Source organism: Camelus bactrianus, chromosome 7, assembly GCF_048773025.1.
Source record: "Camelus bactrianus isolate YW-2024 breed Bactrian camel chromosome 7, ASM4877302v1, whole genome shotgun sequence".
Classification (NCBI taxonomy): domain Eukaryota; kingdom Metazoa; phylum Chordata; class Mammalia; order Artiodactyla; family Camelidae; genus Camelus; species Camelus bactrianus.
The window spans coordinates 30352755-30424843 of NC_133545.1; the positions used below are offsets into that span (position 1 = coordinate 30352755).

Consider the following 72089-nt stretch of genomic DNA (forward strand, 5'->3'; position numbering starts at 1 on the left):
ATTTTCCTCTAGAGAACTGATGAAGGGCCACACACCTATTCCTGCTATTTGGAAGATCCTGTCATTCTCAACTGTCAGCATCCTGTCATTCCCCACACATTGTATTGGGTCACACATCCTGCCTACTTCCTTATATGGGTCAAATGGCATTACTTTTGGTGTCTATGGAGGGACTGCCTAAATCTGCCTTGTATTCTTCCAAATTCCTGTCAGTCCATTGGCTGGCTAATACGCCAGTGGTTTGATTTAATAGGTCTCTGCTAGGGATAAGATTCATTCACTGAGTCATTTTTTCCTGATGTTTCAGTTAGCTATGCAGTGTGCCTCTGTCACAGTGATGTACATACGGGCAGTCTCTATGGGCCTTCCCATATCTGGGAAGGGCCAGAGTTAGACTTGTAGTCATTGCCATCCTGCTTGTGACCTACTCTGCCACACTCGAAGAAAATTGCTAGGCTCATTCTCCAAACTCATCTTAGTTTGGTTGCAGGGAGGGGAGGGGTCCTGGCGAAGAATGAAAAATCTGATGCAATGAACTGAATGTTTGGGTCCTCCCCAAATTCCAGTATTGAAATTTTAACCCCCCAGTGTTGGTATAGGAAGTGAGGCCTTTGGGAGGTAATTATTAGGTCATGAGGGTGGAGCCGTCATGAGGGGGTGAGTACCCTTATAAAAGGACTCCAGAGAGCTCTCTTGCTGTCTTTTCACAATGTGAAGTCACAAGAAGTCAACAGTCTGCAGTTTGGAAGAGTGTTCTCAGCAGAACCTGACCACGCTGACACTCTGATCCTAGACTCCCAGCCTCCAAGACTGTGAGAAATACACTTCTGTTTGTGAGCCCATTGAGTTGATAATACTTTGCTGTAGCAGCTAGAAAGGACTAAGACACCTGACTATTTATACTACAAACCCTCCTGTTGAGGGGCTAGAGCATACCTGGATTCAAGGATTCCATTTCCATTCTCGAGGGGAGCTGTGGTTGTCTTTTTTCCCTCCATAATGCTGATTAACAAAATTCAGCGGTAGCAAGAAAACTAAGGATTAATCAGTTTTAAAATGAAAGACAAGACTGTTCAGTTTTTTACTACAAATCCTCACAGAAGGCTCTGCTTCAGACTATTCTGATTCCCTGGTGTTTGGGTCACCATGATTGTCTTTCAAAACTGATTTTTTTTTTTTAAAGGTGAAACATTTTTCTTGTTGGTTGGTACATAGTTAGGAATTTAACACAGGAGTTTCAGACATTCTCTACCCCGATGATAATTACTGCAGGACAGTCCGCCATCATAATGGAGATTCTGATGGCCTTGAATCCAGGAATAATATCCAGTGCTGGGTCTTTTGGATGCTTGCTTCAGGTGCCAACATTCCTCTGCCTTTGATGCCTGCCAGTCCTACAGAATTTCAGCGTATGTTCTAATCATGAAGTGCATTGTTTTTGGTCTGATCTCAGGCATGGTGATCCCTGTGAATTCCTGATCTCGTGTTTATGCTGACTGTTAATCTATTCCAGTTGTTCTGTGGCCTGCGTGACTCCCATGGTGGATACAAAGCCTCTAGGAGATCATGTTTCTGCCGTCCTTCTAAGGATAACTCTAATTTCTTGATAAATTTAGTGTTAATTTTTAAAAAAAATAATTTTTAGCTTATAATTTGGATGTGAAGGAATGCAGAAAATTTGGACAGTGGCTAGAATGGGGAGGTAGGATTAATGGAAATATTTTAACGTTGGTGAAAATTAAGCCACATTCTGCTGATAGGAAGGTTTAATTGTAATGATAAGTTTAATTATAACAATGAGAAGTTCCAGAAGTGAAAGGGGAATACTTCAGGAACAAAGTCCAAGAGAAGATGAGGGGGGATGGCATCCAGGGACATGTTAAGGGGAAGAATTTCCCTTAGAATGGAGGAAACCCCCTTTTAATTAGAGAATTATATTCGATGTCACTACTTTTTCTGCCATCCCCTCAGCCTGCTTCATTCATCCCCATCAAAGTATTAAATGACTTTTATCAAAGTTACCAATTTCATCTTGCCAAACTGGTAATTTTTGTTTTTTATTTTTATTTTTACTGACCTCTCACTAGTATATTAACTATTTGACTACTCCTTTATTCAATGCATTTTTTTTTAACTCAAAGGTGGCTTTTCCTCGATTTTCTTCCCTTGTTTCTCTTTCTCCACCAAGACTCTACATGTTAGAATTGCCCAGGGCTCTGTTCTTCACCTTCTCCTTTCTCTTTCTGTATCTGGCTTCAAATAACATCGCTGTGCAGATGATGTTCAAATTTATATCTCTCTCCAGATCTTCCCCTCTGGTTGTAATCTCATATGAATGTCTAACAGGCATATCGATTTGTCATGGCCAACACGAAACTCTGGCTTCCCGACCTCATACCTCCTCCTCCCTCATCAAACACATGCTCGTTCTTGGAGTCACCAGCAGCGTGTACTGACTGAATGGCCTCTTGACCGTTTGCTCTGTTTCCACAATCCCTACGCGCCTCCCTAACCACCACATCAAAAGCTTATCCACATAGCAGCCAGAGTTATCTTTCTAAAGCATAAAATAGATGTCATTTCTCACCTAAAACCCTCTAATGAATCACATAGCCAGAAGGAAATCCAAACTCTTTTTATGGCCTCTGAGATTGTACTGTCGGCCCGTTGCCTGCATCTTTGACCTCATTTTCTTCTGTTTTCTCTCTTATTCAGTACATTCTGGTCATATAAGCCTTCCTTGTGTTCCTCAAATATTCAGTATTTTAAGGTTCTCCTATCTCAGCCTTTGTCCTTCTATGTGGGATGTTTTGCTGTCTGTAGCTTCCTATCATTCAACACTTAGTTCAGGAAGCATGTCTTCAGAGAAGTCTTCTCCAACTACTTTAGCTAGAGGAGTCTCTTACTTTCCTGTTTTGTTTACTTAATAGTACTTGCAATTATTTTGTATTTTTACAAACATGTTACATCTACCAGTCCTATTAAAATGCAGGCTTCTTGAGAACAGGATCCTGTTTGTATCTCTGAAGTACCTCAGTGTTTGTTGACTGATGTAAAGTCTTAAGGACATTTTTTGGTCTTTCTTTTCATTTCAGTGAACACATACTTCTGGGTCTCAGTCTGAAAAATAATTCCTGAGCTGTATGTTTTCCCGCAAGTCAAAATTCCAACCTCAGCATCGCCTCCACAGTATTCCTTTGTTTTTCTGGTAAAATTTCAAGAATAATCAGGGAGACTGTTTGCATTTCTTCATTCTATGTGATAATTTATTTTTCATCTCTTCTGTTCTCAGTATTCTTTCCGTGATGGCAGCTACTCACCCTCAAATTTTGTCCTTGCCCTTACCTGAGTTGCTAACTTGAACTTCTCAAAATATAACCCAATACTTCTTAATACCTTGCTTCTCCCCTCCCTCCTGTAGAGCTACCTAATAGTTCTAGCCCTTTCCAAAGCAAATCCTCTTTGTCGTCTTTATCACATCCACTGTGGCAGATTTGTCTCCTTGTTGTTCTCATTAACATAATCACAAGCTTAAGATCCAAGTAAGAAGGGGGCAGGAAGAGACCCAGAGGCAGTGGAAAGAAAGGCTCGTGCAGCAACATAATTCTCCATTTCTCATCCCTTGGAACCCTCCTCCTACACGAATGGCAGAATGGTCTCGGTAAATTGTAAATTACACTTGTTAATTCTCTCTTAATCAGGTCCAAAATCTCTAATTCGAGACTCAGTAAGTGAAGTTGGGGCCTATCCTGTAGGTCTCTGTTCTACCTCTGTTTACCTACTTACTAGTATAGCCCATGACAGACAATCAGTAAATATTTGTTGAATGAACAAAAGAATGACAACCTTTTACAGTGTTCCTTTACATACTATCAGCCCAAACATATTTGTTTCTGTTTACCAGTCAATCCTCACGTTGCAGTGCTGGATCATTTGAAGTGCCAGAAACAGGTTTTGCTGATTTCCTACCTTCATTTCATTTCTCAGATTGTTCTCTCTGAACCAAATGCCTGTCTAGCCCCAACATCATCCCATTTTCTATCTTCATTCAATTGATTCTTTATAATTTCCACAAGGATAAGATCTGTAACTTCCATGTCCATTTCTTCTCTTCCATACATTATGGATGAGCGCTAATAGTTGCTTAGTAAATGCTTGTTGAATTAAGTGGAACCGAATAATTTTGCCTTTTGCTACAAAGATTTTTCACCCAAAGTATTTTATGAGCTGTCCCAATAGTCTTTCTACTTTGGTAGTGTAAATATTACTATTCCCATTTTGCAGATAGGTTTGTTGAGGCTCAGAGAATTTTGTATGGTTTTCTGGATGCCACATTTGTGACAGAGGTAGTACCAAAATTCATGTCTTCTAACACGTACTTCCCAGTTCATGGTAGAGACCTTCTGTTACATTTTCGTGGTTCCACGGGATTCTTTTGGATTCAGCAGGCTTTTAAAGTCCTAGAGGCAGAACATGCCAATTTTGTTTTTGTTTTTGTTTTGTTTAGTTATTTTGTCTTTATCCAAACTGGGAACTGGAAAAAGGTCCATTTCTATAGATTTTCTGAGGATATATGAAAGGAAATGTTTTCTCCCTTTGAGCTTCAGAAGTTCCTCTAGAGACATGGGGGTAGAATGAGGTTGTTTTGTTAAAGAATTTTTTTTAATAATAAAAATACAGTATTACATTTGCAATTTTATCCCACTTCACAGTATTAAGCACAATTTCTAAAAAACTTAAAACATGCCATTTTTATTAATGGTTCATTTAAAACCACCAAACATTTTGATGTCAATTACTAAAACAAGGTTTAACGCTGTCAAAAAGCATTAGTGCTAAAAACAGTCATCCTCTCTGTATTTTCATCTGCAAAGCATTACAGTTTATAAAACAATTTTAACTCTGAATACGTAAGGCCCTATATGAAGGGTTCCATATGTTAAGAATTTTATTTGTGTGTTTGATTTTAAATTGCTTTGAAAAACAGACAGTTGAGGTTTATAGAAAGGAATCTTTCTTTTAGGAAATAAATGTCTCAAAAGTGCAGGGCACCAGCAGTAAAAACATTCTGACCACAAATCAGAAACACATTGGGAAGTGTTTGTTGAATACACCTTCTGAAACTAGTATTTTGTTTCTATTTGCTGGAAAATTGAAAAATCTGTTATATCTTGGCACGGCTTAGCCAAATCCCTGGCCCAGTCCCAGATTCCTGTGCCGTAGATGGCATTATTGTACACACAGCCAGACTGCCTAGCCCTCTGTTTTCATCACATATATTTTAAATGTAAAATCTACCTGCTAACAGTACCATTATTCAGCTATTGTTGTTCTCCACAGCATATTCTTTTTTTTCCCTTAAAAATTGTATCTAAGACAAAAAAAGAGAGAGAAGATGACAGTCAGTGTTTTAGCTGCTGAGTGGCATCTGGCCAAAAGCCACCAGGCTGACAACTGGAGTTTAGTGTGTGTTTTTGCAAGGCTAATTTAAGGTGAACTTAGATGGATTCAAGATTTATAAGCCCTAAAATGTCCTGACTGGAGCAAAGTTCAAGTAAAGTAATTTGCTGCTTACCACGCAGATGGGGTTGAGCCCGCACTGCCCTGTGATTTAGACTATAGTCTAGGAAAATTAAAAAAAAAGAAAAAAGAAAAAAAAAACAGGCAGAAGGGCTGAGTTTCTGTGTTTCACTTCAAAGGTCTTCTAATAACTGAGAGGATTATACTCTTTTAACCAGCTAAGACGGTTAGGTGGTTTTGAGCTAGTGCTTTTATAGCCATCAATAATTCTAAGTTTAAACTTTAAGGATTGCCTCTAGTACATCTCCTTTAACACATTAATGACTGTGAGAAACTCTCACTCCTAGTGAGTTCATAAGAAATTTCAGAATGAATAGTAGACATTTTTAAGGGATTGCAAGTACCCTGGTGCTACACAGAGTGGTGAGATTGAGATTGAGAAACAATCTGGAAAGTCATTTAATTAAACATATTTAGTCTATTTGAAATAATTTTAACTGCCTTAAATATAGGAATATGTCAATTTAGAATAATTGCTGCCAAAAATAAGAAGTGATCTTCGAAGTTAGTTTGCTGTACACCAGCCTGTTGTAGGCCAACATTATCAAATTAGAAGGAAATTCAAATGCTCGCTGTTGGCACAAATTTAAAAAAGAAATAAAAGAAACCTCTCCTCATGTGAAACACTAAGGATTTTTTAATTGAAATGAAAGGGACAGATAGGAAATTGCTATGATTTTGAACAAGGAAAAAACATTAATCATGTTGTGAAGAAATGCCCTTTTAAAAGGAGTCTCATTTTCTTTCTTAATCCTGTTTATCATTATCAGTACAGAGAGTTAAAACATTCTATAGTGCAGTTACTCTACCTAATAGATACTTAAAAGGTAAACAATCAAAAGGTTAAAATGCAGCCTGAATTGGTTAAAAATAAGTGAAATTGTCACAATGTGTAAAAAACACATTGTATTATTATTTCATGAATTTTCTTTTAAAGGGGTTCAGAAAGAGACAGCTATGAATGGTACAGGGAATTGCAAATTACCTCATTTAAATATAATAGAATGACATTTCCAAAGTAATAAGTTACATCTGGTAAACAATAGTTGATGTTTACAATGGCTCTGAAGGAAAGTAGGAAAGGAGCTTTTGGGATTTTAAGTAACACTGATTTTTATAACTGTAGGAAACAAGATAATTAAATAGTTGTTACTTCTTTCACTTTTAAATATTATTCATAAGCTTCACTAGAATATTTTTTCCTGGCAGTAGCAGAGATAAATATGGATTTTTGCAGTACAGATGAAAAAATAATTGTGCAGAGCCTTGTAAACTGCCAGACACCAAGACAGGGGTTACTCATTGCCTCAGCACACTTAAACAGTCTGGATTTCCCCCTAAACTCACCTTTTATTTTCTACAAACAGGCATGTTGTGGGCTGTAGCTTGGCAAGTTCTTTGTCTGCTTCTATTATTTTAAGGTCTGTTTTCCACCTGCATTGGAATAGAGGCAGCTAAGACATAAAACAGTCTAGCCAGTCTGTGGGGACAAGCCCTCCCTGGGAGAGAAGTCTGATCTATGTTTTCTTCTGTAAAATGAAAGAGGCGCTCATGACAGAGAATCCTATTTTTTACCATGGAATTTATTTCCTAACAAATGCAGCACCAACTTTGAAAACAGAACTTGTTCTGACCTTGATTTCATTGGCTCAGGAGCTGAAAGTACCCAGATGCTCTATTAAGTTACCTACTGGTTTCATCCTTATGCAAATTTGTTTGTTATGTTTAGACTCATTTGATTAATTTTCAAAGTCTCTAGCTTAACTCACACCAGAAGTCTTCCATTGATTTTGCCTTTTGCTTTGTTCCTAATCCTAAGAGCTGGTGTTAACTGGGGGCCTCAGCAGAAGATGCTAACTGGTACTACCTATTGTGTGAGAGTGGGTGACTACAGTCCTTAGGAACTAAACTCACACATATTGCCCATCACAGGAGAGGATTAATGTGGGCTTTCCTGTGATATTTCATATGTAGTCTAAAGGATGCTGGGTTTTTTTGTTTTTTTGGTTTTTTTAGCTAGGAAGTCTTGCATTCCTGCTAGAAAATACCAGGTGTTTCACTAACTAATGCCTGACCAGTTTAAAGTGGGCATTGTTTTCTAGCAAGAGGTACACAGGCTGATTCTAAAGATCTTAACCCTTTCTCTCTTTCCAATCAGTTAGGGGATTAGAGTCTGAGAGGCTCCAAGACCACACCTTTAGTGTCACCTCTGGCCCATCAGAAATATATTTTAAGATTGGATCCTCCATTGATGGAATAATATTAAACTTTGATTGTCTTAATCAAAATCTTTAACTTTGAATTTAATCAAAAATTGGAAAGAAGTCCCCATTTATGTTGTCTACTAAATTAATAATGTTCCATTTCTTTAATACATCTTGTTATTTTATTATAGACTGCCACTTTTTTCTGTTTAAAAATGTGTAGACATTGACTTTAAAAATGTGTATACTTATCATTGATTTTCAGGATATTCAGTTAATGTTAACGTATATCTTACCCTGAAGGTATAGCAACCCTCCTGTGTTTGGAGGAATTTTATGTTGAAATTTCTCCTCTATGTGCTTTCATTACTCTGTACAGCAATTGCAGAACAATTTGTTCTCCAATTTTGGCTTCAATGGCAGTTATTATAAAAACAATCATGGAAGAAAAATGTATTGTTTTTCTGCCCAGGCGTATTTCTTTCTATCTTTAAAGAGAGTCCTGAATCATAAACTATTAACTTGTGCTTTCTCTAAGAATATTTTTGGAGATCCAAAAGATTTCATTAATGTTTTTGTCACCTCAGTGTTAGATGCAAGGGTATGAAGTCATTTAGTCACTCAGCTCTGCATAGCTGAATGTGACTTGCTCTTACACACACGTGCACACAGACATACCCCAAACCTAGCAAAACAGGTAACAGTGTCTTCAGCCATGTTTCTTACACTAGAAAAATCAAAACAAAACCAAGCCTAGCTAAACAAAAGAAGACTTGTCTTTTAGATGCTCTTGTTACTTATTTATTTATTTTTCTGAAGCTGGGGCTAGAGAGAGCAAGAATTCTGAATTTGGTGCTTTCAGTTCTTTAGAATATGAATATTGCTTTTACTAAGCCTACAATCTCCAGCAGGTTTGTTTATATTATGCAGAATCAGAGGGAGTCCTGGAGCCCAGTCAGAACTATCCTATACTCCACCTTATCTTCTTGGTAGATACTTCTTGGGGTATCATTTGGAGATTCGGGGACTGCTTGATAAGTAGGGTGGTAACTATGGTTCATTTTTACATATATATAACTATAAGAAAGGCATAAAGCCTGAGACTATTTCTTACCTCCAGCATTGTGTGTTAGTCTCTTGAAAACAATGAAACTATGTTTTTTTTTAAAAAAAAAAAATCTTGTTATCTTTGAAGGGTCTGTGAATTTCTCTTGCTACTACTTAGCCCTGGGTTTTTTGTTTTTTGTTGTTTTTTTTTCTTGATAAAGAAATGACGGGGGAAGTTTACAATGAACTCTCAGGAAGTTCAGTCTCCACATCTGAAATCCGTGTTTTAGGCGTTGCATGTATTCATCTAAAATCTTTGTCATCTAAAATCTTGTCTGGCATTTCTTCTACTTTCCGCTATCATCTGACCTTGTTTGCATTTTTCTGGCCCTAGGTAAGTCTGAGAACACACTGGAAGTCAAGTGGTGCTCAGATTGGTAGACTATTGCAGAGCTACCCATCTCTAAAAACAATCCATACAAATTTAAAACAGAAATGAAGTCTGTTACTGCCGCAAAGCTAAAAGTCTATTCAGAATCCCTAGGTGGCATGCAAAGCATTTAGACTCATTTCATTCACATGTCAGGTAGACTTTCATTTAGCAGTGAGATGAATGCTGAATAATGGATCTTTTGAATAATGTAATTAAGAATTCATTAAGGAGGACTTAAAAAAAAAAAAACAAACCCGACAGAATGCAATGTGTGTATACTCCCTACACTGAGCTCCCAAAATGTATCATAGAGTTGATGATTAAAAAAATCAGCTGAGGACCAATTAGAAAAATACTGGTATTTCACTTACAAAATACTGACATTAAAATTCAAAGAGGAACAAATATATGTTTGAATTTATTAGGAATTATGTTAAATCAGGATTAAAGATCATTTTTATTATTTTAAAATGTGCTCGTAATGTAACAAAGGACTTAACAACACTCTGTTTTCCTGAAAAGATCTCTTGGTGTTCACCATGTGGACCTTGTGATACTGAAGAAATTCACTTTGTTCTTCGATAACCAATCAAGTGAGAAATGGCAAACTTCCTTTAGTATTCTTTGCTTTATGTGGATGGAAATGACGATAAGTTTTAAAACAGACCCAATGTGGCAACAGCAGGTCAGAGATTTGCCTGTAACAAAAGAGCTGATATTGCTCTTTGTATTGCTGTTATCTACCAAAAGGAAGGAGGTAAAGAATTTCACTCTTTCTCATTGATCAGCACCTATTAGTATTCGTAATCCCTGTGTCTTCACAGCTTCTCTTGTGTCATGCTGTTTGCACACAGCAGAGAGGAACTGCCTGCTGGAGTCCGAGGCAGATGTTTGTGGATATTAGAGTTCAGTGACTGAGGACCAGGGAGAATCTTCTACATAGGCAATGACAGAATTTTTACCATTTTTCTTGAGTAATGTGAACATTTTATTGAAGCCTCAGACATACATTCTCATAGCATTTGCAATCATCTGTTTTTGTTCTGGGAAAGGGACCATATTCAGTAATGTCGACTGAAATAAAATCACACAATGTGAGAGTTGTGGGTTAAGTTTTATTTGGGGGAAAATGAGTACTTTAGCCCGGGAGATAGCATCTCAAATGGCTCTGAGGACTCTGAAGAGGCAGGTGGGGAACTTGGTGTTATATGTGATTTCAGTGAAAGGAGTGCATGCAGTCAAGCACATACTTAGGCAGAGGCTTGCTGCTAGTCACGAGGAGCAGATGTCACCATTAATGATTTTAGTGCTTTTCTAGATATGAGGAGACACAAGAACTTGGACTCATAAAATCTCCTGAAAATCTATAACCATCAGGAGGCCTCTTCTGCAGTTTTCCCAGAGCAGAGTGCCTCATTCCTGATCTCCACCCTGAACTCCTTTCAGGGAGTGTTGTAGGTCAGTGGCTGCATCAGCTCGTGATTCAATCTTTGCAGAAGCAGATGGCAAGTGCCAATTTTTAGTTGGCAGTAAATTACTCAAATTCTTTGCCTTGGCATGGTACAAGTCATGCCTATCTGTTGTATACAATTTATTATTTTTTCATCAGTTTTTTTCTTCTGATTATATGAAGGGAAAAGGTCAAGAAATTGATGGAATAGAATGAATTCATTTGCTTTTGTTGTCAAACAAATTGAGTTCTATTGATTAATTACAGATCAAGTTGCATTAATATATAACCTAAAATTTATTTTTAAACTTTTTCAGACTAGATTGAAAACAACTATTGAATTAACTTCAAAGCGTTGCTTCTGAGGCTTAAGCAACAGCATAGAACTCACTGGTAAATTGAGCTTGATTTCCCATTCTCTTGAGAATTCTGACCCAGGGGAGCTAGACTCTTTAATGCATAGTTTTATACAAAGGTAATGGCCCACCCTGTAAGACCCACCCTGAAAATTTAAAAATAAAAGAAGCCCCACCTCTCCAGATGGAATTATTCATCCAGATGGTAGTTACACTGGAAGCTTTTAGTGCTGACTGCATTCTTAAAGCTTTCATTTTTATTTTGAAGATCATTTTTTCCTTTAAAGATTTCTTCTAGTTAATTAGAAACAGTAAGACCTAATGGATTGAACAAAGGGTAAAGGATTGCAAATGTTAAAGTTTAATCCTTATTCCATCAGTGACTACTGCTTTGTGTTTCAGCCACATTACATTGTCTCTCTGTCTCTATTTTGTCTTATGTAAGATGTAGAATTTCCACTTCCAGACTAGAGTATGTTTAGTGAGTGAGGAAGGATAAAAAATGTTACCTTCTCTGACAATGGTATTATTTAGAAGAGAAGTTGACTTCTCCTGATGTCCCAAGATTTCATAAACACACTTGTTAGCATCCATGAAAGAGTACGACTTTATACAGTCTGAAATTAGGATATAATTGATCAATAAATGCAATTTAGGAAGTAACCAGAGTTGAACTGGATTGATGCAATGAATTTTTCAGGAGGAAAGGCATATTTTAGCTAGGTTTTTAAAAAATTAAAATAAATCCAGGTATTTTGAGACTACAAAGATCTTTGGATTTCCTTTTAAGTGGTCTCCATGGAAGACCCACGGTAATGTGGTCTCCAGTGTTCCATATCCTTGTATAATCCCCTCCCCTTGAGTACAGTTGGAACCTATAGCTTGTTCCTAAACAATAGAATGTGGCAAAGATGATGGGTTGTCACTCTTGTGATTGCATTTTATTAAATGAAACTTTGCCTTTGTAGACTAGAGCTAGAGAGAGTTTCCTTTTGGTTGTGAAGAAGCAAACAGCCATATGTGAACTGCCTGTGGAGAAGGCTATGTGGCAGGATGGCTTCTAGGATCTGAGATCCTCCCTCAGTCGTAAAACTACAAGGAAACAAATTCTTTCAGAAGCCTTGAGTGAGCTTGGAAGCAGAATTCTTCTATAGTTGAGGCTGCAGATAAGGGAACAGCTAAACCATGCCAGTACTCGTGACCCATGGAAACTGCATGATAATACATGTGTGGGTTTTTTTTTTAAAGCTGTTAAGTTTGTGGTAATCAGTTACTCAGAGAAAGAAAACTGATATAATTGAATCTGTCCTGATCCTGTAATACTAGCAGTAAAATAATTTTACCTTGCACTCCAATATATGAAGGTTCATGTGTAAATTATATATACTACTACGGTAGGACCATGGATTAATTATCATGGAAACTGAGTGTTTCTTATTTTATTAGAAATAAAAATACATAGCAGTTCTAATATTTTCTTGTCTACCCAGTAGATTTCCTATACCATACCTCAGGGTTCTGCATACACATTCGAGACCCATTGCTTTTATCTGGGATTTCCAAGGTTGTAGATCAGAAAATTACTTCAAAAATTTCTTTGTGTATTAAAACCTACATATTGTTAATTTCTGAGTAGTTCCAGTTGTCCATCTGCTGCTGACCTTGACTGGAACCCACTAAACATTCAGTAGTGTGGATGAAGAAAAAATCGGGACACTGAGGAAAGAGACAGAACTGAAGACAACATTGCCTTGGCTCTGGGCATATAATTTTGTTGAACTTTCAAGTCAGGCCAAGGGAATCTGAAATTTGCTTGTTCAATGATAGCAACCCATGCTTGGTAGATCTATCTATATCTATCTATCTATCTATCTATCTATCTATCTATCTATCTATCTATCTATCTAAGGGATATATGGGATTTTCTTTTTGTCTGTCTGTCTGTCTGTCTATCATGTTCTTTGTCTCTTGGTGTATTCTATACCTTTTATTCCCTCATATTCAGCATCAGGAAGGGAAGGACACTATATGTATGTTGTGACAGATGACTTGTAGAGACCCCACTTTACTAAAACTTGGGGAAATACCAAGTAGAATATGACTTTTGACAGATTTCATCTCCTTTTACCAACCTTTGAGGGGACTGAAGTTGAGAAAGTCCTGGAAATAAAAAGATATTTGTCACTTATTCAGTAATTACCATGTATCAAATGTTGTCATGGAAAATTGACCTAAATTATGTCTTCTAATTCCCAAGATTAGTAGAGCAGAATGATTAAGGCACTGATCTGGAGTTGAAGTGCTGGATTAATATACCCACTCCACCACTTGCTACTTGCTGTGACCTTACTTTAGGATCCTAAATCAATCATTCATTTGTTTAACAAATCCATATTGCCTCATTCTGTGAGCTACTCATTCTTTTGGGCACTAGGAATTCAAGAGAACAAAGTAGGCTAAATCCCTCATGGAGTTTAGGTTCTAGTTGGGGGACCCAGATGATGATAGAATAAATAGTAAACAAATACATAAAAATGTTGGTTAGTGCAAGTGCTCTTGAGAAAAGTAAATCAATAATTTGGATGGCAGAAAACTGCAGAATGGTCAGAGAAAGCCTTTGTGAGAAGGAAGATGTCCTTTGAGCAGAGATTGAAAGGAAGGATGGAAAGATGCATGTATGTATCTGGGGGGAAGACATTTCAGAGACAGTAAAGACAAAGTACCAAGGGCCAGTGAGGGGAGCTTGCTTGGCATGATCCAAGAAGAAGGAAGGCATGTGGGTAGAAAAGAATGAGCCAGACAGGAATTAGTAAGAGATAAGCCCAGAGAAACAAGGGTGAAAATAGGGCAACCAGTTAGAAGGCCGTTGCAGTAATTCTGGTGAGAGGATGGTAGCTTTGATTATTGAGATAAGAAGTGGTAGGATTCTGGGTATATTTTGAAAGTGCAGCTTTTTGGCCTTGTTGATGGAATAGAGTGGTTTTAAGAAAAAGTGAAGACTGACTAAGGTTTTGGCAAGTGGAAGACTAGAGTTGTCATTGACTGAGTTGGAGGAAACTGGAGTTAGAGCAGATGTGAAGAGCATGTAAGGACTCCTGTTTTGACCATGAAAAAATTTAGACATATTATCAGATATTCAAAGGGAGATACTGTGTGAGCAGTTGAATACACAGAGTTCAGAGTAGTGGAAGGGTTGTTGTCAGTGTTCACTAGTATTTGAAGCCATAGTACTATGATGATGGTCATCAGGGGGTCACTAGGTCTCTCCTGTCATCTCCTCGGTCTCACTTACATGTTAGTATCTTGGCTGTTTTGAGTCTGTATTAATGTTTTCAATTTTCATAAAAGTTCAGGTGATTTGTTAATAGAAAAAAATCTGTTTAAGCATTATCCCCAGAAATGTAGCAAATAATATATTACTTATCATTCTACATCTTAATCAGAAGGGTTGATTTAACTTAAAAATATATAACTTATAGACCAAGAAAATAAATATTATCAACAAAATAGATGTATTCGCGTATAAGTATTTTTGTCATATTTCTTTTCTTCAGTCCTACCCTGTAATATGTTGAATTATTTCCTTTTCTTATATTTTTCAATATTCTCTTTGCTTATTTTTCTAATGCCTCTTACTTTTGCTTGTGCTTTTTAGTTTACTTTGTATAATACTTCACTTTGCATTTTCTCTTCATCTTTCTTTAGAGTTCTCACCAGTCGCCTCTTAGGCTCTCAAATGTTTCCATGCCCTTAATACTTCCTTCTTTGTCTTCTGTTCATTTTTGACTATCAGCAAGTGGTGACGTTTAGCTTGGAGAAGGACAGGACAAAGTTGTGACTTAAATGCTCTCAGTTCACTTCACAAGCATTTGTGGGGTAAGGCTCTTAGTATAATACAAATTTAAGATAGTGCTCACTTCAGCAGCACATACACTAAAATTAGAACAATACAGAGAAGACTAGCATGGCCCTGGCACAAGGATGACATGGAAATGCACGAAGTGTTCCATATTTAAAAAAAAAAAGTTTAATATAGAGATCATTAACTTACTGTCTTTTTGAAGACTCAAGCTAGTTGGGAAATATAATGTTCCCAGATGTAAAAAAAAAATCAGAAGAAAACTACACAGCAGCGTAGAAAGAATGGCAAAATTGTATAGTAAAAGCTGTGCACACAAATATTGAGGTGTGGTTGAGTACTGCAGTGGGATATTGTCTGTCTCACAAAGGTTTACATTATCTTAATGTATTTCCCATTACCTTAAATTATGAGAAGGCATTGTTGACTGAAAAAAAAAACAGCACAACCTTAAAGTTGAAAGGTGTATTTTACTTAGGGACCTATTGAGGACTGTAGCCTGGGTAGCAGCCTCAGACAGCTCTGAGGGACTGTTCCAAAGAGGTAAGGAAGGAGCCAGGATATTGAGGAGTTTCGCTGAAAAAAAAAATGTAGTCCAACATCAAAAAATTACTGCTACTCACAAAAAACACATCTCAAGTTAATGATTTTAGTGCTTTTCTATGTATGAGACTATGCAAGATTCTGGGCTTACTGAAATTTTTCTTTTGATATACTTCTTAACTGCCTAGGGGCAGTATCCTTTTTTTCTCCATCTTGAATTCCCTTCAGGGTACACTGTTGGGGTGGCTGCAGTGGCTGATGGTTTTATGACAGTAACATCCTTTGTTTACTGAAATGGCAGGCAACATTTTTTGTCTACAGGGTGAAGGTGTGTTATGAAAAACATTTAACAACAGGGAGGGCAGAGTGCTGGCCAAACTTAAGTTAGCTGTCATTTGTGAAATGCAAATTGAAACCATCATGAGATATCACTTCACACCTATTAGAATGCCTCTTTTTAAAAGTACTGTTGGAGATGTGAAACAACTGAAATTCTGATATATTACTGGTGCAAACGCAGAATTATACAGCTACTATAGAAAGCCATTTGGCAGTTTCTCATAAAGTAAAGCTACATTTACCATTCAATCTGACAGTTCCAAATCTAGATATTTACCTAGTATGAATTTGAAAACCTATGAGAAATGAAAACTTACATTCCAGTATAATCTTGTTTATCTATTCTGTATAGCACAGGGAAATATACACAAGATCTTATGGTAGCACACAGAGGAAAAAATGTGACAATGAATATATATATGTTCATGTGTAACTGAAAAATCGTGTTCTACACTGGAATTTGACACAACACTGTAAAATGATTATAAATCAATAAAAAATGTTATATTGTTAAAAAAAAAAACTTGCATTCACACAAATACTTGCAAGTGAAAGTTTGTATTGGCTTTATTCATAATTGCCCCAAACTGTAAAGATCAAAATGTCCTTCAAGTGGACAAACTATGGTGCATCCTTACAATGAAATACTGTAAAATAAAAGGACAACTACTGGTACATGCAATCACATGGATGAATCTCAGTGCATTATGTTCAGTAAGGAAAGCCAAGTTTGAAAGACTACTTTATAACACGTGATGGTTCTGTTATGACATTCTGAGAAGGCAGAACTATTGGCACAGAAATACAAATCAGAATTGCCAGGGGCTTTGGGTGTTGTGAGGGATGGACCACAAATAGGCATGAGGAAATTTGGGGGTGGTGAAACAGTTTGTATTTTGATTTTGGTGGTTATATGACTATATGTGTTTGTCAGAAGTCATAGAACTATACACAAAAAAATATAAATTTTACTGTATGTTAAATTATACCTCCATAAGGTTGGTTTTAAAAAATAGAAGAGAAAAAAAACCTATTTTCTGAATATGATAATAGGTGTTTTGGAGTTGAGTTTGAGTTTGAATAGTCTCTCAGAGGAGAATAATACCTCATGTGTCCTAGAATTAATTCATTTTATTTTTATCATAAAGTTTTTTTTCATTGACCAAATATGCGGCTTTAGGAGGAATTCACCTACAGTAAGGAGAGAAGACAAGGGGACCTATATATCATGCTATTCCTGAGGATAAAAGGACATAAGATAGAGCAGTCCTAAAAGCTATACCGTGTACTGAGTCTCTCTCTGGTGTAGAGTATTTCTTGATTATTTCACAGCACTCCTTTAAGATGGATAACATTATTATCATCTCTAGTTTACTGATGTGAGAACAGTTTCAGAGAATTTAAGTATTTTGCCCAGAACATGGATCAGCCAGGATTCAAACACAGATTTTTTTTGACTCCATAGTTTTATGTTCTTTGTCTGATACCATCCTGTCTTCTAGATTATTCCCACAAATGTTTTCACAAAGATAGAACAGTCAATTTTGAATTATTTTATATTTTAGCTAGCATTATTAAATACGGAATTCCCTTTCTCAGAAACTGAGGCTGCTTCATAAATTGTTGTGCACTTACCCAGCCATTCAGGGCATGCACAATTTGATTCTGGATTACCCTCCATTGCTTCTCCTTTGCATCTATATTCAGAATAATTTTGGGGGAGGGTCTTTGCTAGTCCTTCTGGATCTCTTCCAAGATGTTAGTGTTCGTCAAGTGGAAAAAAATTAAGTTGTTATGCAACCAAGGATAATTATATCATTGTTCAGATACACTTCTTACATGTTGAGTCCTTTAAAGATAGTAGGCCAGGTAAGTATAAATTTTTTTAAAGATAGGAACTATCTTTCTCATTTCTGGTCTACATCAGAATGTCAACTCCAAAACTCACCTTGATGATGTTCAGTAAATATTTTTTTGAAAGAATAAAAAGAATGAATGAACCAATGAAAATGGGAGCAAAGAATAGAGATCAAAATCTCTGGAGTTGGCTAGAGACCTGTATCTGAATCCTAGCTATTCCATTTAATATTTGGTTGACTTTGGGTTAATTATTTAACCTTTCCCAAGACTCATTTTTCTCTACTATAAAATGAAGCTGTATAATAATAGCACCTGTCAATTATTGTTGTGAGGAGTAAATGAGAAAGAGTAAGGAATGTTGCTTATTAGCACAGTTGTAGACATAGTGTTCAGGGTGCAATGTTTATTAATATTTGTAAAATTCTATTATTCTGTTCTATATTGCTTCATTAATAATACAAATTGTAAGTTGATACTAATATTTAGGTGCTTCCCCAAATTTCATTTATTCTTTTAATTCTCCTAATTTCTGACACTCATGCATAATTTAGAGAATGTGACTCTGATTAGAATGATTTAGTCCAGTTTTCAAGTTGTTTTTCTTGAAATGAAGGGGAGGTGGTTGTGAGGGAAAGGATGAGTTGGGGTGGCTGCTCTGGGTTTTCATACATCTCCGTGTCCTCGTCTGCTATCATCACTTATGTAGTGGGAGTCATTCGAAAACAGATTATTTTGGTACAAAATCATATTGAATCCCTGTAAAATAAGTAACAGGAAAATTATTCTCAGTTACCTGTATGGTTAATGATTGGTGGCTTCAAGTATGGCTCAAGCATAAGCTGAATAAATCTTTGGATTTATGTCTATTAAATTAGTGTTGGAGGAGCAGGTCTATAAGGAACTAATTATCAAGAGAGCCTGAAGAGCCTCTCAAGTTCAGAACTTGTTCTGATAGAAGGGTAAGCTACCTAGCGAGCTTTTGCTAGACACGAGGCCTTTGTGTCCAAAAGGAGAGGCTGTCTCTGAGTAAGCACGGTAAACATCCTTTGGACTTGCCTTTAAGTTTGATCAGTACGTCTGAGTCTTTCTGAGGAAACAGGGGTGGAGGTAGAGTGGCTGTACTTAACAATGGAAAGAATTATTTCATGCGGAGGGAAGATACTACCAAGCGTCATAGAGACAATTCAATTTTATTTTGTGCCGTCTAACTTTTTAGTAAATCAGCGGTTATCTGTTAGTCTTTGGGTGACCATACCTTCTGAGATGCAGTAGTTTTGATCTTCCTTTTAACCAATGAATGTGCTCCCTGTTGTCAGAGTGATTTCTATTTCCATGGAACAAAGAGTTATTTAGCCCATACAAACTGTGATTTGGGCCGTTTTGCACTTTAGCCAATTCTGCTAAGTGGTCACAGCCAGAGTAGCAAACAAGCCAATAAAATAATAACAAGGCTTGAAAGTTGTGTTAAGAAATTGTAGTGATCCTATGTAGTTGGGTGTCCATTCAGTCTGTACAGTAAAGGCAGGGAGACAAAATACTGGTGAAAAAAGCCTAAAGCAAGTAATTAGTAGCAGGGGAAAGCAATGGCACATTTAGATTATTACACTTCACTTTGTATTGGTATCAGCTTCTGAATATCTCAGCAGCATTCATTTACATACCCACCGAGGATTGCTGAGCAGAAATTACCCTTTGTTCTCAGGAATAGAATTTAGTGGGGTTACACGTTATATCTAGACTTTGGCCCCTTCAAACAGAAAGAACTATGTGATAATATGTTGAATAATATGTAATCTTCATTTGTAAGTGACCACATCGTGAGAATTGAAAATTTGTCTATTGTGAAGATGCTTTTTGGTGAGAATAGTTTAAAAGTAGTCCTGAAATGTAATTTGTGGCACTTGTATTTTAATACTTGTCACACCTTCCCCTCCCAGGCCTTTTCTAGTTCTGCCGCCCAAGCTCAGAGAAGGTAAGTGTCCTTCACAACGTCACACAGTTAGTAGTTGAGGAGTAGCACACCCCAGGTCTGTCTGAGCCTGCCACACTGTTTCACTCCTCAGGCCTGGTCAGGTAGTGGCTTGTAAAGGGTTGCCACATCAAGTCCAGGTGTCTGAGGCAAGTTGTCCCCAGGTAACTAAATGGGCATTAAATGCAAAGTGTGTGACTGCTAAGAATCATCTGGACCTTGCACACAGTTATTTAGTTAGAAAAAAATTTAAAAGCAAGTATTAAACTTCATATACAGATACTAAATAAAATCGAGTTGATAATGGAAAAGACTGAATAGAGAGGGAAAATATCCCCCCAAAGAACTTTCTAAATCACTAGAGTGTCTTTTTCAAGCCATTTTCTTATCTCTTTCCACCCTTGCTCTGCAGTCTCCTCAAAGACCCTCTGCCAGGCAATTTCAGATGTATTATAAACATGCTCTTGTGAACAAGAGCCATAATTCTCCTCGATGCGGGGCCCTGCTGCTGCTGACAATCAGCCCCAGGTAGCCTTTCACTTACCAATCGCTGTTGGCTCCAAAATAAGTTTTGAAAAAAAGTGAATCGGAGCTTAGGATCCAAATGATAAGTAAAATGAAGGAATGCTTGTGTTTTCACAGCTTGTGTTTTTGAGGTGGTCAAAAGTCACGGAGCTGACCCACCCACGAGAGCCCTCATCATTGCATTCATCTGTTAACAACCTTTTCTGTTTGAGTTCAGGCTGCTGACCTTTTCTTTAGAGTCATGTTTGAAGATTAGCCTTGTAGTAAGGCTAATGGCAATTCCTCCAAAATAAACCACAACCTATATTTCCCTGTTATTCTGTTTTAAGGTTTTGGCTAGTTTATTAAAGTTTTGACATGGAGAAGCCGAGCATACCTTAAATTCACATTGGAAGCACCTACTAAATGAACACTATAGACGCATTATGATATTTTTAGAGATGATGTGAATGGGAAAGAAGATTTCCCCCTGTTTGAAGGGTGTTTTGGTCATTGACATATTTAGCGGGTCACTGGTATTCAAGGATGATAAAGACTTTAGTCTGACACCAGAATTAAGTTTGAAAAAACTTAAAGCCTTCTAGTATCAGGCCAGGATAGATAGCCTTTACTCAAGAACTTTTGGGTGAATCTCTTCTCAGTGCAGAGCCATTACTGCAGACAATGGACTAGACTCTGGGCCGTGCTGGACTCTTCCTGCCTTTCAGAAATTTTCATTCTTTTTGTTAGAAAATATGAGGTCCTGAAGAGTGGCATGCAATACGGAACAAGGGGAACAACAAATGAGTTGGGCGTATAACAGAACTCGGAGAAGAAGAAAACTGTTTTGACTTGAATGGTGAGGAAGATTCATGGAGGGGTGGTGTAAAATAGAACCTAGAGTTCACTGAGTGGAGATTTTCATTTTAAAATAATTAACGAACAGTCCTATTTTATATGCCCAAATATATTCAACAATAGATACTGGATGCTGTGCTGTGCGCAAAGTTAAATATTAAAGTTTAGGAAACGCTGTTCTGAAAGCAGAATTACAGAAGAATACCTAAATGTGTTTGTGTAACCTGTGAACGTTTCAAAGTAAAATGTTGTTTTTACTGAGTCTTGAAAGGTTGGTAGGCCTTCAGCAAATGGCAAGAATGCAAAAGCATTTTAAGCAACCTTGACATCAAATGTGACAGATTAAGTTCATGAACTAAATAAATGCCCAGAAGAAATTTAGATATTGGATAATCCATTCACTGGAGGGAAAAGTGATTTTATCATCTCTTACTTTCATAGGATTTCTTTGAGGGAGGTTTCTAAAGTGCTTACCCACCCATTCCCATATTTCTTTGGAATACAAGCATACATACTCTTTGTTGGAACATTCACATTTTGGTTACAAATCTAATGTTGAATATCCATTTCCCGTCTTGATTGATTACTTGTTCTAGTAGGTAGTAAAGGTGGGGAATAAAGAATCATTTCCAAAGAAACTTTTATTTTGGTTTGAAATACAATCTGGGCTTTTCTGCAGGAGACTGAATGGGCTAGAAATCACATCCTTCTAGAGGCCACTGTTACTGTGAGTCTATGTGCAGAGCTCCTGCTGTCCGACGGCAGTTGCAGAGTAGCTAGAGGGAAAAAGAGTAGAGAGTAGAGGGAAAAAGTCGGTTTGTATTAAAGTTTAACTGGAAATAATATGTGAAGTAAGCCCACAGAACTTTCAAACATGTTTTCAAAGATCAAAACAAACCATAACTAGCTGGATTTGAATGTAAGGAGCATTTGGATATGTTTTTGTACTAACCAACAACCCCCACGTCTATGTGCTTATATAAATATGTCCATATAAAGAAGAATGATACTTATCCTTGCAATTATATATTAAGGTGAGACAAACAGCTTTTTGCTGTTGACTGTCAGATTGTTTTATTGAAAGCTTGTACTCTACTAAAGAAAACAAGGTCAGTGCTGGGGTACATTTCTGGCAGATTATTTAAACTTCTGAAAAGGGGAATGTCATTTAGAAATAATGTGGTTTTTATTAAATAAATCTGTCTAATAATATTAAGGTGTGATTTCAATGTTAAGAACAGACAAAGCCAATCTTAGGTACTAAGAGATGAGGGCAGAAGGTTGGGATCAGGGTGAGCAGGGAGCTGGGTGTTGGTTAGGACAGACACAGAGCACAGGAAAAAATGAAAAATAAAATTCCCTGTTATTCCTATATTGGAGGATATTTGATTTTTGTTTACGTTCTCCTTTGCTTTACAGAATTTTCAACAAAATGAGGTATGAAATTTGAGTATATTTCTAATATGGGATGAAAACAATAGATTTTCATTAGACAGAAATGAAATAAGACCTTTTGTTTTCAATAATTCAGTGATAGTTGATAATAAAAATTATAAAAGGTAAAAACAAGGGATATTGTTACTATGATTCAGTATATCATGGAATCCAGACTTTGAAACGTTGAAGTAAGTTTATCTGTGTTTTCTTTAACTACCATAAACTACTGAACAAATTGCTGTCTTTTTAATTGATCTAAAATTCACAAGCATGGAGAATCTCACTAAGGCCTAGAATTTTTGTGTTTACCTTATTTGATAAAATTCTTTATCCCAAGAGAAAATATTTAAAGTCTTACTAATATTATCTTCATAGTATCTACATTCAGTAGCTCTAAATGAAGCTCATAATTTAGCTTCAGACACACAATTAATGTTAGTACTGTTATACAAAAAATGTTTTGGGTGTGTTTAATTGTAACCAAAACTCTTAACAAATTTTAAGAGTCTTGTAAACTGAAACTCCGTGAGATTTATATTTACATCTCAAAATGCATCAGAGTCTTAACAGTAGAACTGTAATTATACCTTTTGGATGTTTGTCATCCATATGGTTTTGGTGGCCAGAGGGAATGTGCTTTGCTTTTTTTTTAATTGAAGTACAGTCAGTTACACTGTTTCAGTTTCTGGTGTACAGCAGTGTCCCAGTCATGAGTATACATACATATATTCATTTTCACATTCTCTTTCATTAAAGGTTATTACATGCTTTGCTTTTTTGAGGTGACTTAGACGCAAAAACCCAGGGACACAAACTGAGACAAAAATCTCATAGTAACTGAAGGAAAATAATAAACAGTGAGAGCCTTTATCCCTGGCAACTCATAGCAGATTCAAAACATGTTATGGGATGAAGACATAATACATGCGGGGATTTAGACATTGAAAAGCAACATGTTGTTCTTAAAGCACTTTATTTTCTGTTAGCAAATTGGTCTTGGAGGAAGGAAAAAAGAAAAGAAATGAAGAAAATAAAAGAACTGATTGGGGTAGAATTTCTTACACTGAAGCTTCATAATTTCTAAAGTTCTTGGAAAACATCTTGGGATATTCTGAAGAAGCCAGCAGTGTGATTTGACCTTGAACAGATGGGGGATTCATTGGTACTTCCCCATATCACTATAAATGCAACTTGATTTTCATTGCCTCAGGTACTCCTATTTTATTTCTATAGTTTTCTCACCCTTCCTCATGGTACCTCACTTCTTCTGAGCTAAAAAATAGAAATAATATTTTTATTTTCTTAAACCCTGACATGATTTTTTTTTTCTTTTTGTGATATACCATCTCCCGACCCCCAACTGACATGGCTGGCACACCACTTTACAGGTGGCTCACATCTCTTGGGTCTTTGCAACATGCTAGACATGTTATAGCAAAAATGCTTTTCTTTAGCGTATTTATAATATTTTAAAAAGTTACGTTAATTATTTATTTACACTTTTAGAAGAGTGTGAAAGAAATAAAAAGATTTTAGCTATATTACTTAATCTTTTTAAATCTTCTACTTCATTTCTTTCATTTTCTTAGTATCTTTTCCTTAAACAAACAAAAACCAAAAAAACTTTTACTTACATATTTTCTTTCTTCAAAAGTAGAATCACAATTCTCAACTAGTTTAGATTTCCCTTTCTAAATTATCCCTGTCTCTTCATCACCCTTCCTGCACTCCACATTCAGTCAACGAGAATTATCCCATGTTTTCAGTAGCCTCACATCTGCCTTATTCTCTTCTTTTCCATGGTCACAGCCCTAAAAGAGGCCCTCATTAACTCTCCTATGGATTCTTGAAATGTTTCCTAATGGGTCTTTACGAGTAAAGACTCCTCAGAAAAACTAGTCAATGAAATTGTTTCAGAATTTGCTATTGAATTGTCCACTGTATAATCTCTATTCCAGTGATTTCTAAACATGAAAAAAATTCATAGTAAGGATTTTCTCATGGTGATTTTGTGTATCTATGAACATGGATTTTTATGCATACATCAATATCAGAATCCATATTAGCTCTGAAAAATCTTTCATGAAATAATATTTATCCTAACTGCCTGGGATGAGCTCTAATTTTTTTTTTCTGCTTTATTCCTCTCCATCCACTTCCAGTATACAGTCAGTCTTCATTATTGGTAGACTCTGTATTTGCAGATTTGCCTCAACCCTAAAGTTTGTTAAGACCAAAATCAATACTCATAGTACTTTCACAATCATTTGTAAGGTATGCAGCATGGTGAAAAGTTTGCGTCACCAGACAGGCACGTACCAGCTGTGGTCAAACATGGTGAGATGCACTGCTTTCTTGTTTTACTTATACTGTAAAAGTTTTTCATATTGTTGTGCTTTTTGTGGCAATTTTGCTGTTTTAAATGGCCCCCAGCATAGTGCTGAAGCACTGTTTAGTGCTTCTAAGCACAAGAGGGCTGTGATGTGCCTTACTGAGAAAATGTGTATGTTAGATAAACTTAGTTCAGGCATGAGTTATAGTGCTGTTGGCCATGAGTTCAATGCTAATGAATCAACAATATGTATTAAATAAGGTGTCTTTTAAACAGAAACACACATAAAACAGGGTTATGTATTGATAGGTTTACAAAAATGTGGCCAGAGGCTCACAGGTACCTAATCCTGTATTTCCCCAGGGGCAGTGATTCAGTATTTGCTAATTTAGCGTTTGCAGGGACTCTGTAGAAATATAACTGCTATAAATAACAAAAACTGACTGGATTAAATTTCAATTTAAAAAAGTTTTGGTCTGGATCAGCGACGTTATTTCATGGGCTGACTTACAATTTGCAAAACACTGCCTCACATGAATCATTTTTCTCAAAGTTTGCTACTTGGAAAAGCTTTGTTTTTTCAGAGCAAATTGTAGCTATGTTTTCTTTTCTCTGAGAGATTTGTAACTTGCTGCTTTGTATTTTTTTACCTTGCCTGCCAGGAAACTTAAATGTGGGTTTTATGCTCAATTACAGCAACAGTGTTAATCCTTAATGTCGGAATGCTTGCTTTCCTGTTTTTAGCCCTAATTTCCCCCTTTTATTTCTCCTATATAATTTTTGTTTGATTTATCTTTTTAGTAAAGAGTTTTGAAACCTCTTGGGGAAAAGATGGAAATGAATAAAAGAATTAATGAATAGGTAAATAATTGAAACAAGTAATCCTGGAAGAAAGATTTAGAGATAAGAGGCCATCTTTTTAGTAGAGACTTTAAAATATAACATTATTGTCAAATGCTTTGATAGTATGTGTTCTCCTTATTAAGCTGATTTCTTAAATGTGTTGTATGTTAACTTAAAAATGTTCTTTGTGAAGATGAAGTAGAAGGGTTTTCTGAAGTGTCAGAATAATTAAGTAAGGCTTAACAACTTATGATAACAGTGTAAGAAAATTATAAAATGTATATTAATATGCTCCCTTCTGTAAGATCATCTATCTCTTCACTATTGTGTAAAGACTCACCAGTATAGATGACATAAAAAATTCTTGCAATAACAAAGTAGTTGTAGTATGGATAATAAAATCATCAATAGTGAACATCTAGTCATAACCAATAATTTTAATATTTCTACTTACCCTTCCTTCCCACATTTAACCTTCCTTTCCACATCTCTGGGCCTATTAATAAAGATAATTCTAAGTAGTCAAGAGTTGCTACACCAAATTTCAAACTAAGTGAAAGTTTATGTACTTTGCTCACTTAACCAGACTCAGTGTATTTTATGGATTGTTTCCGTGAAAAACATTAATTGATAATAAATTCATTAATCCTAAAATTCTACAATTAACATTTTGCCACAGTTTGTCAAAAAAGTTACAGCAATTTGTGAAAAAAGCAAAAGGGGACACACTGTGAGTTTATTCTCCTAACATTATTTGTTACCACAATTGAGGAAACCTCAGTTGTTAAAAATAATTGGCAATTTACAATAAAGGATATTCTTTCTCAGATCCACAATTTAAAAGGGCCTCTTAAAATAACCTGTCTATAGTTTATCCCTAGTTCTTTTTAGAATAGTAGATAATTGTTTCTCTATTTTCATTTATTAAAGAATTGAGAGTATTAACACTCAATGTCTACTTTCAAGCAATATACCAATATTCTCTAAAATACAGTCTTTAATATTTTCAGAAAGCTTCATAAACATCAGTTTCATGAGTACCATATGCTTAGTAAACAGTCAAAAGACAGAATACATACACATATTTCCTAGTAAGAGGATGATTTATCATTTTGTATCTATTCACCCACTTTTAAATTTATATTTGTATGTAAAAACCCACCTACATATCATAAACATGAAGCGCCTTAAAACTCAAATATGGTGAACTTTGAATTAAAAAATTGGGATAGGAATTAAATATTACTTATTACCAGTGAATCTTATTGTCTGTGCTAATGGGGTATGTTTTTGGGTTAATCACCAAGAATAGTTCGTGGTTAACAGTAGCTTTGACTCTGCTTCAGGCAGAAATCTCCTCTAAAAGTGGTTCATATAAATAAAATGAATATTTACTCATTTGTGTTAATCTGCCCATGAGAGCATCAAACCTTAATGATGGTTATATTCTTGTATTTGAAGTTCTACAAAAGTCTTGTTTCATTATTTTACGTTAGAAAAGTCGAATTTTAACTTTGTTGAGAAAAGATAAAAAGCTCTTATATTTCTTAATCTTTAAAGACTTGCTTAAGAATATTAACCCGCAATCCACTTTTGTATCACTCATATATCACTAATATGTTTGAAATATGTGAGGCAGAACAACGTAAGGATTAATCACAGTGGATTCCAGAGCCAGCAGCCTGGGTTCAAGCCTAGTTCCACCAGTTGCTATCCCTGTGACCTTGGACAGTAACCTCTTTGTGCCTTTGTTTTCCTCATTTGCAAAACAGGGATCAGTATATGATATCAGTCTTATAAGGCTGTTATGAAGAGTAGTGAGCTATTATTTATGAAGTAGTCAAAACAGAAACAGGCACATAGGAGTCACCATATAAGTGTTTGTTTAAGTAAATAATTAGATGAGAGTATTTATTACTCTTTAGATAACAGATGGTTATTCTAATGTTAAAAAAAAGTGTAGCATTTTAAAACTGTGAATGAAACTCAGAGATCATGTAGAAACAGTGGTTTTGATTTTTTAACAGCATTGTCACTCCACACCATTTTAATTTTTTTCAAATAAAATCATGAGAACCTCAAAATAGAATAAAAATTAATGTTATTGAAATGGAGCAGAAGGCCTGGATCTTTGCCCATGCTGCATTTGGTTACCTCTCAGTGGCTTCTGAGTTATGCCATAGATTCCTGAGTTTCTAAGGATAATAGTTTAAAAATTCCTGATTCTGATTAAAGCCTTATTTTACATACGAGGTAACTGAGGCTCAGAGTTGGGAAATGGTTAACTGTCAAGGTAACACAGCTTATTAGTCTTCAGCGAATGCTAAAAACTAGAGATTCTTGTCTGTTGCACACTCATTCACTCCCATGGCTCTCTCAAAGCCCCATATGGTTGAGTCCTTACTGAGCAAGATAAAAAACATATTTTAGTGTTTATTTTCCAGGTGATCCTACTTTAGACATGTCTTCTAACAATATTCCTGCAGTTAAATTCCTTTCTGTCCAGTCTATCATTATAGGCTATATGAAAAGAAAAATAATTTTTTGTCAATTGAGTAAGACTCTCCATGTGCAAACTAATTCAGACTGAGTCAACACAGTGTTAAAATATATTTGAGTGTGAATTTTACTAGTGATAGAGAATAATCTACAAAAGAAATGGACATTCAAATAATAGCTTGTTATCTATACAGCATTTTATGCTGTGCAAAATACCTGCACGAACACATTAATAGGACTCAAAACATTCTAGTTAAGGGAATAGATGGTTCAAAAGATTGTGGGAATTAATATGGGTAGCAAGAACAAGAGCTAAATTTGAGTTGGTCTCCGTCTACTTGGGCTCAATTTTCATACCTTGTAAAACACTTAAACAACTGATGCATGGATTTCTTATTATTGATCACTAATTTCTACTTGTATAAAAATCAACTTGCACAAGTTATTGGAGTTAAGGTGAAGTATTAGTTATATAGCACAAACCAGTATTACAGGCTTAGAGAAGAACTTTTAACCTTTCTAATACTGAGGAAGTGTTTTTGAGTGTTACATTTTCCTTGTTCTTGATATGTACAAATATGATCATTTTATAATTGATTTCCCTTCTTTGGCCCTTGATGAACTTACAACTTAACATATAAAACAATTTACTGCTTCAGGGCCAAAAAATGGTAGCCATTAATGGTTATTTCACACATTTGAATATTGAATGAAATATATAATGATATGATTAGTTTTGCTTATAAGAATTTCTGGCTTTGGAGGAATACAAAATAATACTAAGTGAACCTTTGAATCACGAATTACATCATATTGGAGTAAGCCTTAATCTTGGATTGTGAACAAGGTTAAGGATTGTAGCATCATCTTTGTAAGCTCTTAGCTTCTGTGTGGTCATAAAAATTTGGCTGAATACTACTTTTTAAACAGAATAAGATGACATGAAGAAAATATGTATCATCAGCTGCTCTTCCCTTAATAGGATTCTCTGGTGTGCAAATCACTACGGTAGGATGATGCAATGGGGCATAAGGACAATGAATCAGGTAATAAATTGAGTGTAACACTAATTATAGTCACTATGCACTGAAATACATACATTTGATGGCCATGATGGCACACCAGTGTTCAAAGTCCAAGGTAAGAAATGCATTTTAAATTCTCTCTTTATAAAAACTCAACATTCTGTTACAGTCTGTGTCTGGCATCAAATTCTATATATTTACCTGTGTTTTTAGCATGGAAACCCAATTCCTAAAGGAAAGGTCATTATCATTATTAAGTTTTATAAGAAAATCATTACATACCAGTATCTATTTAATAACAGAGACATCATGAATGTCAGACTTAACACACTTTGCAGAGTGCTAATAACTCCTAAAGTGTATTCTTGTTTGAAGTTGAAGTCAGTATTGGAAATTTTATATTACCTGCTCTGCCTGAAAGCATTAAAAAGTATTTCTGTAATAGCTAAGCTAAAAAAATAGTGACTTTTTACAACTTCGCCTATTTTTTTGGTTCAGTTTCAAAGCTGGTAATAGTTAAGTCATCTGACATTGGCATTGGCCTGAATTAAGCCAGAGGATCATTTTTAACCACACATATTTTATGTTGCCTTCAGGATGAAATAAAATAAGGCATTTATGTGTGCCTCTGTTTACAAATTTGTAAGGTATGTGTGTTTTAGATAACATATTAGCTACATCGAAGTGCCTTTTTTCATATTTCTTTTAGTTTTGGAATTGCATGGATATAAAATATGCATTTATTCAGAAACTAAACAAAAAACTTCAGTCATTTCTGCATTGCAGTGACCCTAATTCAAGTCCAGTGATAGATTGAAAGAGGTTGTTTCTTTTTCTATTATATATTTAAATTAAAAATAGGAAGATGTAGTTTCTACTAATGAGTTTTGTAGTGCTGTTTTAATATGATGTCCCTTAGGAGGTTTCCTCACTCGGTATGAAGGCTCCTAAGAGGTGCTTGTGCACCTGATTAATTCATAAATGGCGCTGAGGGCTGCACATTTGCCCAATCCTAGTTAAATCGTAGTAGGCGGCTATTCCTCTGTAGGATGCATTGCAAATTGTGATGCTCTTATTATACACCTAATTACAGCATTCTATACCAGTCTGATTCTTTACATAAATTCTTATAAATGTGATGTCCATTTTAGAAGTTAGAGATTGAGGCTCATTAAAATGACTTCAATCTGTATGATTATGATAGAACAATGACTTGTGACTTGCTGGAAAATTGCTCTAAAATTCTATGAAGGATATATATATATATAAATATATACATATGGAGAAATAAAAATACTTAGTGATTTACAAAAATTAATTTTTGTATTATAATTAATAATTAAGCAGATACTATGGGGATACAAGAGGGAAAAATGAAAAACATCTGAAAGGATAGATGTAGTCATTTTGGAGTGAGTAAGCAATTTAAAAATTTTGTGTTTTGAACCACAGTTTTTAACCCATCTGTAAAAGGGTTACAGTGCCTCAGGGGTGGGAGTAGTAATCACTCTATCTTACTGAGCGTGAGGATTAATTGCATTAATATGTGTTAAGTGCTTATAACACGTAGTAAATTCTCCCAAATACACTTCATACAGCCTCTCTCAAGCTCTACCCAATCTAATTCTCACCTAGGATGTACTGTTTTCTATTATTATGCTTTAGCCGAAACTGATATTTCCACTGCTGCTCTTTCTGTGCTTTGACATTGCTTCTTTTTGATATTATTCTAGCGGAAGGAGAGGAGTTCCCCCTTTACAATAGAAAGACAAGATGGATTAGAGTTTTATCAAATAAAAATTTGGACAGGCAATACATTTTTTTTTCTTGATTTATAGGTTAAAAAAAAATAGCCCAGTGTATACATATCAATGAACTCTAACTATTTGTCTTCAATTATGCCTTTTATTATTTCTCCCTGTTATATGAGTAATGGTGTTTTATTAAGATACAGCATTTATTGCTATATCTAAGGTGAATGTTAAAGTATCTTTTGAATTCTATCCTTATTTCTGGGGATACACAAGTTCCATCTTGGTAAATTAGGGACCATTCTACTGAACTGAATCCATCATTTAATTCAGTCAGCTAACAAATCAGGTTTATTATTATTTATCTGCTCTTGTAATGTAGATACCCCATCCAGAAACTATCTGAACATTTATCTAAACCTGGAGGCTATTTCTTCAATATAGTCCTTTCTTTTTATTCAGGAGCTCAAAGATGTCAAGTATATTATCTTAAAGAAGGGAAAGGAGTTTTCATATTACTAATGTTTTAAATGAAACATAAAGAAAAATGAAGCTCAAAGAAGTTAATAGGCTTATCACAGATTTGACAACTAGTTAATGGTGTAGGTAGAACACATGGCTTGTGATTCACAGATTTTTTTTCCATTTTGCATTTTATCGTAAAGCACAAGAAATGGGAAAAAAGGAACTATTATAAGGCAAAAATGTAAATATGAAAACATACTGTGAATGTCAGTATAATACTTTTTTCTTCTAACTCACCAATCACATAGTCACTCAGAATGTGAAACTCTTTTATGACCTTTCCATCTGACACAGCTGAATTGTTTCAAATCAGCTAAAAAAACCTTAGACATATTTTGCTGACTTATATGGTCTAATGGATATAACACAAAAGGTTTTTCCCCCTAGATAAAGATGGTCTAAGTTGTAATAATACAGAGCCTTTCACTTATAAAATTATCTCATTTATTAAAAAATGATTATCAGCATTTACAAATACTTTGGATGTGTGCTCTTAGACAGTCTTTTCTCCCCCCACATTTTAGACCAAAGCATAGGAAAACTTGATCACTTAGTAAAGCTGTTCTGACCTCAGTCAAAATAAGGTAAAGAATTAAATGGTCACACGTGTTGGTAGGATAAATTTCCATTAAGGTTAAATTAGCAGGAACATGCTCTGATCTCTTACTGGACAAAGAAATGCATTGTGTTTAGAATAAATAGCATACCTGAGATCCTGGTCCCTTAACACAGGTGGTTCACTGTGCATATAGTGGCAGTGGTGGTCATATTTGTGTGGAGACAGATTGTGGATGAATCCAACTATACTTTTAGAAGGGAAAAGAGAAGTTGCTTCTGTTATAATTAGCTCGTTATAATAGAATGATATCTTGCTGAACATTAGCTTGCTATCCAGCATTAGCCTGAGAAGTAGACTGATACTCAGATTCAGCATAAACAGAATAAATAGATTTGTAAAATGTTTAACTTATCAAGTGAATTTGAGCAAATCCAATTTAAAATAAAAATTACTTATTCTCAAGTTTAAGATGGTAAGATATAACTGGACATTAGTCAAACATCACACAGGTTACCATAATCCTAATTAATATTACTTCTGAATTTTATCCCTAACAATCATATTGTCTTTATAAAGACCTTGGAACATGCTCTCTTGAGATTTTAACTGCATCCATATATGAGTATCCCATACCACCTCAAGGGAAAAACCTTATGGGATTTTTTCTTTTTTTTTTCAGTAGGTGGTGGGTAGGAGGGGTGATTAAGATTCTAATGAATCACCAAAACATGCATTAAAAAAAAAAAAGTCAAACAAGCTATAAAAAAAGTCATCCTTAAATCTGGAATCAAGATATACTAAAAATAAACTCACTTTGGGATTTCTTAAGGTTTCTTTTGGACCTGAATTTCTTTCCAAAATTAAAATAGATTTTCTATAAGTATTTGAGTATATGAACTAAATACAGTATATTGTCAGTTTACCTGTTTGTTTTTACTTTTTTAAGTTTCTTTTTTACTTTTTTAAATTGGCCTTAGCTAGCCATACAAAATCCCTTGGATATAGTATGGTACATGAGAGATTATATACAGGTTCTAGACCTGTTGTGAGTTGGGGAAGAGCCACAGAAGTAGCTGAGCATTCTCCAATGAACCAGAAGGGGTTTCTGGTTGGGATTTAATGAAAAGAAAGTTCATGACCCTGGTGACTGGAGGGCATGGATGCAGTAGGATTGGATGCCAAAAATGAATGCCTCTATGGGAATTGTGCAAATTCGAGCAAGTTGGAGGATGGTGATGGGCAAGTTAACTCTTCCCAACCTTGTGGGGTTTGAATCACTCATGGAAAGATGGGATGAAACATGGGAAAAGGCAAATTAAAATCGCAAATTAAAACTGAAAGTGGCTGAGTGTACCTTAAAGTGACAGGATTATGTAAAAATGGAGGGCCTTGAGCTAAGTTATAAAGAAAGAAAAAATAATATAATTCTGCACATCTGAGGTTGTGATGATAAAATCATACCTTGTTTCTCATATAAAAATGTACATAAATTACTAAAGAATGCTTTAACTTTCAAAATGTCTTGGCTTAGGTTTTGAATTCAATGTAGAAGAAAAATATTATTTTGTCTGAAACTGTTATTTGTCCAAGAAAATTAAAACAAACTATTTTTTGTTTATTGTCCAGCCTCAGGATTTTAATTCAAACAATACTTATGAAAAGTCAAGAAACAAAGATTCAGATAAAGCCTTGCAATCTGAAATCACACAAATTAATTACAAGGGACTGACTATAAAAATTGGATTTAGCTGAGTGTCTGGCAGCAGTAAACTGGAAATAAAATGTTATGATTGTCCTTATTATTGTTACTACATTCCACTCCTAACCAGTTTAGGAGGGAAGCAGAGCATAAAGGGAGCCGCCTTGGTCTTACCCAGGTCCACCTCCATGATAATGTTGTGGAAGGAGTTGGGAACAGTTTTGAGAGAGAAACTTGAACTTGCCACGTGATTTCTTATACTGGAGTTTTTGATTCCCTCATTAATTTCTGATCTGAAAGCCACAGCACTATCCCTGTACAGTAGTGGTAAGGAAGGGAGGGGGCAGCTCATGGACACCTGTTTTTGAACTGGTCTTCAGTTGTTTAGTCCTAAGGTGCCTTGATCTTATCAGTGATAAAGCCTACCTATTGCTTCCATTTACATTCATGGTTAAAGACTGTTAGTATAAAAGTAAATTTCATGGACAGGAGGATTATAGTAATATTTCCATTCCTTTCTATAGCTAAGTTTTGTCTATTCCAGTTGGTATTTATACAAGTGCCTGTGACAGTTTAACATCCTAAATATGATCTAATAACTCTACTGAATTTTAGACTAAATGCTACCATAAAGATCTACTATATTAAAATATTTGCATATGGCATTCTCCTATTCTGAAAATTTATGAATTTTAATAAAGTTGCTTAGATTTTATACCTCACAGTTGTAATTGTTCATAATCCAGGAATACTATTTAAAGGGAATTGATTTTTAGATTCCACATACAAGTAAGATCATATGGTATTTGTCTTTCTTTCTGACTTACTTCACTTAACATAATACCTTCTATATCCATCCATATTGTCACAAATAGGAAGTTTTTTTATGGATGATTAATATTCCATTATGTGTGTGTGTATATATCACATCTCTATCCATTCATCTGTTGATGGACATTTGGGTTGCTTCCATATCTTGACTATTGTAAATAATGCTGCTGTGAACATTGGTGTGCTTGTACCTTTTTGAATTAGTGTTTTGTTTTCTTCAAGTGAATACCCAGAAGTGAAATTGCTGAATCATATGGAAGTTCTGTTTTTAATTTTTTGAGGAACCTCCATACTGTTTTCCACAGTGGCTACACCAATTTACAACCCCACCAGCAGCACATGAGGGTTCTCTTTTCTTCCCAGTCTCACCAATACTTGTTATTTGTGGTCTTTCTGATGATAGCTATTCTGACAGGTGTGAAGAGGTATCTCATTGTGGTTTTAATTTCTATTTCCCTGATAATTAGTGATGCTAAAAATCTTTTCGTGTGTCTGGTGGCCATCTGCATGTCTTCTTTGGAAGAATGTCTATTCAGGTCCTCTGTCCATTTTTAATCAGGTTGTTATTTTTTGATATTAAGTTTTATGCATATATTTTGAATATTATCGCCTTATCAGATATATCATTTACAGATACCTTCATCCATTTAGTAGGCTGCCTTATTGTTTTGTTGATTTTTTTCCTTCTCATTGCAAAAGCTTTTTAATTTGATGTAGTGACATTGCTTATTTTTGCTTTTGTTTCCCTTGCCTGCGGAGACTGATCCAAAAAAATACCCAATTTCAGAGAGCATCCTGCCTGTTTTCTTCTAGGAGTTTTATGGTTTCAGATTTTACATTTAAGTCTTTAATTCATTTTGAGTTTATTTTTGTATGTGAATCTAAAAAACTAAACGAACAAAACAAAATGAAAACAGAATCACATATACAGAGAACAAATGGGTGGTGTTGCAGAGGGGAGGGACATGGGAAGGATGAAATAGGTGAAGGGGACCCAGAGGTACAAACTTCTAATTGTAAAATAAATAAGCTATGGGGGTGTCATATACATAGGAGTAAAGAATATGGTCAATAATATGGTGATACCTTTGTATGGGGACAGATAGTTATTAGACTTACTGTGGTGATCATTTCATAACATATGCATGTCAAATTACTAAGCAGTACACCTGAAACATAAAATTGTACTTCAACAATATTTCAATAAAAAAGAATGCAAAACAAAACAAAACAAAAAAATGGAATTGAAATTATACGAAAACACTTAAGAGCAGAATTGTCTTCAGCACTCCCATTACTTTTTGTATGTTGATTAATTTCACCATTATAAATAAAAGTCTATGTGTTGTTTAAAATGAAAACTATACTTGGCTTTGTAAATATGTTTGTGAGTTAGCATGTGTCCAGATGTATCCTCATGATAACTTATGATTTATCAAAAACAAACAAACCTATGAAGTAATATGTACTTTGGTCCAGCACTACAACTATTAAATAGTTGTTTTTTTAGGGCAAGGCAACAAGAATTCTATGTATTTGCAATGAATGAATAATGAATGGTGATAATAACTAGGCCCCAAATCAAAAAGTACATCCAGTATCTTGTATTAAAAAGTAACAACTTTATACATTAGAAGAATGTAAAATGCAAAAATAAAGTTTTAAATTTATTTTAGAGCATTTTCCAAATTGTATAATTCTAGCAGTCTCCCTTCTAAGTCTTTCTTCTTTTATAGTAAACACATTACTGTTTTTTTAAATCTTTTGTTTGTTTGTTTGTTTGTAGTTTCAGTTCAACTGAACACAACTGTATTACTGGGTATACAAAAATCAATAAGAGGTGTTAGTCCTTAAGAGTTTTATAATTAGTAAGGAAGATTATTTGTTGGCTCATTTATACATACTCCAAAATGTACCAAAAATAATTTAAAACAACCTTTAAAAATACATTGTAATAGCATGACATGAAAAAAAAAAACAGGTAAGAATGATGAAGGGGAGAATAAATAACAGTAAGGAAGTAAATGTAATTAGAAATAAGATTCATGCATTATGCACACTTAGTAAAATCTTACTTTCAGTGAGATATGTGTAAACTGATAAAATACAGTGTGTGATTAAGTATAACAATAAAAAAAAGTACAAAGTAGAGCTGTAACAGAAAGAGAATGGAATGCATAACTAGCTAATTTTTTTGAGGTTTTAGCTAAATCAATTTTTTTTTTTTAGAAGTGATATCCAGCCTCACTTTTGAAGGAACAAGAGAAGTAGATTAATGGAATAGGGGGTGGAATGAGACATGCTAAGCTGTGTAGTCATGAAACAGAATGGTACAGTGTATTTGGGAAATCAAATGCTGCATTATGTAGTAGAAGAGAGAACAGGCAGGCTCATTGGTGGGTGTGGAACTGGCCAGATCTACAGTGTATAAGTTTTTGAATTAAAAAAATATATATATAGATCAGGAAGATCCTCAGTGACCCAGATTTGAGATGGTGGTTCAGTTGAATGATTGTGAAGAGCTGTGAATTAATTACTGTTATTTTCAAAGTTTTGTTGGAAAAAAATCAAACATAAAAAGAAAGAGTAATATAGTGAACCTCCAGGTATTCACCCCCATAGGTTTTTGAGGACAGTGTTGTTTCCTCGATATTTTCACCAACCACTTCTTGCCCCACCCCAACACTACCACTGGAATATTTTGAAGCAAATTCCAGACATTATATAATTTCATCGGGAAACAGTTCAGCATGTATCTCTATAAGATAAGGACCTATTAGAAGCATAACTGGACACACATAAAACATTAAAAGTGATTCCTTAAGATTCTCCAGTACCTAATCAATATTACAATTTTCCCAAATTTCCCAATTATTCTTGCCAAAATTCTCAGAGATAATAGATTAAAGACACTCTTTTGCCCTAGCTTTAAATGTAAATTTCATATAAAAGTACATTTTTTGGCTGAACTAATCAAAACACTATTAACGTCAATGCTAAAACATACAATATTTGAAATGGTAGTGGCTTATAATGAAAGTTTTGGACTATTTAAATTCTAGGACACAGGATTCAGTTGTCAGCAGCCAGGAAGAGATGAACTATGACAGAATCAGTATGATCTGTAGTTTTGCAGATGGAGGGAAGGTAGCAGAACATAGCACAATTCAATTTTCAAAGATGCATTAGTAAAAGTTTATTTCATAAATGATTTTACAACTTTAAGGAGAGCTGGAAACTGCTTGAATATCCCCCACATCTCTTTAAGAAAATTGTCTGTGTAGCTATAGGATACGGATGGAATAGTTTCTAAAATCAGTAAATGCAAGGAAAGCAAAGGAAAACATAAACCAGACAAAAAATACATTTCCAGAACCAAATTTTTAAGTATTCTGCATTTTGTCACTTGCTAAGCCACAAATAGGCATACATGGAGCTGCAGTTCAACATACTTTTGTTGCTAACATAAATAAAGTTTGGAGCACTGCTCTGCAAATCAACCAGACTGGACCATGAGTTACAAATGTATAAAAGAAGTGTCAGAGACTAATTGGGAAGTTATAGTGGGCAAAAACAAATGTTGGAAACAAACTATGGTGGGGTAAGAAGACTTAAGCTGGGAAGAACAGACTGATTTCTTTTTACAGGTAATGTACAATTCTACCTGATAAAATTGAATTCAGCATAGATATTTCAGAAAACTTATTTACTAGTTACAATATTTGATTTCAGAATCCATAATCTTACTTATTTAATGAGTTTCAGTTAAGTCTGCAGGTGATTCCCTAACTTGCAAGTCAAAGTGCTTCTTAAGTAGTAACAGGTGGAAAAATAGAACTAACCTGCACATGGGATAGAATCAGAGTCAGAGTATTTTTAAAGTATTAATTTTAAAGGGAGATTTTTCATCATAAATAGGTTTGTTGGACAAGAAAGTTATATAGTAATCAAAAATAACCAGTACTGGTTTTGAAACCATTCTTCAAAACATATAGAATATGTTAATTACTATATATAGAGTATATATAGAATAAAAAGGAATCTTAGCTCATCAGTAACTCTTAAAGTGTGCAAATCCTTAATGACTATAAACTCTTTTATTTTACCCTACAATGGCCAGCAGCGCTACACACAAATTAAACAATTGTTCCCAACTTCAGAAGCCTGCAGATGTCAGTATAGCAACAGCAGCAAGACATCACATAGATCAGTTGATCAATCCTGATGGTGGACCATTAGGTCACATACTTATTATTTACAGATACCAGCAACTTGAACATTAAAATGAAATTTGTCGTATTTAGGCTAGAAAACCCTTTGAGTAATTTACCTTTATAATACTTACCTTTAAAGAATATCATTCTGGAAAGATCATTTTGCTCAAAAAGGGTGGGGTGGAGAGCAGGATAAGAAATGAAATTTAAAATTAAAGTAATGACCACTTTAAATAAAAATAAATGTCCTTTATGTATGCTGAATGATTTGAAAAATGTTCTTCTAAACTGGGGACTATATTCCTCACACTTGATTCACCAGCTTCTGGCACCTGTCAATAAAGCTCACTGTTAACTGGGGCAAAGCTATGATTTTTTAACATTGATACGTAAGTGAAGTTTTCTTATTTCTAATCATATTTCATGTAATTCAAAGTGAAAAATGCTTCCAAATACAGCAGTATTTCTCAAGTACAACTTACAATTTTCTGTACACACTTAGAAAATAAGTATTTAAATTTGAACATGGAAACCTGCACAAATATATGTGTGTGGGTTCCTTTTCTTATGAAAATATTTTTACAATTGTTTTTTTGTAAAAGTGAAAAATTGACAGGTTTTAGAAACTGGACTCTGATATCCAGAAGCTGTCTTCTCTACAGTGACCTGCCAGTGACCTTTGTCATGACATTGAAGGACTACACTCTCCAGGGGTGAGAAGTAATTTGACTTCAATAGTTCCTGTGCTCTAGACATGTATAAAACAGAGACTATAAACATATACTGTAGGATTATTTTGGCTCCAGTTAAGCTGACACCATCAAACTCATTTCGTTTAGAACTTGCAGACATGGTTTCAGTATCACCTCTCTGCTGAAATCCAGAAGGTTAAAGAAAAGCTAGCTAAAACCAACATTGCACTTTTGCTGGGACAGCAATTATCTTTCGTAAGCAAGTTCATGTTTTTATAATGCTTAATACCATAAGTGTCACTGTTTGTTGATTTTAATGCCACTATGGATGGGCAAAGTCAGAAGCTTTTTCAAAAGGTCAAAAGATAGTTAGAAAGCAAGACAGATTAAATAGACATATTAGGAAAAGAATATCTATTTATGCTTTTAAATTTAAGCTTCACTTTTCCCTAAATGTACTTTGGTAGGCACATGTACAAAAAAATCAATGAAGTATACACGTAAGCAGTTAATTTTTATGGTCCACAAATGTATATTTAATTGTTTCCACTTTTATATTTGTTTCAATTTTTACCTAAAATTTTTAGAACTTCTCTGAGAACAGTATCAGTGCTCCTATACAGTATGACCATATTTCTTAATCCGTGGCAGTGTAACAGACTATACAAAGGAGACAAAGATAAATAAACCCTATAGTAGATATAAAATAAAGTTAATAATGCAAATTAATATCATATAATCTTTCAAAAAATAACAATTGAATTTATATAAGCTGGTTACTAATTAAGCCACAGATGCAACTTAAAAAAGATCTCAAAATGCATGAAGTATCTAGGATGTTATCTTAACACAATGCAGTTAAAACCAGAAATTAATTAAAAAGTGGAAATTTAAAATGTCAGTTGCACTAAAAAGAATTCTCTCCTGAATAATGCTAAGATCAAGGAGAATGTCAAGCCTGAGATTATCAGTTGTTAAAATGACAATGGGAGCATCATAAGACAAAGTGTATGGTGTGCATCCAAAACTGTAATCAGACAAAAATTCAAGATGTAAATGCCTACATTTAAAAATAAGAAAAATAAAATAAATACATATTAACTTAAACAGTTGGACAAATGAAAATAACTGGAGTTGAAGAAAGCAGAAAAATACAAGGAATAACTTAAAAATAAAGAAATAAACAAGTAGTTCCAAGATAATGTTCTTTGAAGAAAACTAAAATATGCAGATCTGCAGTATAGCTAATCTGGTACAATCTGATAGGCTTCCCCAAAATGCCACATCCTAATCCTGGAATTTGTGAGTATGTTATCTTAGATAGTGAAAATGACTTTGGATATGTGATTAAGTTAAGGATCTTGAAAAGGGGAGAGAATATCCTGAATTATCCAGGTGTGCCCAAGGTAATCACAAGAGTCTTAAAAAGGGGGAGGCAGTAGAGTTAGTGTCAGAGAGATGTAAGGACTGAACAGAAGTTAGAGAACAGAAAATATGTTAAACTGCTGGCTTTGAACTTGGAGAAAGGGGCCATGAGCCAAGCTATAGGAGCAGCTTCTTAAAGTGGGAAAGGCAAGGAAATGGATCTCATGAGAGCCTGCAAAAAGAACAAAGCCTGTGCACACATCTTAGACTTCTGATATAATTATCCCACTTATATGCATATATATTATATATAGAATAAGTTAGATGTTATGTATGATAAAACAATAGATATAAAAATTATGTTTTTATATATACAATACAGTTGTTATATAATTGTGTTGTTTTAAGGTGCTAAGCTTGTGACAGTTTGTTACAGTGATAAGAGGAAACTAATACAGCTAATAAATGAAGAAGGCACATAAGAATTAAAAATAAGGCTGAATATAAAATATGTATGGCTGAGATTAAATTTGCTGGATTAAGTGCAATTTAATGCTGATACCTTTGAAAATTTGAAAGAATGCAAGATCTCCTGAAATGGTTCTAAAATCTGGCCAATGAAGTATACAACAACAGATGGTACAATGTACTTCCAAATCTAGAAACAACCATTACAAAATTCAGAGAAAACCCAAAAGAATATTAAAAAAAAATCATCATGATATGTATTAACACTTCAAGCTTCAAAACAATCCCATGAGGAAAGCAATCTTATTATTCCCTTTTTGTAGATGAAGAAACTGAGGTTAATAGGCCTTAAATTATATTGTTAATAAGTTTCAGAGTCAGTGTTGGAACATAGGAAGTCTGATTTCAGTGTTTATGGTGTAACATTTTATTTCAAGAATGCAAAGATGCATCAAAATAGATGAATTTTAGTAAATTGTTGAATCAGTCAATAATTCCAAAAAAATCATTTTGTCATATTTAAAAAAATGATGAAATGCAGTATCACTATCTAAAAAAAGATTGGCACAAAGTAATACAAAAATACTGTGACAAAATGTGTTCTAGCAATAACCAGAATTTTATTGGACTTTGAAACATTGAATACATTTTTCTTAAAATTAGGAACTGGAATAACATAAGGTTGTCAATTATTGCTATTATACAAGATGGTTCTGAAAGTTCTAGATAATACAATAAAGGAAGACAAAAATTAGATGTTATTATTGGAAAGAAAGATAAAATTATCATTGCTAGAAATCACATAATTGTTTAGAAACTCAAATTAATTGATTAAAAATGTTCACCCTAATGAGCAAGATCAATAATGTAATCAGTTACAAAATCAGTAAGTTTACAATATATCACTATAAAAGTTTACTTAGTACAATAGCAAATATTCTCATTCACTAAGCAATGAAAATAGGTAATACTTGTAAGATTTTAAGGTGAAAATATGTTCCAAACTTGTTTGAAACACCCCTATAAAATTTGGAAAGAAAAAGAACACACTTCAATAATTGTTTTCCTGAAATAGAAACATACTAAATCCAAGACACTGATTATCCCCCCACATAATTAATAAATCCAGTTAAATTTTTAAAGTAACACTGTATAACTTTTCTTAAATGCTTTACTCTGAAGTAGTTATTATGTTAAGTAATACATGTATAAATATGCATGCTTTTTTAAGACTTAACAGATCTTATTGGTTAAGATAATCTGTTATTATTATTGTAGATGAAGAAACAGATTTTTAGAGGTTAAGTGGATAACACAGGATTAAAATTGTCTCAGGCTGTACAATTTGAGATCTTCCCACTTTAACACTATATAATGTGACTCAAGATCCCTATAAAAAATGGAAAACTTTATCAAATGATTCTAAATTTCATATGTAAGTTTAAATCTATGAGAATAGCGAAGAGAACTCTATAAAGATAAAGCTTATTTAATGTTGTAGTTGGCTTTTAAATGTTAAAATACATTGTAAAATTACAGTAATTAATAGGGAGATACCAGTACAAGGAGTAGAAGATTTAGCCATCAAACCTAAGTATCAATGAAAACACTAATATATGATAATAAAAATAGTATTTTAAGCCAGTGAAAATAGTGCTAGGACAATTATTTTAACCATAATTACATTCTCAATAACATATCATACTTTAAAGCTTCAAAATATAGTCCAGATTGGTTAGAGAGTTAAATACAGCATGTGAATCTGCAAAGAGCAAGAAGAATTAAGCAAATACTGTGATTTACAACAGCAAGGTCTTTATAAAAATGAAATAAGAAATCATAAAAGAAAAATGAATTGATTTCAATGTAGAGAACTATGAAGTATTGTATATAAATCAATACTAGAAACAAAAAGGAAAGGCACAAATTGGAAAAGTATTCTCAATATGTTTGATCAATGACTGATGTTATTATATGGACAATTCTTACACATTAGTTACAATAAAATAAACAATGTGAAAAGAAACCTGAGTAAACAGATGATCATAATAAATGCAGATGTCTAATAAACACTTGTAAAATTATTCAGCCTCACTTTTAATCAGTGAATGCTAAATCGATCATACAGCACCCTCCCTGCCTCAAAAAAAGGTTGATTGAGTGACTGATTTCTGACTATTAATGAAAAAAGCCTGTTAATTTACTTTTTACAGTATCAGCTTTCTTGAGACATGATTCACATCATAAAATTTCTCCTTTTTTAGCATTCAGTCCACTTTTTAGTATTTTCACAGAGTTGTGCAACCATAACCACTATCTAATTTTAGCACATTTTTACCCCAAAGAGAAAAATCATACCCCTTAGCATCATCCTGTATTTTCTTCTCCCCTTTGGAACCACTAATCTACTTTCTGTCTCTTCAGATTTGCCTATTCTGAACATTTCCTAGAAATAGAATTATCCAAATTATATTTTTTATTTTATAAAATAATTTTAAAGTATGGGAAAGGATGCTATGCAACAACAAAAAAACTAGATTACCCATTGTGGTCTTTGTTATTGGCTTCTTTCATTTGGCAGTTTTTCAGGGTTCATCCATGTTGCATCATGAATCAGAGCTCCATACTTACGGCCAAATATTTCATTTTATGGCTTCTCACATTTTCTTTTTCTGTTATTCAGTTGATGGACATTTGTTCCATTTTCACTTTTTGGACTATTATTAATAATGCTGCTGTGCACATCCATGTACAAATTTTTGTGTGGACATTTGTTTTCAGTTCTCTTGGGTATATATCTAGGAGTGGAATTGTTGAGTTATGTAGTATTGATATATTTAATATTTTGAGAAACAACTGAAGTGTTTTTCACTGAGATTGCACCTTTGACAATCCCACCAGCATTGTAGGAGAATGCCAACTTCTTCACATCCTTGCCAAAATTTGTTAATGTCTCTTTAATTTTAGTTATCCCAGTGGTTATAAATTGATCTTTAATTATGGTTTTGATTTTCATTTTCCTAATGACTAATGATACTGAGTGTCTTTTCATATACTTATTGACCATTTGTGTACCTTCTTTGGAGAAATGTCTATTTAAATCCTGTGCCACTTTTAAATTGGGTTGTCTCTTTTTTTGTTGACCTATAAGAGTCTGTCCTAGATACAAGTCCCCTATTAGGTATATGGTCTGCAAAAGTGTTCTCTCATTCTGTGGGTTGTCTTTTTATCATCTTGAGGGAGTCTTATGAAGCACAAAAGTTTTAATTTTGATGAAATCTAATTTATCAGTTTTTTTGGTCATCCGTGCTTTTGGTGTCATATCTAAGAAAGCATTGTCAAATTCAAGGTTGTTAAGATTTCTCCTAAGTTTTCTTCTAAGTATTTTAGAGTTTTGGTGCTTCCATTTAGATCTATGGCATATTTTCGAGTCAATTTTTCTATATTGTGTGAATTAGAGGTATAGTTTCATTCTTTTGCATGTGGATTTCTAGTTGCTCAGTACCAATTTTAAAAAAGACCATTCTTTCCTCATTGAATTTCCTTGGCATCCTTGTTTGTTGTTATTGTTTAGTGACTTGACTGGACTAAGTTTGTAAAGTCTATTTTTTGTCATACAGGCACTGTATGCTCACTAAGCTGAGTGGTCATCATGGGACAGAGACTATCTTACATGTCTTGAATTAATCAATCTCCTAGCCTTTGCCAAGTGGTTCTCTGTGTATTTGAAGGCATGCTTCAATGCTCCAATAGGCAGGCTGCAACTCTGCCTTAGCCTTCTATTCCTACTTGGGAAAGCCTCAAGATCAGGTAGAGGTGATTGGGGTGTTTTCAGATTTTCCTTGAAATGTGCACAGCTCTGCATATATGCTTGGCATTCTGGATTCTCAAGAATAGCTCAGGGTGGATTTCTAGCACCATTGGTGGAAATATCATTCCCCAGATTTTCCTTTTAAGATGTTTGTTTATCCTCTTATTTAGCAATGACTAGTACTCCACCTCACACTGCTTTGATGTTGAATAATCGCCACTGGTTACTTTCAGCAAATGCTCTACAAATATGGCTGTTTGCACAGGGCAAACTTTGAATCAGAGCAAATAAAGATAAACTAAAAATGGAGCTTTTTCAGGGAGCTTCCAACTTGTGATGTTTTTCTGGGAATGGGGCTTTGGGGATCTCCAAACCCATCTGTCTGTTCTGCTGGCTACTAGGTTGCTAATTTTTATAGTCATCATAGTTGTGAGGCTGTTGTTTTTCAAGTGTACTGTGGACCTGGGAAGAGGAGGGTAGGAACAGGGAAAATTTAAATGCCACAAAGCTCAGTTCTTACTGAGATTCAGTCATTTTTTTTTTTGATAAGTTTCTCCTTAAATTATTGTGAGCCTTTGGTTAAATTTCCAAGGTTCTGAAAAAGTTGATTTCAGTAATCTTGCCAGTGTGCTCCTTGCTTCTGTGGAGGAGCAGATTTTTTAGAAGTCCTTTTCCCACCATTCCCAATGTGCTTCTCATAATTTACTTATAGTATAAATTATCCTATTCTAAATTTAAATTGGTGTAAGCTCTATTTAAACTGTGGTGTTTAGAATATATTAGAAATTGCATAATATACAACTACTTAAACTTATTAAAATGATGAAAAGTTTCAGATGAAAACTTTAAAATTTCCAAAGTGGTACATTGTTTTTTTTATAGTTCTTTCTGGGCTAAATCACCAAGACATATATGAAGTCTATCTTAGTAGGAAATGAGTTGGAAGGACCTATTTGAAAAGGAATGAGAATTTGTGACAACATTGATGGACCTAAAGGGTATTATGCTAAGTGAAATAAGTCAAACAGAGAAGGACAAATACTGTATGGTTTGACTTGATCTAAAAAACAAAACAAATGATCAAACATAACAAAACAGAAACAGACTAAGATGCAGAGAGCAAATTGGTTGTCAGAATGGAGGGGACGTGAGGGAATGAAGAGAAAGAAAAGGTAACAATCTGAGGTAATGAATGCTAATTAGCTTGATTGTGGTGATCATTTCACAGTGTGTATTTATATATGAATATATGAAATCATCACATTGTGCACCTTAAATATATATAATTTTTGTCGACTATACCTCAGTAAAGCTGAAAAAAAGAATGAGGAAACCTTAAGTTTTCATTATCTAGATTGGGATAGCAAAATACAAAGTTCTTTTAACTTCTCTATTTAAGAATTTGACAGTGTTAAAGGGAATATTTGCTGTGAAACAAGATAGGAAAAAAAAATGTGAAGAAAGCAAAGAAGAGAACGAAGAGGAAAGTGCCATGATTGAAGATTGGAGCCTGTGGAAAGGGGCAAATGTGAAAATCCTTAAGGCAGACAGTTAAATGAGAAAGGGATTTCTAAAAATCAAATTTAAATTTGTTGTATGTGATTATCCAAGCTCTCAATTAAGTCATTACGAAAAGATTACATATGTACAATAGACAAAACAAAAAACAAATGGAAAAGTGAGAGCCAGCACATACAAACTTCTGTTATTCTCCAGAGGGTGTTTTTGACTTTGTATCCCTGCTGTAGTGCTGTCTTCCAGTCTTACCATAAAACTGGATCACCAAATCAGATGGACAGCTTGTCCCCTCTCTTGAGAGGATATCATGTTTCTACAGTGTATTTTGGAACCCCATCAATAGAGCCCTCTGATTCACTGAAGATTCCAAAGAATGCCAACTTGAAACCTAAAAACAATTGTGACAAATTTGAAAAACTTCGACTGAATCCCATGATCTGGATGCTACTTACTTAAAAAGCTTGGCAGAGAATATGTGTAGTATGATCCTTGTGGTTGGAAACTTCTCTTCAACAAAGTAACACACACAGATGAAAGAAATGTTTTGATGGACTTTTTGAGAAGGATTCAGTTTCATCTCCATCTCTGACTATGTGCCCAGAATCGTATAAACAAAGACTTCACAATTTAGATACTGTTCCAAGATTGAAATTAGTTGCCTTGGTTCTCCTCATTGAATCTCAGAAGATGGGCTGAATTCAGGAAGCACATTGCTGAAGCATGCTTTCAGTCTGTCCAGCAAAATGGTCCCAGAACACCAGCAGAACCACAGAGAATTGGAAACACTTTGGGAATAGTAATGAGAACCGTTAGTGATTCCTCCCTAAGGTCCTTAGCTGTGGGAAATCCATTTCCTGATCCTTACTGTCAAAAAGAACAATGGATAATGCATCTATACTTATATTTGGTGGAGTAATATTTTTCTCCCTTTTCTTTAGGTACATGAGACAACCAAGTTTTAACACAGGTACTTTTATGCAGCTATGGCACTTGAAGTTTTTTCACCATCGTTTGAGTCAGGCAAGTTTGACTTCCCAGTGAGTGATTTACAGCACACAAATACTTCACTGTACCTGAGAGTGAAATTGAATTGACTAGCCACACACTGCTAGCTTTAAACTTGGATTTTTTTGTTGACAATAAAAGATTATATAATATCTTGCTTCAGAGCCTATGGTAAATAATTACAAATTGTAATCATTTTATGCATTGTCCCCCTTTAGGCTCTGAAATATCCATTAAAACCCCCCACAGTCTATACTAGTGCACTCTCACTTGCTCATGGAAGTTAATATTTTACTTATCCTGTTTCTTTAGTGTAAATGCTCTTTCCCTAAATTTTAAATCTCATCCCTTAAATCTGGGCTCTCCTGCTCGTTCTTCCATAAACTGTTTTCCTTATTCTCTTAGTACTTCTCCCAAAATGTTGCTTGTACCTCTGTTTGAGTTAATTTCCTTCAACATATTTATTATTGTCTTTTAGAGGCAGTCTCCCTCCACCTCATGCAAAAAAAAAAAACTCGTTGTAGATAGAGTTTCTTATTTATCTACATTTCTCAGCAACTTGCTCTTAAATATTTGGTGATCTGCACAGAAAAAATAGCCCCAAATTTAAACTTCCATCAAAAACTAAAGGGAAAAATGTCCAGTTACTCTGCATTTTTCTATTTTGTATTAAGATTTTATGGAGGAAACTAAGAAAATCAAACAGGGAAAAGTACTACACTGAGGCTCATGTAGTACTGAAGTTACCTTTCATACAGGGGCTCTAACTATGTGTAAATTTGCTACAGTCTTTGAGTAGAGAAGACTTTAACAGTGTGCACAAAGATTTTGACTAATGGGACTGAAATGACAGGTTACTTTAATTGAACAAGTTAGATATCATTTTGAGTTAAATTCTTATTTGGTGTCTAGAAAGCCAATAGCAAAGGGAATTGACTGAACTTTTCAACTTTTCACCGTTTGTTTAGACACTGTATAGACATAGCCAAAAGAAAATCTCTTCAGAAATACCTCAAAGAATTTTTTCTTCAACTGCATAAGATCATGAGAAAGTAATACCCCTCTGTTCTCAAATGACACTTTTAAAGTTACGAGTATAGTGTGGGGAAATCAGTTCAGCCACGGATTATCAAAACAACAGAAATATAAAACAGGTATCAATTTATAGTATTTGCTGAAATAAATTGACTCTGATTCAAACTGTCAGCTAGGTTCTTTGACATTAAAAATAAAATACCAAGAGTACTCATGTACTTATAGCAATGGAAACTTATAGTAATGAAACTTACAGCAATGAAAAGTGTGACCCTCCCTTTTATAATATTATCTTACTGTGAATTGAACTGATTGATAAGTGAAGTTCAAATTAGCTCTTTTTGCATAAATTCAGTCCTGAGTCAAAAGGGTTTTTAAAGTTTTCACACACCTTTTCTACTGACTCATATTTTTATCCTTTGTAGAAACCATTTTGTAGTTGTTCCTAATTGATTCTGCTGAGTTCCGTAGCATTGTGTCTCTCTCATTGTTTGTACTGAGTGGCTTTTCTGATGTGATCTGGATCTTGGATGAGATGAGTGCCTCTCTTGTTTATTGTTTGCCCAGAAAGAGTCTCATTTGTACAGCTAGTTTAGAACCAAAATAAAAAACTTAAGTTGCAGATGGGCTGGAGGAGGTTCAGGTGCAACAAAGTTAAGAAGGAAAAACTGGGCTTTAAGAATGTATGCAAGGAAGAGGGGTGTGCCAGGGTAGGGTGGTGCACCTCAGTGACTGACATCAGATAGAGCCATTCACTTGGCTGTCGGCCTAAGCTGTGTTGAAGCACTTCCAGCTGAAATGTTCTGTGTGAGGTGGTGCCCTGCAGTCCCCTAGGTTTTAAGCTGTCTATGGATAGAAATCAGTTTCCTGTTCCGTATATCCCCATCTCCCCACCCATATATCAGGGATTGGTTTGAAAGAATGAAGCAGAGACCTTACAAATGCTTAAAGACTAGAAATTCTGTCAAGGGGAAAAAGAAATGGGAAAGAGAAGAAAGAGAATAAATCCCCACATCCCTGCACATACAAAAGCTTTCTTATTTTTTCCCCACTTCTAAAGAAGATGAGTCAAATAACAGCCCATTCAAAACCACATGAGTAAAAATGAAGTTATGTGTTTTTCACATCCTTCAGAACAGGCTACTGGATGAAAATGAGGGCGAGTTCCCTATAGTCAAACATGCCCAGAAGTAGCAAACTTTGACTTAGCCACGAGCCACATAAGCTGCTCCTGAATAATCAGGTCTTGGTTTAAATCCATAGAGATGCCCTTTTCATGTTTGTGAGGTGGACTTTTGATTTCATCTCTGAGACAAAGTTTGAAGTTATTTTGTGACTCTGGCATAGAAAATGAAGGAAACTCTTGTAACAGACGGCTCATGTAGGCTTATTATGAGTGTGTGTTTAACTCCCTCATGTGAATTATGTTTTGAATCATTACCACTCAAGAGTCACAAGGTTTCATCTGCTTAAGCGCAAGATACCCGTGTGAAAAAGCATTCTAAACTAAACTAACCAGGCAAATATCACTTTAATACTTGAGTACTTAAGTACAAATATTATATCAGAAATTAGAGCTTTCTGGTTCTCTTTCTGTTGACTTCTGTCACATTAAATTAACAGACATGGTAACACACCTACATTGCACATCAAAAGAATAACTCTTTAGAATTCATAACAGAGAAAAAGAGCCAAAATTCAGCTCTTACATCTTTTTTGTGATGGAAAGAAAAATCCATGATACAGAGAGATAAGATGAGCTCTTATCCCACCATGTGACGTCAAATGGATCAGAATTAGCAAAAACACAGATGCTCAATGAACACCGAAATCATGAATGACACCAGGACGCAAGTCTCATTCATCTCTTTCCTTTTCCCTGGACTTACTATATTGGACTGATAAACTTACCTCAAGATGGATAGTTCTTCATAGATAATTTTATCCAAGATGCCCACCATTACAAATAGATTTCAAGCATTTAAACTTCCCACTGTCCTCTGAACTTGAAATGTTTTCAATATTACCTTTGTCAGATGGATCAATCTTTCTGGGTGTGTCCGGGAGGAAACCAAGGAGCTTTAAAATTTGCTTTAATTCCTTTATGCTCTGCAATAAGGTTCTGAAAGGGAAACACCAATATACCAGGTCAATTCGGGAATGAAAATTTAAAATATCAAATTCCAGCATGTATGTTCACAGTGAAAATCTGAATGACCAAACCAGGACAACATTCTTTTCTAGCCCAAACAAATTCCGATAATGAAGCATCTAAAGCTACATAAAAAAGAAACTTTGTTATGGAAGGGAATGACTAGAAGTTTATGATTTTGTAGAATTTTATCTTCAATAATATTTGTCTGCATTTGGCCATGTGAGCATATGAATTTAATCAGTTAAGAAGTGTAGAGATCTAATTTGGGGCAAATGTAAATGTAGAGTGCTATTATTATTAAAGGGAGTTTATTGTGCAAAGTATATTTTGCAAAATGTATAGGTAACTCAAAGGTCATTGAAGAACTAATAAATTCCACCCAAAATGTGCTTGGGAGGGTCTTTTGCATGAATGTATAATGCTCTTAATTTAAAAGCTGACATCAGCAATGGAAATATTAATGCTTGTTCTGCTACAGGGATGTAGTGAAGCCTAACCACAGGGGGCAATATTCATGCTTTAGGAAAGGACAAAATAACAGATCAACACTAATTGTGTCTTTTTAGTTGCAGGGACTTTGCTTCTGATAAAAAAGAATTCCTAGTTTTCAGAAGAGAATTACTCTAATTTATTGCTAAAACAAAATACGTATAAATATATATATATATAAAATATATATATAAAGCCTTGTAGTAGTGGAATACATTCTTAAATGGTCTTATCTTTCCAACTTCTTTGTTCCTTTGTGTCAGAATGTAGGAGTATCCTGTTAAGTATGTCACTGTTAGTTCTAGAAGTAATAACATTGTCTTTATTCACTACAGTAAGAGTGCTAATGTAACCACTGATGAGTGCAAGAATGCCACTCTGTCTTTTCAAGTATGCATAAGATCAAACAACAATAACCACCAAAGATCAATATAATAATGAACCAAGCTATTTTTCTATGGCAGAATCATTTTTAGTTTTTTACTTTAAAAGTACAGTTATTCTTTTTGGGTTAAAATTATTCAGCCCTTAAATAATTCTGAGTAAATGAGTTATGTGCCATTAAGAGATTTCTTGAAAGTTTTCATTAGCTATTAAAAAAGTAGCTTTAAGCTTTAGAATGTTCTACTTAGTTGGAGACTCTCATGTCTTTTTGATACTCTGGTGACAATTTCTATTCTAAGTGTCAAAAACAAATCTGCTATCTGGAACAAGTCATATAGTATAGTATTCTCTCCTTTTAATATTCTAATCGTGAGGTGTGAAGTGAAATGGTTGCACAGTGTAATGGTGGTAAAGAAGTGGAGTGTCAATGAGACGGGGAAGGTGACAGACTCGGAATAGATCCCTGAGGTGCTCTCCGAGTGCACTGGATAAAGATTCCCCTGGGAAAATTTTCTCATTAGTTCTCAGACACAGTTCAGTAATTCAATAGCACCAGGTTACCATTAGTCACAAGACCAAAATATGTTACTTTCCATGCTTTAGTTCCTTTATTTGTATATGTCATTTTCAGACTGAAAATTATGAGCCCTACTCTCATGCAAAGGCAGTCAGTGAGTTGTTTACATACTGAAGTATGAAACTTGACAAGCAGATTCCGTAGTTTTTTTTTTTTTATTGTTGATGTATGAAGCAAATTCAAAAGGAAATAAGACACTTTAAATAATTCTAATGATACTTCCCTAAACAACTGTCAATTCCTTTGTATCAGAATTACTAACATGCACACATATACACACACACATTTTCGTAAGAAAATTGGGAAACATTCGGACATAGTTGTTAAAGAAAAGGTCACATTATCAGAAAGCTCTCTCACCCTTATTTCTGCTACTTAAAAAGTAAACTTTTGTGACTGCTTAAAGGGAATCTATTTTTAATACCAGTTATTCTCTAGTAACTATATTCTCTGTTTCAAAACCTGTTCATGTTCTACTTTCTAAAATCAGAAGATACTGAACAATGTACTGAACATGTGAATGAAATACTCACGTTTTGTACTAGAACATAGAACAGAGAGGAAACTCAACGACTGTCGTCATTAGTTAATTTTCTGTGTGATTACTGAGTAAAGATGTTAAAACACATAAATTTTTAACTCTACATGTTTTCTTTTTCACTGTCATAAATGATATGTGCCTTCTTCTATGCTATGAAAGTTAGCTGCACTCCCACTCCACAATTGACGGCCTAATAGGTAAGGGGATTGTCTACCTCATTACTCAGTAAGTCAGAAAGAAAGGAGTATACACCCCCACGTCCCCGTTGGTTATTTAAATCCTCCTTGTTATGTTAGGGAAGCAATAATGAAATTTGTGAAAATGAAAATTAGATGCTACGCTTACAGATTATTGTAGATTTTTGTATTTCATGAGACGGTTCATGGTATTTTACTTTGCAGATCTTACAGTGATGATCATTCTTATGTTTAAAAGAAAACTAGGGTATGGTGTTGCAAAAAAATTACTCAATTTACTTTGTAATATATTCTAGTGGAAATACAATTTAAATGCCACCTAAACATCATGACAGTATGGAAGAGGAAGTTAACCTTTGGTAAATGGAGAGTATGTTTCTTACAGAAATAAAATGTGATAAGTAAACTGCAGGAGGAAGTTATCTATTAGAAATAATGATGAGACTAGAAAAGGGGAAAGACTAGACTTTTCCAGATGAATTGGTGAAAAACATTTCCTAACAGAAACAACACTCCTATCAAAACAGTAATGATCAGGATTCCAAACAAACCATCAAATATGTCTGTTTATGTGCTACCCATAGAGTTATTGTTGAATTATGAATTGTAAATATTTATAAGTGATTCATTTTAAAGAAGTTGTCAGCTGCAGCTACAGTTCTTCACCTTCTGTCATTTCAGCTATCAAGGGGGCTGACTCAAGTCACTTTCTTGTCAGGCTACCTTTCTTCCCCAGAATACTCAATTCCCAAAGCACAACAAAATATAAATGAATAGAGAGTGCTAATGATGCATGATTGCCAAGAGGTATTAAGTTTTTAAAGGTCCTTTGCTGTCTAAATTTTAAATGAGCAAAATCCTGAAATTAATTTCCCAAGACAATAATACTTATACTTTTAATAGATGTCCACTGGAAAGAAATACATAATACTATCTTCTGGTCTGTCTTTTCTATGGTAGGAGTCATATCAGCTTTTAAAGTCCCAAGTATACGTAGTTTATTCAATGTTTACTTATAAGATCTATGATCATAAAGTTTAGGCTAATTTAAAAAATCCTACATTTTAATTAAAGAGCAAATGGCTTGAATTATAAGATTTGGAAACTGTCCTGTATTATTTAGAAGTTTAAAGATATATTTATATCTTTAGGATCAGGTTGATGTCATTTTCAACAATTGAGTCAAAATCTTTATGTTTAGCAAATAATACAGAACAGTTCCAATTCTTATAATTTCATGCCATTTCCCCTTTATATCACCCTAAAAATGCCACTGTGATGACAAAAACTGTCGTCTTTAATGATGTGGATACAATCTAAACTTGCAATTTCTTTACCATTTTTGACTTGAGTTTGCTATATTATGTTTCTGCTGACATTGTGTTTTGTGGTAAGTTTTCGTATCTGAGAAGATTGTTTTCTAAGCAAGAGATATGGATAGTCCCTGAAATCATAGCTTATGGGTTCAAATTTTTAGAAACAAGTAAAAAATTTTCCACTGTGTTTGCTTATTTAATCATTATTTTAGAAAATTAAGCTTTTACTTAAATTTTAGGCTGTGAAGAATTGCTATATCTATATATAATTCAGTATACACAAAATTCAAAATCTGTAATGGAAACTTAGCAAAATAGCTGAGTACTTTTCAATCAAATAATCTGATCTTACTGAAATCAGTCTTCCTGAAAAGAAGCCCTATATGTAGGAAATCAGTGTTTTTTTCAGATTATGGTATAAGTAAGCTAATGGCAATGTGTTAACCTTTCTGTAACTTTCTGTCTCATTTTAAAAATTTTCTGTGTGGAATAGCTCTTAAAAATCTTTTAGCAGTTTTTGATGTCATTATCGTTGCAGTGCTGTGACTTACATATGCTCTCACTCACAAGCAGGCAGACTCTACACACGCATACACGACCATGAAAGTCAGGGCCCGCTCAACAGATGTGCTCTTGTGTGGGGATCATATCACTTTTTCTGAAACACTGAAGGCATGACTTTCAAGTAGTTTTAAATTTCAAATCAGCTTAGTCCATATTTAATCTAGACATGTTGGTTTAACACCAGCCCACACCAGACCTTTTAAAAGTTCAGTGGCTGTGATATAAAATTCTTCACTGTGTTGCACCAATAAATTGAGAAGTGCAGTATAATTCTGCACTATCACTGGCACCGGCGTGAAATGAAAAAGACTTTGATACAGGTCCTCACTCAGGTGCACACTCTTTCACAGTTATATTCACAAAAATTAATAAAAACCCACAGAGAAGATGCATAATTTAAGGACGTAAGTAGTGAAAAAGAGAATCAACTCCATCATTTTTTCCCTATTGGTCACTATACATGCCAGTAGATTAAAAGACTCTGAGTTCCTTTGCTTTGAGGACCACCTTTGTAACGGAGTTATTTAGGTTTTATTTTTTTTTAATTTTTTTTAAACTAAGCAGCCAAAAGAAAGAGGCACTTGACACCTCCAGCAAGTATCTCAGTTCTTTTCATATTGTCAATAGCTCCACTGATGCACTGTTCTTTTGACAGCTAAAAGCAGATGTGGGGGTTAAGTATGGGAGCAATTCAAATGTCCATAGTAAACTGCAGGGGGGCAGTGAGAGCTCAGAGAGCAGCAGCTTTAAAGTAATTGACTAATACAGTAAGGATATTAAAGTCATTTAGTGCCAAAAGGGAACACACTGATCCCTGACCCTCAGCCACTTTGGAGTAATCTAGTATTCAATCCAGCGTGTAATGACTGCCAGGCCTGTCAATCCTCCAGGCTCTCCAGTCAAATGCCTGTGGCTACTATTGGCTTATAGTAAAAGGACAGAAATGCAAGGAAATGCCTCTCAATCAGCCTATGATGTGATAATGTTATTGCTCCAATGTATTCTGTATTGTCCCTGCATAGTTTAATCTGTTGAGACCCATGTCAAAAATTGCCCTTGTTCCCCAGAGGTCTTTACTCAACCTTTTAGTAATGCAAGTGGATTTGAAAGGAAAGGGGGTAACTTACTTGATGAATTGTTTCCAGCTAATATATATATATAATATATATATAAATAAGAGGTCAGCTGAGGCTTAAAGGTTATCCGTGCAAGGTATAAATTAGAAGTGTGCTAGTAATCTGATTTGTGAACCCTTGTTCTTCTTTTACTCCAATGGGTAAAATATTTTACAATAAAAAATATTGACACAGAAATTTATTTACATGGTGGTTGCTTCATATTCAGTGCATGTGCCAAAAGGAGTTTTAACAGGGGAAGATGTCAGAAAAAAAGATTTACTTGTTTCTGCCACTTTGAGCATGTAAGAGTTGGCCAGCTTCTGGGAAGCTTGCATTTTAAATGAGGTGTTTTGCATTTAGAAAATATAATTATTGCTACAGGCTGCAAATGAAAAAAAAAAAACCTAAGAGAGAGTGCAGGAAATTGCCATTTTTTGTGATTTTGATTTTGCTAATTAAGGCACTAGAAAATTGACCCACATAGAGAGAGATGCTAAAGTTGAAAAATCAAAATGGGATCATAATTATTCAAATCCTATTTTATTATCTTACAAAGAGTCTTTGTATTTCTCAGTCATTCCCTCATTTCCTTTTCCAAACCTGCTGTATAGAACCCTTGGCACGAGAAAGCTCCGGTGATGAGAACTCACTATTATCTTTAGAGAACATTAAGGTTACGTTGGGGAGGCATTTTGCCTATTTCTGTTGTGTAGAAATCTGCCCCATTAACCACAGGGAAGGTACTATACAAAATGAGAAACAACCATGAACGTCTGTTTGCTTGTAAGTTTGGAATAACTTTAGTGTCAAAAACAAATGACCTTCCCTCTCCGTCAACCTGTCCTTTTGGCCATTCAGCCCGTAATTAACCAGTGCATAGTTGTATTCTCAAAACCATTCTACCCATGTTCTCTACTTTGCCCACTTGAAATACTCTGAATTTGTGTACAATTTTTGCCAGAATATAAAAGATAGAGGAAAATCTTCCTTTTGTGTTCAGTGAATTCCCAGACCTCAGGGGCGGAATGAATACAGGAGGAATCCCATTGGGCTATTTTTCATTAGGATACACGACAAGCTGTTTCACCACAGGCTATTGTTTTCATGGAAAGTTCAAATACAGTAGGATGGGATACGGTGTGCTATTAACACACAATGATAGATTATTACGTGTCATATATATGTGACCTTTGTCACCTAGAACATTGGTACTCTTCATTATGATGTACCATCCTAGAATAAGAGGAATAGTTGGACAGCTTTAGAGTTCTTTCACTAGTTGTCTAATTATCTGTTTAAAGTTTTCAAAGCCTTCCTAAGAGGTCAGGTAGAAGAGAAAACCAAATAGGTCAAAGAATCATGGCTTTAAAGGACCTTGGCTTTAATTTGTCTACTCCTTCTTTGTCCCAGCGTCAAGGAGCTAAGCTATTTCAGGTGAGGGTATATTTTATAAAATTCTAAAATGTAGCATCACATGTATCTGTAAAAAGCAGTGTGACTCTAAAGAAATAACGAGTCTACAAGCAAAACAAAAACTAAATCTTGTAGTTACACAGTGTGTTACAACTTTCCTGAGTGAGTTGAAACTTACTTCTTCCTACCAGCTCCTTACAAAAATCAGTGTCCCTTTTTATTTTTTGTATAATAACCTCATGTTCCTAATGACAGCTGTTAAATACATACTTAGTTTTCTCTAGAACGAATGTGAGTAAAGCATCATTCAGTTTGTGTTAATTGAGTAGGTTCTCCCTTAGCTTCAGGAGAATTAAGGGCATATATCTTCATTTCTCATAGTCAATATGTGGTTGAAAATTTTCATTCCTTCAGCAAATATGGAATTTCAGTTCTGCTCATGGTGTTATGCCAAGCTCTATAAGGAGTATAAAGAAGATGTGATCCCTAATTTCAGAAAGCTTACACAACATGGAAAGTGAGACACTAGGCAAGTTGCTACAGCACACTGTTGAATGTAACTCAAGTTACACGTATAGCTCACCAGTCAGCCTACAGAACTCCAATTAATGGACACAGGGTTGCGAGATCCTTATTTTCATTTGTTAATCTGTCCTTACTGAGGCTTAGGAAAATCACCCTGTTACAAAGCCAGTGACTGTATTTGAAACAAGTTCTTTCTGGCTCAGGGGCCCACACTCGCCCAGGAAGACTGCCTCTTTTCCCTAGCAGGAGCAAAGGTGGCATAATTCCCCCATGTGAGGAAAGCCACCTTATTCTTTTCCAAATTGAAATTCTGTTTTTCATTTTGAGGAAAGATAAGAAGACTGCAGAGGTAACCATGCCATGCAGTGTAAGCAAAACACTTTGTGGGCTCATCTATTACACTGATCTCTAAAGCCGTGAGATCAAAAACTCTGTCTCATTTCTGAGGGTAACCAGAATATACTAGGAGTTTAATAAACATTGAATTGGTTAAATAGGTACACAGGACATCTTTATTCTTCTCAGGCCTGTAATTTTCTTCAGGGATTAATACCCAGAACAACTCCCAGAGAGTGAACATAATGCCACCAAGGTACAAAGCTGTGAAAAGCCATCAAGCTTATTGGCCACCAAAATGTTTGGTCTGTGTATATTTATCAGGGTTTCTTCCATACTTATAATTAAAGTATGAGGAGAAGGCGGCAGAAAACTTGTGTGTATGAAAAAGTAAACATTATTTTCTGTGACTTGAACGATTCCACCTTGAAAGGCAGAATTGTACCATCAGGTTGAAAATCAATACATGATTAGTCTGCTAACCAGTTTATCTATATTTATATTTCTGTTCTTAAGCTACTGGCTTAGAAGCTACTATTCTTATTAAGGGCCATTATGATAACCTACAGAGTTTTTTTTGAGCATTAAAAAATTATGAATGGTATCCCTTTATTCTTACTCTTTTCTTTAACCTGCCCTTTCTTGTTTCATAAACTTTTTATTGCAAAGTGTAGCACACATTCAGATCATTTGCACAACATATAAATATATAGCTCAAAGAATGACCACAAATGAGCATCTGAGTAACCACCAGACAGGTCAAGACCAAGATGTACAAAATTGGCAGCCATCCAACAACATCCTCTGGACCTTTGACAATTACTACTCACTGCCACCTTTTTTTTTTTCCCCTCTCTCCCAAAGTTAACCAGTATTCTGACTTTGAACTTTGAAATTTAATTTTGTTTGGTTTTTATGCTTTATATACATGAACTCACTTTTGTAGCTGGCTTCTTTCACTTAACATTAGATTTGACGGATTCTTCATTGTAGTTATCTATATCAGTAGTTGTGTCATGTCATTGTTGTACAGTATTCATTTTATGAATACCACTTGATTAATTTATCGGTTCTATAGCAGGTGAACACTTTTCCAGTTTGGGAATATTACAAATAATGCAGTTTTAAGCACAATGCATGTATGGAACTTTTTTGGTTGTGTGCGTAATTAGGAGTTGAATTGCTGGGTCATAAATCAGGCGTATGTCAAATTGAGAAAATGATGCCAGTTTTTCAAACTGGTTGTACCAGCGTATGTCCCCACCAATAGGATAAGAGAATTTCTGCCGTGTTATATCTTAGTAGTAGTCAGCATTGTTACAGTCTTACTAATTTTAGTCATTCTTTTGTGCATAAACAGTATTTCATTGTTGTTTTAATTTGTATTTCTATGGTTACTGATGAAGATAAGCACATTTTAATGTTTACTGGGTAGTATCAGTAGATTTTGCAAGTCACCTTAAAACATTGCACTGATATCAGCAGTATAGAATGCACATCTCCTCACACCCTCGACAACACTGAGAACTATCAAAGTTTTAAGTGCAAACAAAAAAAATCACATTATTACTGTGATGCGTTTCTTTTGTTATTGACTTTGAGCATAGTTTTTTTTTTTTTTTTACCATTTTTGCTATTTTTTTGTGATGTATATTCCTGTCTTTGATCATTTTTTTCCCATTGGGTTGATCATTTTATTTGTTTCTAAAAAATTCTTACATATTTACCAAGATTTTTGTCTATGGCAAATATTTCCTCTAGTTTACTCTTTGATTTAGTATATCCTTTCTTTAGCCATACAAGAGTTTTTCATTTTGTGTGGCCAAATTTATCAATCTTCTTTCTTCATGGTTTTAGGGTTTTACCTATATTTACAGTGATCTTCTCTACTCACATCACCACAAATTATTGTTTTTTTTAATTAGTTGACAATCTCTTCTAGGTTTCTTATGGTTTCAACTTTTAAAATTGAATCTTTGATCCAGGGGATTTATTTTAGAGTAAATATATTGCAGTCATTTATTGTTTCATCTTTTCCCCAGGTGGCTAGCTAGTTGTCCAAATACTATTTCTCAATTAATACACTATTCTCTACTGATTTAAATTGTCACCTTTGTCATTCACTAAATTCCAATGTGTATTTGAACTTATTTATGAACTCTCCACTTGATTAAAACTTTCTATCTATTCCAATGCTATTTATAAACTGTTGTAATTAAATTTGTTTTTTATTGTGTCTTGATAGTGGTTTCTTTTTTCTCTCAAAGTATTTCTAGAATTTAAAAATATCTTTTTAGTATTAACATCTCTGGGTGAACTTTACTATCATTTTGTTGATTTCTCACCAAAATTCATCTAATCTAATACTAAATTTATATTATACATTAATTCGGGGGAAAATTGGCTTCTTTGCATTATTCAGTGTCCCCAGTCAAGAATAGGATGTCTTCCCATTTATTCCAGTTTTCTTTTTATTTCTTTCCTATATATTTATTTTAAAATTTGTCAGATTTGGCAAAGATGGTCAATTAGATACATAACTATTAGGTTTCAAATGAAAAGTTTCAGATAAGCCTAATTTAATAACTGGTTCATTATTGAATGTCATGCACTTACAAATGTTATAGTTTAAAAATGCCCTGAAGTTAACATACATTTGTATAAATATATTGCCTTATATGTATTAAATGAAAATACACTGTTTGTTTTATAGTTAATGCTCCTGACTTAACAGAAGTCAACTTCCATGCATAGGTACATATATACCCATGTGCATATGATGTATGCATAGCTAATAATATTTATACAGGTGGAGGGAGGAATTCAAGGTAAAAGTTATATATGTACTCAGTTATATCTATGATTGGATTTAAGATACAATGCCAGTAGTAACATGAAGAAAATTAAGTACCTCAAGTAAAAATTAAAAGTAATATTTTTCTATGTGTTATAAGTTTGTAATAAGTATAGAATTTGGGAGTATATTTTCTCTAATAAAAAAGCTTTTGTCATGATCAAGTATTTTTTTTGATGTAATCCAGTTTCTGAAGGCCTCTCATGCTCAACCACTGTGATATGGTAGCCTCCTTTTCTATAGGAAGGCATCATCTGGTTGGAGAGCAGTGGAGTTGGGTGAAGTTGTATGCAATTGCATCAGTCTCTCAAATATCTAGAAAGTATGTGCTGAATGCTTATCATGTGTTTACCTAAAATATACTTAAAAAACAGCAAATGACTAAACTGGATATTAACTGACTGTAAAAGGAGATCAGAGACATGAAAATTGCTATGGGCTGAAAAGGAAGATGATTTCATAAATTAAGTAGGATTTATAGAAAGTCTTTTAGATTTCTTAAGAAATGAATACTATGTGGAAATGAGGAGAGTAGGACATCCAAAGAAAGGAGAACAAACTGAACAGATATTAAGAAGCAGTGATCAAAATGTTAGAGAGGTGGAACATGGAGGCTCTTGAAAACCCTCCCTCTTTTTACTTCTTTATCTACAACCCTCTAGTTTGACAACTTTCAGCAAATAATAGGTTCAAATTTTGCAATGTTGTCTACCTTCTGTTTAAGTAAAATATGCCTGCATACTGAAAGATCAAGCATTGTCGTGATGCTTACAAGCTTTAAGAGCATCATTGCTGCCTCATTTCTGGTTTTTTGAATAATTCTATTCTCTTTTTACTTAGGAATCTCAGAGCTCACGTGATAGCTGTCTAAGGGTTTTTGTTTTCGTTTTCTTAGTGAAGTGGTACTAAAACCCCTAGCTTTCTGCTTCACAATTCAAAGTGAGTAATTTTATCTTACATAATAAAACTATGATTCCTTCAGTACTCTTCCTTCATTTTAATCTAATAGAACCATTTTGTAAACATAGTATAAAATGACAGTGCTGTCTTCTCCAAGTCGGATTTCAAACATAAATATATACATATAGCTATGCAATGCATAAATACACACACAAACATACACACATGCATGCTTCTTTATTACCTCAGAATAAAAATGCAAATGAATTTATTAGCCTAAGAGTGGCACCAAATCTAAATTTATGCACATACATTTAAAAAACAGAACCCTTGAAAATAAAGCAGTTGCAACTATTAATTTTCCTCTTTGACAGTTTTTTAAATTCCTCTAAAAAAATGAAACAGCATGAATACTGTCAATATATCACAACAGCCACATTAGGTTTTGTGATATACATCATAATATAAAGAGCACTATTAGAGCACAACCTGGGAACCATTAAATCATTCTAAATCACTGTTACATTCCATTAGTGTCAATGGTGAAACCACATAATAGGCTTTATTACAAACTTCACCTTGGTAGGCCATTGTCTCTAATAACCACTTCTCTATGATGTGGTATCATACCCAGAAATCCAGGGAGATAATAAAGGCTCCCTTATTTCTTTTTTATTGGATGGGTAAAGTTAAATTTAGCTGTAAGTAAAAAAAAAAATCCTAAAGCTTTGTTCACTAACTGCGAGTTGCTGCTATTTGGACAAAAAAAAATTAGGCAGACTTGGGAAGAACAGTTTGAAATAAATTTAAAACCTGGCAATGCTGAGGCCAGGGCAGGCTGGGCAGTGCCAGCAGTTACGATGTCACGAGTGAAACGCAGTTTAGTACGTTGTGCGCCTCTTTACGCTTTTGTTCAAGAGCAGAGTATTGATTATAGAAACACTGAAAGTTTCAAACCTGCCCTTGCCCTCATTCTCCCCCGGTTTGAGCTGTACACTTTTAAAAAGTCATTTGGGCACCTTGTTGAGGTGAGGCTGGTAAGGACTTCAGCTCAAACTGAGATCAATTTTCAGATGTTTCAGGGAGAATTGTTATACAGTGTTCTGTGCCCATCTTCTTTACAAATAGAACCACTTATTCCCCTCCCCTCACTACGAATTTCCTTCACTCTGTTTCTTAGATACACTTACAAATATAATGCTCCCCACAAAGATTTCTGCTGCACAATAGACATCTTTGTTACTGGCTCAGGACATTTTGGGATAGAATAAAATAAGTGAAAGTCAGATGTAATTGCATAAATGAATAATAATTTCACGAATGATTGAAATAAGTCGTCATTTAATAGACTATCAGGTCAAAGCCAAAATGCTTTATATTCTCTATTAGTTTTGATTAATTGTAAAGTATTTAAACAATTATTGATCATAAATAAATGTGTACATTTATTTTTGTAAAACAACAGTGTACCCTTTGGAGGTGAGTTTTACATAAGGTCGGTTCAGTGGATTGAAATAGACTATTGTCCTAATGACGACACGTTGCTTTTGGTCCATTCTTTAAGACTAGACTTAAAAAAAACAATAATATTACTACATGTATCCCTATAAGATGATGTTTTAAATGTAGGAAGAGAATGCGATAAAGCAAAGAGGAAGAAATAACAAAATCGTTAAGGAATTATTAAGAAATAAGTCACCAGGATTTGAATACTTGAGAAGGATAAACAAAATTAATGATGAGGAATCTGTTTGATATACGTTGATAAGAATTATCTAATAAAAGGGACAAAAGAATAATATATTTGGAAATCATAAAGTAGATAAAATATAATAAATAGAGAAATCTGGCCTCATAGCTAGTAAACTTATTTACAGTGTCCTCATACCATGAAACATTCTAAAGTTTCTTTGTTAATCATGAGGCTTGCTTACCCACATAAGGTATACTGGATTGACATGAAAACATGATACGTATCTCCATTCCTCCATTTTTCCTTCCCTTCCTTTTCCTTTTCTTCTTCCTTTCTGTCTCTTGTCTCTTCCTCTCTACCTGCCTCCCGTTCTCTCCTTTCCCTTCTGTCTTTCCCTCTTCTGTCCTCTCTCCCTCCCGTTAGCCTTCTTGCCCTCTCTTCCTCTTTCTTTCCTTCCTTTTAAAAGAATTAATAGTCTTTTTCAGTGCTGGTTTAGGCATAATCTGTTTGGCAATAACAATGCAGGAAAGTGTTAATATAGCACTTCATAGAAGAAAAATTAAAAATAAAAACCTGAAGTATTAGGCTTTTTTTTTAAGGATTCAAACAGAAAAAAAAGCAGAAGCTTGATTTACTGTCTCTGTTGCCTAAAGAAAGTCTTTCAGCTAAAGCGTCACCTCTGACCTTGTTTTCTACTTTCAGGATGTATTGTATTTCTCTTTTTTTGTTACATGTCTGGTTTGCAATGCCATTGATGTTCATAGGAAAGTGAGAGAATTGCTGTTTGAAAAGTCCATGCTCTACTTTATGAAGGCTAGCTTTATTTTCTATTTTTGTGATATTTTCTCTTTCTGCTCTTGAAAAAAATCATGATAGAGGTCAACTCTTAAATACATTGGAAAACTTATCTGAGTGGAAATTACAGGGTTTAAAAAAGAATAGATGGTCACTTGATTTTGGCTTTAATCTTCTAGTGTCAAATGGGTACATCATACATTGTCACTTCAGGGTTGAACCTCAAAGTGCCATGAATAAACTGGTATCAGAATTAAAAGGGAAACATTGTTAGTGCTCGTTTGTTTTAAAGCCCTGACTTTAGACTTCAAATGGTGCACACACTGGGTTTGGTTTGTTTCACACAGTTACCAGGAAGAGTAGTAGTGTCTTCCAGATAAAATTAAAAAAAAAAAAAAAAAAGTCGAGCCATATATTACTGCTTCTTAATTTCATTTACTTTTCTGATTCCAGAGGAGATTTTGCTGAAGGCTTAGGAAGGTTAAACTTTTTAGGGAATGCTTCACCTGAGGCTTTGTCTAATTCTACATTCTTTTAGATGGAAATGGTGAAGATTGGAGCATGTGGGGAAAACTTTGCTGTAGCATATGTTATGGCTAGTTTGCAAGGTCAAATAACTCACTTACTACTGACTATGCTAATCTACTTTCCATATTCTGTATATCCATTCCAATTTTAAGAAACAGTGCCTAAGGAATCTGGATTAATATGTGATTATAAATCCTGCATGGAAAACCAGGCAAAGCAATGCCATTAAATATTCTTTCATTTTCCTGGTGTGTATTTACTGCGATTTTTTTTGTTCAGTACATTACAGTTTTATAGCACTGCAAATCCTGAAAACATCTTGCAATTTTTTTAAAAGATTTAGAAAAGCAGACTTTCCAGATTGAGCATTGGTTGATAAAATATATTAATTTTTTCTAGTGGCTGATTTTGAGAGTATAGTTTTGATATTAGCATATTTCTGTAGCTGATATACATTTCACTTGTTTATGGAAATAATTCCCTTATCTTCTTCACTTGCCCAAATAAAATGTAGGGTCATTTTATTTACACTGTTAGATAAATATACATGGCTTTTCTTTATGGGAATATGCCACATGATTTCCCTTAAAAAGCTTTACACATTAATGTGTAGAATACGTAGAAGTCTGTAACTTTTGGGAAATTATAACTATAAGCTGAAAGATTTTTTTTTCCTTAGAAGAGGACAGCCAGTAGTATTTCATTCAGTTCATTTATGACAGTATGTTAGAAAGCTGTCTGCTAAACCACAAATCTCATCCCATTAACTTACAGAGTCCTATAACCTTGAGCTACCTGGATTTCAGATGGCCAAGAGAAATGCTCCTACCTTGCAGTTTTAGTAAATACTAAGGCATTTTAAGAAAAAAGAATTGTTTGAGTGCCATGAGTATTATAAACATGTGGGCAAATGACACTTAATTGTTTTAAAATGTATAGGATAAGAAAAAAATTGCAACTATGCCATAGTCTAAACTATGCTTATACAAAATACTAAAGATGTTTCTTTCCTGTTCTCTACTTTCTTCTTAAAGATCATCCCATGAGAATTTCCATTCTTCTTTAATAAGATAATTGAAAGTGTAGTTTTAAATAGGCCAGTTCAATTAAAAAATTGAGAGGGAACAATATGAAGCAGACATTTATTGAAGGCTTGCTAAGTAGTAGGCATTTTATTTTCTGTAAATATCATATTTAACCACCTAATGATTGGATGACAGATGTGATGGAAATGATGTTTGCATTTTTTTATGTAATTAAACTGAGAACCAAAGTTTCTTTCTCAAGGTAATATAACTAGGTCTTGAATTTAGATGTTACAATTCTACTGAGTTAAATGTAGCACAATGGCTCCTGCCTCTGGGAATGGTTCAATCATTCATTCATTCATTCAGCCAATTTTATGAAGGATCTATAATGTCAAGTTCTCTATCTGTCTTAGAAGACAAGGCTATGAATACAACTCAGTGCCAGTCCTCAAGATTAGCATATTCTCTATGATAGATGAACACCCAAGTAGAAAAGTTCAACTTAGTGTAACAGATGCTGTGATAGAGGTACACGTATGCATTGTTCTATCAATATATTGGGGAGGGTGGCAGTTTATGTACTTTATTGGAGAAGCAAGTAAAATCTTTCTCAGAAGAAGGAGTACTGACGTTGAGCCCTAAATGAGAAGTTAGTTTAGTGGAGTTGTGGATCAGACAAAACAGCAGCCACATAATAGTAAGGAGTCAAAAAGAGCAGGGACTCTCGAGTATTAGTGAGATTTGATCTTTGTATTGTGAGCATCAAGTCAGTTAAGACCTTTGGCTGTATTTTAATGTAAGTGTAGTAGATGGAACTGAAGTGATCATGGCTGATTTTTATTCCAGAAAGATCCCTCTGGCTGCATATGGAGTAGAAGTGGCAGTAGTGACCGCAGGGAGACTAGGGAGCTATTTCAGTTATCCTGGTAACAGAGGCAGAAGAGCCCAAGATAGATTTTAGAAGTAGCATAGAAAGAATTCCTGGTAAATTACATGTAGACAACAAGGGAAAGGGAAAAAAAATCAAAGATGAGTGTATCAGTGTGTGGTTGGAGACTGAAACGCTAAAATGCTCTTTAAGTTGCAGTAGTCTTTTGAAAATAGAGTTTTCAGGAGCATCCTAATTTTTACTTCCTTAAAGAGTAAGAGAATGTAGAAATTTTTGTGATAAAAATTTGTAGAGCTGAAATATATTAAGATTCATTTCTAAGGCTGTCATGTTGATTTGTTTTCTGTGGATTGAGATCTGATTCAAAAGATCCATATTAATCTTTTGACAATGCATGAGGAAAGGATAGCCTCTTCAACAAATGGTGCTGGGAAAATTGGAGATCCACATGCAAAAGAATGAAACTGAATTCTTATCTTACCCCATATACAAAAATCAACTCAGCATGGATTAAAGATTTAAATGTCAGATCTGAAACCATAAAAACTTTTGGAGGAAAACAGGGGAAGAAACAGCTTCTTGACGTTGGTCTTGGAAATGATTTCTTGGATATGACACCAAAAGTACACACCACAAAAAAAAAGTCAAAACAACAACAATAATAACACAACAGGTGTTTGCAAGGATGTGGAAAAATTGGAACCTTGTACTCTATTGGTGGAAATTCAGAATGGTGCAACACTATGGAAAACAGTACAGAGATTTCTCAAAAAAAAAAAAAAAAACCAAACTACCATGTGATCCTGCAATCCCACTTTTGGGTTTTTATACAAAAGAATTAAAATCTTGATCTCAAAGTGATGTTAGCATTCCTGTGTTCATTCCAGCCCTATTCACAATAGCCAAGGTATGGAATCTACCTAAATGCCCATCGATAGTTGAATGGATAAAATAATGTAGTATATACATGCAATCAAATATTATTCATCCTTTAAAAAGAAAGAAATACTGCAATATCCGCAACATGGGTAAACTTGAAGGACATTATGCTAAGTGAAATAACCGAGTTACAGAAGGACAAATACTACATGATTCCACTTCTGTGAGGTATTTAAAATAGTCAAATTCACAGAAGCAAGAAAAAAAGAATGGATTCTAAAGATCTGCTCTACAACACTGTGCTATAGATAGTAATGCTATTTTTTATGCTTAAGAAAAAAACCTGTTAAGAGAGTAGCTCTTATGTTAAGTATTCTTACCACAATAAAATAGTAAAACAAAACAAAACAAAACAAAACTTCCTAGGAGGTCATGATTATTTAGTGTTCAATTGCAGGGCATGATGGGAGTTGTAGTTTTCAGTTATTCATACGTGGTTTGTGTAGCATCATCTAGCCTTGCAAAATTCCACTCACCTGTCAAAAATATCACTTGCCCCAGGCAAATGGTTGAATGCAATTCTGCAAGACTGATCTGTATAGAGCAGTGAGTGACAACCAGTTGCAATTTATAATTTCTAGGAAATAGCGCTACAAGTCCAGGTCTTCTTCCTTCTTCCTACAGAAAACATCCAGGCATACCCATGAGGTTTTTGGTTAGATAGAGAAGCTACCAGCAGGTAAATAATCTCCACACACTGAGCATCACTGTAGGTATTAATAGTGTTTGTCAGGGCACTTACAGTGTGCACAAAATAGAGAAATTATATACACAGGCTATACTCTTTATCAAAATCAGTAGTAGATAGTTCTGGATATTTAGGGAGACTTAAAAAATACTTAGGATGACAGAATTTCAATACTGGATTGTGGATTATCCTTTTATTCTTTCTGAGAATAAGCAATGATAAATAGAAAAATGCCAGACCAAAGCAAACTCATCTTGAAATGATGAAGTGAAAAGAACAGTGATGATCAAAAGCCTTGGTGACCACTAAACAAGTTACAGTTTGTCCCCTGGAGAGCTGTAATGGGCTCCACTTGCCATTAGGGGAAAGATTAAGTGCCAGTGGTTCGGACTTGGTTAATTATATACTCAGATCCTTTCAGTATATCACGGAAGCCAGGCTGTTTGCCTTTGAATATCTATATTGTGACTCTTTGGATTGCTTATTGGTTATTTCTCTTGACAACTTGAACCTGAACATTAAGTCCCATTGACAGCAACTATCTGTCAAGAGTGAAAAAAATTTTTAAAAAAATAAAAAAAATAAGATTTGTGTATTTAGTTTTCATGATAGAAGTGCTTGTAGTTGAAAAAATATGTACCTGTCAAGTTTTCAACATCTTGCTTGGGATGCAATGCTGTTGTGATTTCAGAACCTGGCTGACAAATTCACATTTCACTAGTAAAGACAAATCAAGGGTTTTTCTCCACCACACCACACCCCCCCCCCCCCGCCCCGACTCCATTTTTAATTCTTTTTTTTCTTAACGCTTTGACAGTCATACATAACAATTTGAGACCTAAGTGCCACTTTGATGCACTATTCCATTATTAAGTGGCACAGTCACTATAGAATAGATGACGGGCCTGTACTCAAGGCATTGTGAATTAAACAGCTTTCTACAATGAGAAACTGAATGGTCTAAAGAATTCTGAAATATTTTAAAAAATAATTAAAAACTGTTTCAGAAACATCAAAGTATATAATTCAAAATAATCTCAGGTAGTAAATGGTAAACTATGGAAAACAAAATATTTTTTACCAGAATTGTTAAAGTTTAGAGGAAACATTAAATACATCAGCAAACACCCTAAAACCCACAATTACTAATTTCAAATATGAGTGCATGATGGATCTTGAGGGAGAAAAGGAACACTGTGAACCGATGTAGACTTTAAGATGGGAAGAAATGAACGGTTATTGTGTGACAGTAATTTTACACCATATTAATAGAGGGGTGTTCTGAGAATATTTCTTTACACCTGAAAGGTAGAGTTTCCACTAAAGTAATATTGACTTAAAGTACTTAAATTAATTCTTTTGTCAATATCTCTACAGTAAATCAATACACCTAGAATTAAACAACAGTTTTTGCCAGAAGGCAGGCTAATGTTGGTGATTTTTGGTTACAATTCATTAGTCAATTGGTGACAATTAGGAAAAAAATAAAAACAAGGCAGCAAGAATTTGATAATGATGCAAATAATAGAAGTTTAATATTTCTTTAGAGGTTCTTCTTTTCATCCAGGGGAAAAAAAAGTCAAGTTACATTGTTAGAACTCCCTATCATATTTTACCTAACAAAATTAAGTAATTACTTTTTATAGAAATATGTTAAAAATAAATGTTAATGTTTATTACAGTCCAGAATATAGTATCACAAAATATTTTTTTTCATCAGGTTGTTAAGGGCAAAGGAATTATTTTACAAACATTGATCCTGTGATATGTCCTGGGGCGGGGTGGGGGGAAGACCATAAGAATTGAAAATTCTGTTAATCCATATCGTTCTGAAAAATTTGCTATAATATTCATCTCCTTTTATTTCTGACAACTCAGTCAAACTAATGAGAATCTGAGGATGTGAATTACAATTTCAGTATTCAGTACTCCAAATCTGTTTTTTTCTTTCTTATTCTTCTGCACTGGAGAGACAAAATTGAATTATTCCTTTATCCTCTTTAACTAGTAATCCCACAAAGCAAGAAAAAATATATGAAGGATAAAGGGGCATTTTATACATTTTATAGGGTGATGGTAGAGAGCCACGGCTCTGTGAAACAGCAGTCAGAAGTAAACATACTGTTTCTGATGTGCTTGAGACTGAGTCTTTTAAGAAAGATAGGAAAAGACTCAGTTTTATCAGTTTCCCACTTTACACTTCTGAAGTACTAAAGGAGTTAAAAAAAGAGAGAGAGAAAAAAGTAATTATGGGAAATAAAATAAGAATTTTCTTAGTTACAATTCCTGGCCCTTTGCTGATTGCAGTAAATTATAAATTATGCAGTCAATGTAGGCCAACAAAAGAAGACATCTTCAAATCTCAGTCAAAGGTAATTACTTAAGTCGGCTGAATGTTCCCTTTTCATAGAGTGTGATCTCTCTCTGACAGCTCACACTGACAGATGACCTTCTCGGCAACGTTCTTATCCTTCGGATCATGAACAGTGTGCCTCTCTCCCTGAATATCTCTATATATTTGTGACACTAAGCTTTCAAATACAGCTATTGACAAATCAGAACATCAGTCTAAGTGCTGGTCTTCCTATCACTCACAATAAAGTAGCTATCACTTGTGGTGGTGTAGAGCAAGCACATCTCTGAAAAATGAGTTCTCACCAAGTGCTAATTTGACACAGCTCGCTTGCCTTCCCATAATTGCTCTGTCATTGTCAGTTGGCAGTTCGGGCTCATTCCTGGAAGCTGTGCCGTACAATTGGATACAATTACTCCCATTTACCACCACTATTATGCCACTGATGTTGCCCAGTCCGCATATTGACATGCCTCATTAAACCTGGATGCGGGCCATTAATGAACATTGTTAGCATTTCTCTTAAACTTTTTTGCCTCTAATAAACAGTCAGTGTTCCATGAAGGAGCACTGCCATCCTTGTGATATGATATTTATTATCTTATGGGGGAAGGGAACTCAGCAAATGGAAACTATCCAGATGCTGAGGGAGAGATATACAGTTAGATCAGTGGAGAGTATCGCTGATCAGTGGGACCTTTCTCCACCAGGAGCATCCGAACCATTAACCGAGTGACCTCTTCTATCCAGAGGAAGACAAGCAGGATAAACATGAACACCCCAGAAGTACCCACATCACAGCAGGCTTCTCAAGGTTGCATCATTGCCAGCACCTCTGTCTAGCCCTCTCCTACCCCCAGGTGGTGCTGTGTGCCATGATAAAGATAATTTTGCCCTGAATCTTCAATCCATTATGTCCAGCTAACTTCAACGTGCATTTTTATTCAGAGATAATTATGTATTGATCAGAGAAGTCAGCGGCTGTCACCCATATAGCAGGCACACCTGCAGTGTGACATAGGTGGTAACGATGGCATGCTCTTGAGCTGTCATGACACGGACAGGGACTTTACTATGTATATGTCATCATTTCTCTTAGGAAAATTATACTTTCCCACACAGTGACAATAATGAACCTTTACAATACTCCCATAAACGCCATTTGCAGTTTTATTCTTGACCTTCATTAAATATAT

The 72089-nt window shown here is 34.6% G+C and overlaps 1 non-coding gene across 1 annotated transcript; it reads left to right on the forward strand.

Moving 5' to 3' along the window:
* The first annotated feature begins 14979 nt into the window (after positions 1-14979).
* On the forward strand, positions 14980-15086 carry LOC123614718 (U6 spliceosomal RNA). Its single transcript, XR_006722201.1, has one exon. It is a non-coding gene; the product is annotated as a U6 spliceosomal RNA (small nuclear RNA).
* Positions 15087-72089: the final 57003 nt, after the last annotated feature.